Source organism: Onychomys torridus, chromosome 3 (assembly GCF_903995425.1).
Source record: "Onychomys torridus chromosome 3, mOncTor1.1, whole genome shotgun sequence".
In the NCBI taxonomy this organism is placed as follows: Eukaryota; Metazoa; Chordata; class Mammalia; order Rodentia; family Cricetidae; genus Onychomys; species Onychomys torridus.
Window position 1 is genome coordinate 12,346,692 of NC_050445.1, and position 68,411 is coordinate 12,415,102.

Consider the following 68,411-nt stretch of genomic DNA (forward strand, 5'->3'; position numbering starts at 1 on the left):
GTTCCGGGTCTCGGCCCGAAATCACTCTACGCTGACAATCTTGACATTCAAGGCTGAACCCCTGGGGACTAGAAGCCAGGGGTGATCCGCTACCCACGTCCGCACCCGCGCCCCGCCCTCCAGCCCCACGGCGGGCGGGCCGCGCGGCCAAACCCCGGCGTGGATTTGGGGGGGGGGGGCGCGCGCGCCCGCGCGCGGCGCAATGAGCATGCGCGAGCGCGCCGGGGCGGGCGCTGTGAGCTCCGTGGCCGCGGAAAGGCGCCTGCCCGCGACCCGGCGCCGCCTCAGGGGCCGCGCCTCCCTCGCCTCGCTCCGGCGGCCGCCCCGCCTCGTCCACAGCGACCGCGCCTGGCGCAGGCGCAGACCCCGGACCAGAAGCTGGTGCTCCTGGGCTGCCGCGGTGACCCCGCCCCCGGGCCCAGGATGTGAGGCCGGTCCGGTGTCCCCGCGGCGGGCCGGGGCGGCGAGGGGCCCGCGGGCGCCATGGAGGGCGTGCTGTACAAGTGGACCAACTACCTGAGCGGTGAGTGCGGGCCTCGGTGTGCGCGGTGCGCCAGGCGGCGCCCTCCGCCGGCTCGCGGCCCGGACCGACATTGGGGTGCAACCGGCACCCCGGGCCCGCCGCGGGGTCCACCCCAGTCTTGCGAATTGGGCGTAGGGGGTGGGGGACGGCCAAGCCTGGGCCCTAGGCCTGTGGCAGGGTGCCGAGGGAGTGCCAGCAGCCCCTGGTATCCTAGAGTCTCCACGGACTCTCGCTTGGCACCTTCAGGGTCATCCCCCTGCAGACCGGAACAGCGGAGCTCTAGCTCCGCAGTCCGAAGCCCCGAAGTGTGCGCTGGCGTTCGGCTTTTCTCGCGGAATATTTCTTTTGTTCCAGACCCTGTCATAAAATGAATGCAGATATTAGCAACCTTGTCCTTGCCTTGCCCAGCACAATGGCTTAAAATAGCACCCTGCCCTCTTCTAGCTCTTGGAAGCACTTTCCGCAACTATCTAGAAGTTAGAACTGTTCCTCAGCGGTGAAGATGATTCTCAGCGAGCGTTGCTTTCCTCTGATCAGCAAATGGTATCTAATAAGTTATATGCTGCACGAACTGTGCTGGATGCGTTTTTGAGGTTAAACTTTTTTTTCTGGAAAATGGGTTAACATTGTGTCAGTGAGAATGCAGGAACCAGAAATCTTCCCAGCTAGAGTTGGAGTTTCCCCACCCTTTGATGGGGCAGTTCTGTTGTAAGGACAGACATGGCTGGGAAGAGTTGGCACTGTACTTTTGAGGAGGTCACAGCACAGTACAGGCGGAAGTACACCTGTCGGCGTGTACCTGAACTCTCTCTCTGGGTAGCGCAGTAATTAGCACTGAGTTATTTCTTTCTCCTTTAATCACTACCAGAGGGAGTGATAGGAAGTGCTGCCCTTAAAAAGACCAGGCCTTCATTTCAAGGATCTTCAGTGATGTCAGCAGAGAGATTAGGTTAGATTCGGATTACTCCAAAATGAGCTTCAGTCTGTTGAATTCTGGGAGCCTATTAGCGTGCTGCTTATCTGAGGAGAGGAGGCTTGACCAGGCCATTCTCCTTTGGAGGTTGTCCTAAACTCTGAGAGGTAGGTATGCATCTTAATGGTAAATCCTTACATCAACTTCACCCCCCTGCTCGCTCGCTCTCTCTCTCTCTCTCTCTCTCTCTCTCTCTCACACACACACACACACACACACACACACACACACACAGAGAGAGAGAGAGAGAGAGAGAGAGAGAGAGAGAGAGGGAAAGAGGGCACTTTCTTCTCCAGCCCCAACTTAATTCCTTTCTTCCTTTCCCTCCCCTTTCTGTATGGAAAGTTGTGGGAATAAAATGCTCCCTCCCCCCATCTTCTGTATCCTTCACTGGGCCAAGATTTTTCTAGAAGAGTCTTTGGGAATCTTTGTTCTGGGATGCCCATAGCATCTGTTTTCATGTTGAGTCTACCTTTTTCTCCCCTGAGTAAGAGCTCTTAGTACTGTTGAGTGGTTCGTGGGTGAAGCCTAAGGATGGCACTGGAGCCATAGCTGCTGGTTCTTTTGGCTTGCCAGCCAGCTCACCCTTCATTAAAAGCCCTCACACCCCTGGATGCTCCTCTGGATATGCTGAGAATTGTGGTTCAGCACATTGTCTTTCACTGGAAAATGAACTTACTTTGGGAGAGAATGGCTATGACTTAGGAAGATCACGGGGGGGGGGGGGGGGGGGTCCTTGTTTCCTTTGCTCTCCTTTGTTTGTTGGTCTCCCACAAAGAGCTATTGGAGTGTGAATGATGAGCTTTGGGGGAGACGTTACTCATTTTTTTCCTCTGAAGCTTTTGTTTTAAAAATATTTTTATTTGTTCTTTGAGAATGTCACTCAACTTATTTTGATCATATTCATCCTGCTTCCCTTTCTCCAATTCCTCCCAAATCTACCCTTTCCACCAATACTCCCCACACAACATGAAGTTCTCCTCCTCCTCTTCCTTCTCCTATAGCTAATATTGCCCAAATACTCTCCAGTGGGGGCCTGCTAGGGATCATACCATTAAGGAAAACTGACTCCCCCTCTCCTAGCCATCATCAGATGCCAATAGTTTCTCAGTTAGTGCTGGGATTTTGTCTGGCTTGAGCTTGCACAAGTATTGTGGGTGTTGTCACAGTCACTGGGTGCATATGAGCACCTGTCCTGTTGTGTCCTTGATGTTATCTATCATCCTTCAATTTGACAGTCTTTTCACCTACTCTTCCACAAGGTGCCTGGGCCTTAGGGGTCGGGTGTGATGTTTGTTTCATTTAGGACTGAGCACTCCAGTCTCTTAAGTCTCCACACATCAAGCAGTTGAGGGTCTCTGTGTTCATTAACATCCACAATGATGAGAAACTTCTCTGATAAGTATTAAGCAATGCACTGATCTATGGGTACAGGAATAAGTCACTAAAAGTTGGTTTAATGCTATGTCCTTTTAGTAGATAATAATATTAGATTCTCCTCTTGGCCCTGTTACCTATCTAACCACAAATTCTTGGCATTATTAACACTGCCAGGAATGGGTTCCATTTCATAGAGCAGACTTTAGATGCAATCAGAAAGTGGTTAGTTATGTCCATAACGTTCATGCCACTGTTGTACCAGGGGACATATCTTGTCAAGCCAGTCATTACTATACCTCATAGGGGTCACAGCCAAATGAGATTGAAGATTGCATTTTTTTTTCTACTAGCATGCATAGCACCCTCCATTGCTAGGAAAGCTAGCCAGTAGGATGAAGTTGAATACCAGTTTGCTTACTGTGTTGTTACTCAAATATGTGGTGTATGAAGCTTATTTTAAAGACTTTTTTGATTATGGTTTGCATATAGTTACTTTAATATCTCTATCCCGAGGTCTTCTGGAATTTTCTCCAAAAAGAGCTCATAACCTATCCCTTTTATGTAGCGTGTGTATTTCTGCTTGTGAAAAGCTTGATGTACACCTTTAATCCTGGCACTCAGGATGCAGATGTAGGTGAATCTTTGTGAGTTCAGAGGCCAGCCTGGTCTGTATAATGAGTTCCAGAACAACCAGGGCTACATAGTGAAATCCTGTCTCAAACAAACAAACAAACAAACAAAAAGAAGGTGTTGAATTTGAGTGGAAAACTTTAGTACATCTATTCAGCCATTGAATCTTTGGAGAATGTATTAATTATTCTTCTGTTGAACAGGCAGACAGCTCTCTCTTGCTCTGCTTATGCCTTATGGTCTGGCCTGTAGGAAAGATTGGATTAGTTACAAGCAGGTTCCAAATGTGTGTGGGGGTTCAGGGACAGCTAGGAGGTTGGTCTAGGTTGCCTGGGAAAATTGCTTTATTAAATAGAGCCAGAAGGTGGGTCAACCTAACTAGGCACATGGACCAAGACAACTGTCCAGTAGCAGTAGATGGTGGTGCAGAAGAATCTGGCACAGGAGCAATGTGGGAAGGCTTCAGACAGACAGGGACCAGGAGTCTGTGGAAAGAGGAGGAGCCATCTGACTGGAGACAACAGATATGCTAGGGTATTTGGGAAGCCTTATCATGGCCTGTGTAAGCTGTGTGGTGTCCTGTGGTATGGTGTGGTGTGGCGTGGCGTGGCGGTGTGTGGTGTGGTGGTGTGGTGTGGTGTGGTCTGGGTGTTTATGCACATGCACAAGTGTGCAAGTGTGTGAAATTCAAATGAGCTACTCAGCTTGCAGCATTCAAAGTTTTCCAGTTACAGGTCAGGGGTCACAGCTCAGTGGACAAGCTTGCCTACCATGAGTAAAAAAAGATCCAAGTGTTTTGTTTTTGCCAGGCGTGCTAGTGACACATGTCTGTATCCTAGCACTCAGGATCCTGAGACACCACAGACCAGCCTGGGCTGCATGGTAAGACCCTCTCTCTTTACATATGTCTACTGCACTTCTTGTGTTTCACAAGCAGTGCCGTTATTTTATAGATGTCTATTATTGAAAGTTAGAAGCATCAGGTCTTGAGAAAAGCATCTAAATTTCTAGCATGAATGTGATTCAAGAAGGCAGGAACAGAAGAGAAAGCTCTTTCACTCAGTTACCAGTTTTATTCAATGCTCCTTGTGCTTCTTTGGTGAAAAATGAAAAGCTTTAGGGCCATCTTTCTCTTTAAAGTACAGAATATTAGACATTCAGGGATTTGTTGTTGAAATTTAATTTCAGATGATAGAAAATTAAATTTGGGGTGTTGATTAATTGATTTTTTTTTTCAAGACAAGAGTTTATCTGTGTAGCCTTGGTTGTCTGGAACTTGCTCTGTAGCCCAGGCTGGCCTTGAACTCATAGAGATCTACCTGTGTCTGCTTCCCAAGTGCTGGGATTAAAGGCGTGCACCACCACTGCCCACCTAATTTGGGATATTTAAAAGGAATCAATATGTGTTGTGACATGCACGGTATACAACTGCCAGACACTGTTTTCTCACTGTTCATATCTTTTAAAACCTAGAATGTGGTCAGTATCATCTGAGCAGGACTGTTGGCTAGAGTCAGTGAGGGCTGGAATCGGACAGCAGCTCCATCACTGCCAGTGCCAGCCACTTGACCTTTTTGAACTTTAGTATCTTCCTCCCCCATAAAAAGAATGTGGCTTACTAGTTTAATTCTAAGACTGTTTAAAATGCATCAGCACTTACAATGTGATACCTGCTATTCTGAACATTTTGCATTTGAACCTTACATGAACTTTGAGAAGCCTTTATCATTTGCTTTTGAGATGAAGGCATTGAATCACAACATTAGATTGGGCTTAAGGTCACACAGTTAATAAGTGGCTCCAGAGTCATTGCTCCCTTACATAATACTGTCAAAGGTCCCTCTGGCTTGATCATTATATAATGCTAGCTGATTCATAATGTACCTATATTTGAAGCATGTTTGACCTAGAATGCAGGACTATTTGAGGGGAGGAGCTAGGGAGGAGTTGAGAGTGAGGGAAACTTTGAGTATGGAATACTTGGCATACTCGGCATATATTTAACCAGAGAGTTTCCAGCTGTGCTTTCTACTTTACCCACTTTCCTGCCCACTTAGCAGACAGGAGAGCTGTTACCTCAAGCTCTAACCAGTTGCAAGTTTTTTGAGCAGGTTAGGCACAAACACATTGTGGCACTGCACTCCAGAAACAGCAAAAGCTTGCATCATGCTGGCCAGGTGGCTGCCAGTGAGGAGGCAATGTGGTGTTTCCCCCGCGTGGTAGAAGTGACTCTTGCCCTGTATCTTTATGTTGTCTAATTGCCAAGAGGATATCTAGAACACGGTGACCCAGAGTAGGGGTCATAGTCTCACAGCTACTTGTTCACATTTTTCTGTTGTTGTAATTGCAACATCCTCATTGAAATAATAATTGAGATACCATAAGATTCATTCATTTAAAATATACAAGTCAGTAGTTTGTGTGTACATACACACAGTGCAACCATTACTACCATTCATTTTAGAGCATTTTCACAGCCCTGCCTCCTGCATGTAGCAACCTCTGTTCCATTTGTATAGACTTGCCTAGTCTAGCTATTTTCTATGTCATTTACTTTCCTTGCCCTTGACAGAATAGCTGACAGAGACAACTTAAAGGAAGAAGGACTTATCCTGGCTAACAGCTTAGGGAACACAGTCCATCATGCCTGGAAAGGCATGGCAGTATGAGCTTGCCCTGGCTGTGGCATCAAGAGCATGCAGCAGCTGGTCACATTGCCAGGCAGTCCAGAAGCAAAACTTGGATCAAATGTGGAGCTGGCCTGTAATCTTCAAGCCTCACCTCTGCCAGCTAGATTCCTTCCAGAAGGTTCCACAACTTCCTAGAACAGTTTGAAGAGCTGGATTCTGTTTAAACAAATCACATGATTTTAGGATTTTATTTTGTTTATCCATCTTGTGGCATGTATTGATTAATTTCTTACCACTAAATTATACTTCACTGCACACTGTTTTGCATATCTGTTCAATAGATGACATTGGGATTGCTGCATTTATGGGCTATTATGAATAATATTGTAGTGAACATTTGTGTGCAAGTTATATAGATATTTCATTTCTCTTGGATGTATATGTCTTGAAGTGGATTTTTTTGGGTGTACAATAATTCTTTTTAACAATTTTGAAAGTGCCCAATTGTCCAGGCTTCACAACACATAACATCTCACTAGTAGTCAAGGTTCAGTGTCTTTACATCCTAGCTGATACTTGTCCCTTTATTTCATAATGTAGCTAACCCTACTGATATGAATTGATTTATCTCCCTAACTAGAGCTGTTGATCATCTTTTTATTTACTTAGAAGCATTGAGAAATGTCTATTTATATCTTTGCTCACTTGCTAATGGGGTTTCTTCCTCCTAATAGAGTTATAATAGTTCTTTAGTGTGGATGTCAATTTCTTATCAGATGTATGGATTTAATTATCTATTATATGGGTTGCCTTTTTCATTTTCCTAAGGTTATCATTGAGAACACAAAAGTTTGAAATTTTCATATAGTCTAATTTATCAGATATTTTCTTTTGTGTGCTTCTGATAGCATAACTATCAGATACCAAACTGTTGCCTAGCCCCAGACCATGAAGATACAGTTGTATTTTTTCTTTATAGTTTTTGCTCTTCATTTAAATCTCTGGTTCATTTTTAATTAACTTTCATATCTGATGTGAGGTACAGTGCAACTTCATTCTTCCACATGTAAATGTCTAATGATTAACTTTTACACTCGGAATTTTTGATTCAGTGACAGAGTATGTTGTTCAGTTCTTGTTACTGTGGTGAAATCCATGTGATAATTAACCCTATAAAAAGAATGACTTGTAATATTGGGAGTTCTGGTCTGTGATCTGTTGGTCCTGTTGTTTTGAGCCTGTGGTGAGGTAGCACATCATGGTGCAAGTGTATGGAAGAGCAGATCATTTACTTCATGGCCAAGAAACAAACCAGATAAAGGAGGTTTCTAGGGTCCTACAGTCCTCTAAAAGGACATTCCTGTGTCCTAGAGATATCCCACCAGACCGCACCTCTGACAGTTTTCAGTTTCAGTAGTGTCTTGGTAATATGGCTCTTTCCTGCAGGCATACCACTGTGACAACAAAATAAGCATGGCAGCATAGACAGCATAGTATGTATATGGAGGTGAGCTCCCCACCAGGAGTGCCACACTCTCTCATTTTGCTGTATGATATTGTTGGGTATATTGGGGGTGATCTAGAGTCTTAGATCTGTGAGCTAAAGAAGATTGGGGATCATTTTTCTCAGATTTCATTCTTGGTGTTTAGTCCTTATCATTTCCTGTTACCATCACTTTGTTTTGTTTAGAATGAGCAAAAGTCAGCCAAGTTCCATTAGAACCAGATGTAAGAGAGATGATGTTATGTTGTGTACCAGACAGATGTATAAGACAAGTATGGTGCATCTAAATGCCACGATGCCTGGCTACTTTCTTGGATCCTGTGTCAGGCTTGTGGAATATGTGGCAGCACCTGAAAAGGTCAAGAAATGCGAAATATATGGAAAATACTGCTACAGAGAGCTGTTCTCAGTATTGTGTCATAGCATAGGAAATTATTTGCTTGAAAGTACTCTCCATTTCCTTCAGCTAGAAATGCTCTAAGAAAAGCTGTCCTTATTTTTAAATATCAGCAAAATGATTTCACAAATCTCTTTCAACACTATTACTCCCTTCTCATTTATTCATCTGAGAAACCCATATTGAGCTTGAGTTTCTCATCCATCAGACCCTTTGAGAGTGAGTGCTAGGACCCCTATTTGGGGCAGGACAGAGTCTTTGTGCTCAAGAGATTGTAGTCTGACAGAGGACCTCCTCAATCACAGAAATTCACTTCCATTTGAGTGTGGGTTTGGACATACAAGTTTTTACGTGGCTGCCCCAAGGCTGTGACTTGCCATGTCTTGGAGGGTCGCATTGTATATAGCTGTCTCTAGAGGAAGTTAGGTGTTATCTTTCACCCTAGTGGCTTTACTGAGATTTGGATTGCCTCTGACGACTCAGCTGTAGGCATCTCAGGCCATCTGGTTTGGCATTGCAGGTGACTTTTGCTCCTTCCTTCTGTTGGCCTGTATTCACTTCTTGTGGAGAGAGACCAACCAGCCCTAGCTGTTGTTGTTTGATCTTTGGGTCTTTGGGGGGGCCACCACCCAGCTCCCAAATAACACATGGAGGCTTATTCTTACTTGTGAATACCTGGCTTTAGCTTGACTAAATTTCTTTCCAGCTTTCCTTAACTTAAATTATCCCATCTACCTTTTGCCTCTGGGCTTTTCTCGTTTTCTTACTCTTACTCCATGGCTGGCTGTGTAGCTGGGTGGCTAGAGTCTTCCTCCTCCTCTGGCTCCTAGCTTTATACTACCAGATTTCTCCCTCTGTATTTTCTCTCTGTCTGCCAGCCCCGCCTATCCTTTCTCCTGCCTTGCTATTGGCCATTCAGTTCTTTATTAGCCCATCAAGTGTTTTACACGGGCACAGTAACACAGCTTCACAGAGTTAAACTAATGCAACATAAACAAAAGTAACACACCTTAAAATAATTATTCCACTACACTACCTGTGACACCAATGTAAGCAGCCAGAAAATAGGAAGAAGAAAAAAAAAAAAGAACAAAAAAAGGAAAGTATAAAATTAGCTAACAGGAACAGGCACATTTTTGTCAAGAACAAATGCTAGGAACCCCCTTTTAGCGACGATGAAGGAAAAGTGTCTTGGAAGAGGTAAGATGGAAGGGTGGGTAGACTTGGTGTGGACACAGGTAAGGCACAGCACTGGGTTTCAAAGGAGGAAACAGGACCAGAACACATTCTTTTCTAGGAGAAAATATTAGCGGGGTGTGAGGAGTGAGATTATTACACTGAGCAGGACTTCAGAACAGGAAGACAGATGGGTGAGAACAGTCTTCCAGGAAGACTGACCTGGCTGGGCATGACAAGGGAGTTAGAGTGAAGTGGAGGTGGGGAGAAGCGGGGAAGGACAGTACTCCCTTGTCACTGATGAGTGAGCCTAGGCTCACATGATTAATAACTTAAAAACCACAGTGAGCTCGATCTGCATTACCATCCTGTGTCTGACCTCACATTCCATGTCCCAGTGTGGCACAGTGGGATGCTGAAAACACACAGAAATATTGAGAATGGAGGGGCTCAGTGACTGGCCTGGAGGATAAGGCAGAATTGGGCTTTCAGCTTACAGCTTGGATGGTGATGCAAGATGTGTTCAGAAGGACACCAGGGGAGAGAGAAGATGATGTTGTCAGTTTGGAAGGACACTTTGAAACTACTTAGTTTGCCTCTGCTAACTAGTTGCAAAGAAGGCTCAGAGCAACTGAGTGTCTTGCAGCAATAACTCTTCTGTATGACAGGAGTCTCAACTTGTGCCAAAATGTTCTCACTCTAGTCTGGTGGTTCATGCAGAAAGCATGTAATACATGATAAATAAGTATGCAGTCTGTTTGCCCACTGTACACAAGAGATGTAACAGAGCAGACTACACAGGAGTCTCCAGAGAGTTTTGAATAATTGTAATTATACTTAGCCCCTCACTACCTGCATCCCTGCCCTCTGTAAGCCTGTCACTTCTTGAGGTCTATGATCGTTTCTCTAGACTCTAAACCTGACAATTTTGACTGCTAAAATCATGCTCTGTAGATTAATTAATGTTACTAAGGAGCCTGTAATTTGGCTAATCACACCTTACCTGTTATGATAAGGGGTATTTCTTCCCTCTGTTCCCTCCTCCTCAGTTACTGACTGTCCTGGCACAGGAGCCCACGGCTTTCCTAGTCACCTTCTCTGTGGGGCTCTGCTAGAGATGTTGAGGTATAGGTGGGCTCTGAGGAGATCTGGTGTGGCTGAGTGCCAGGCCAGATGTTGAAAACCATCAAGGTTGTTGTGGAGGTCAGGGTTACTTGAGATCAGTAAATGCTTTGCTTCAGTTTAAAATGGTTCATTCTTAACACATTTATATAATATAAACCATATATGTTTGTCTTACCCACTGTTCTATGCTATGAAGAGACACTGTGATCAAGGAAACTCTTATGAAACAAAGCACTTAATTGGGAGCTTGGTTACAGTTTCAGAGGGTGAGTCTGTTATCATGCTGGGGGAGCATGGTGGGAACATGGCGGCATGCATAGCAGCAGACAGAGAGAAACACTGTGCCTGGTGGGAACTTTTTGAAACCTCCAATCCCACCTCTCTAACACGTACTGCCTCCAACAAGGCCACACCTCCTAATCCTTCTCAAATAGTTCCACTCCCTGATGACTAAGTATTCAAATATATCAATCAGCCTATGGGGCCATTCTTATTCAAACCACTGCAACACTGCATTATAACATGGATTAAAAACATAGAAACTATAGTTTTATGGTAAAAGTTAAATTTTGGCTTACTGTTTCAGAAAATTTGTCAATCCTTTAAGAATTTTAATTTCAATTTATTTTCTTAACATTAGTCAGTTGGCCTTAATAATCTAGGGAAAAGCTGAATTTTCTGTTGCTCTCTATGAGGACAAAGATTTACATATTTTAAAACCTTGCAGCAACTACTAGGAAACATTCAAACTCAGTGGAGGTTTTGTGGGAAAAGCTAAAGCTGAAGCTAGTAAAGGGGCTCGGGAGGTTAGTTCAGGGGCTCGGGTGGTTAGTTCAGGGGCTCGGGAGGTTGTTAGCTCAGGGGCTCGGGAGGTTGTTAGCCCAGGGGCTCAGGAGGTTAGTTCAGGGGCTCAGGAGGTTTGTTCAGGGACTCAGGAGCTTAGTTAAAGGATTTTGCTGCCTTTTGCTCCTCTAATCTGGCACATCTTTATTATTTTGTTAAGGTGTGACTACATAGAAACTTTCACAAAGTACTTGTGACAATGAGGATGGGTTCTATTGCTAAATGGCCTAGAATCTAGTGTGGTCTCTGACCTATAACATAGAGGTCAGCAGGCCATAAAGTATGTGTGACATCTCCCCTAAGGATGGGTAATGGTCTAGGGCGGGAAGAGTCCAGAATAATCATTCTGGGCAATTAGGGTGACATCTGTTCCTTCAGATAGCAAAAAGGTCAATAGGTCGTTAACAATGACCATTCTCAGCTTTCTGGATGGAATGTAGGTATTTGATTTGTATCTCCTCCCTTGAGGAGACACCCCTGTGTGATTAACATTCCTGGCTCTCTTAGTGCTTCTCTGTGAGCACAAGGACCTCTGTGCCTTCACTAGTGCAGTCCACCAGCAAAGCTCACTGCAGCTGGGCTGTGCAGAGAGGGGAGGACTTTCAGCATTTTAGGATCCCTGTAAGAGAAAGCTAGCTTAGTACATTCTTTTTTAATTTCAAGATGTTATTTTATTATTGTTATTACAGAACCTGGAATCACATTGTGATTAGTGTTTTATCTTTATTTAATTGGCAGGCTTTTAAAAATTCTTTGCTATGTTAAGAATGCTCTTGAAATTGATGTGGTGGTTTATTTTAGTGTCCGTTTGAGCCACAGGGGGCTGGTGTAGCTTGGATTTGGAATGCTCCTCAAAGGCCCATGTGTTTCATTAAGTCTTGGTCCTCAGCTTCATACTGTTGGCAGGTGTCAGAAACTTTATGAGGAGCCTAGGAAAAGAAAGTGGGGTTACTGAGGGGCATATTCTGGAAAAGTGGGATGCTGGTCCCACTTCTGCTTCCATAAGGCAAGCATCTTGCATCAACAAGCTCTTAGCCACAGCCATCATGTACCACTTCACCACAGTCCAAAAGCAGTGGAGTCCCAGTGACCATGACCTGAAACATCTGGTAAAATACCAAGCCAAAACCTTTCCTCTTTGCAAGTTGATTTATCTTAGGATGTTTGTCATAGTAATGGAAAGCTGAGGGGCTCAGGTCCTCAGATGTTTGGGGAAACACTCTGGATGGGTCTAGGGTATTTTTAAATAATATTAGCCCTTGAAATGGTAGATCAATTAAATAGAATGCTCTTCCAGTCATGTTTATAGGGCCTCACTTAGCTGCTTAAAGTCTAGAATAAAACAAAAAGGCTGGGTAAGAAGGGACTCCACGTGCCCAGCTAGAGTGAATGGGGTGGGATATTGACCTCTGAAACCTCCATGGGCCTCAGCTTTGCTGAGTGCAGATCTTGGGATGAGCTGATTCTTTGTCGTAATTCACTTGGTATATCAATATGTGATCCTGTGGCCTCTTTTTCTTGGAGACTGCTAAAGCAAAAGTCCTAAACTCGATGAATTAGTTATCAGGTATGTCTCAGATGCTTTCTACACAAAAATTGTGATATGTTTCAGGGGCAGGAAGCGTCCACACAAGTCAGAGTGGCAGGAGTTGAGCTCTAAGTGAAAAGGCTGCTCTGTATCAGGATGGCTTTCTACCAACAGGGAGCCAAAGCTTAGGAGTTTTTGTGTGCACAGGGGCAATGTAGGAAGGCATGATTTTCTCCTGAGTTCTCTTGTGTGTAGTATGTGCCTTGGTATAGGTTTCCTTACCCATATATTGAACCTAGGTGATTTCAAAGACTTCTTCCCATTTCAGATTCTGAGAATCTTGGTTTCAGTGAGGGCAAAGCGGCCTACACAGTGCTGTAGATAATCAGATTCTTTTGCAGATGTGTAGTGCTTTGGTGATACCAGGAGAGCATCAGGGTACTCTGATGAATGATGGCTTTACTGGGTTGTGTGGGTGGTGGCCATCACATTTTGTTTCTATAGAACTTGAAGTTGAGATTACAAAGTATTCTCTTCCAACATAAATATATTATGAATTCATCTCAACAAGTTTGCTAGGATTGTGGGCTGTGGCCATGATAAGACCATAGGGAGCCTTACAGTCAATAAAGGGTCTTCCTCTCTAGGCAGAAACTTTCAATACAGAAAGGCTGACAAGAGGAATAGCTGCAATTTTTTGAAAGAATATTTACCTTTGGTGAGAAAAAAGTCATATGGCAGGATATTTCAGTTCAGGAATTATTGAAGAGTAGATCATTGAGAATTAATGTTCATCTGGTTTTATTTAAGGAGGTGAAAGAAGTGTTTGCTGGCAGGATTGTGTCTTGTGTGGTTCTTAGAAAAGCAGGCCCTGGTGAGTGGGAGGGACATCTCACCTGCTTTCCCAATTCCTTCCCTTAGGTTTAGTGCAGACCACTCAGACTGGGGGAAACAGGGAAGAGAAGAGTGGCTCCAGGAAGCACAGCATCTCCCCAAACATAAATAAGTGCCATTTGGACAGCGGTTGGTGGTGTACCCATACTACAAAAAAAGTTTTTATTTTTCATGCATGTGAATGTTTAGCCTGCATGTATGTTGCTGTACATTGCTTGGTGCTCATGGAAACCAGAGGAGGGCTTTGGATCCTCTGGAACCATGCAAGTGCTGGAAACCAAACTATGGTCCTCTGCAAGAACAGATATCTGTGTCTGTTCAGTCCTTGGAGCTCTGCTCAAAGTTCCCACAACCTTCTCTCTGGATGCCTCAGCCACAGTCAAGTCACATGAGAGAAAGGAAATGTGGTACTACTAAGAGGAAAACTATACCTAACTGAAGATGCCTGCTGGTGTGTGTGTGTGTGTGTGTGTGTGTGTGTGTGTGTGTTTCAAAATAGTCGGCATTTTGTGAAGAAGATGAAGCTTGATTCATCGCAAATCAGTTTGGCTTGTTTGGAATTACAAGGCATGTGAGAAGACTAGCTAAGATGCCTGCTTCTGCTGTATGTAGCTTGTCCCCATACCCAGATATTGACGGGAGTAGAGCTACATCTTGAGGGTCTAAAGTTTGTGTGCTTTGGTTGGCCAATACTAACTGGTCAGAGACATCTGTCCTAAGAGCTCTGTAGACAGGTTCATCAGTCTGGACACCACATTCCCTTTGCTGAGCTGTCATCATGATCTTTGTAGCCCAGTTTCTAAGTTCCTGATAATTCCTAGACAAAGGGGATGGATGTGTGATAACAATGACGTTCAGGACAGTAATCGTTTGTCTGTAAAAAATTAAGAATCACAGATTACGAGAACTGTGTTAAAGGGGGCAGGGAGTGAAAAATAAAAATCTTGTGTAAGTCTTATTACATATCACCGTCACTTTTTGATTTTGAGACAGAGTTTCTTTGTGTAACAGTCCTGGCTGTCCCGGAACTCACTCTGTAGACCAGGCTGGCCTTGAACTCACACAGAGAACTGCTTGTCCCATCTACCAAGTGCTGGGATTAAAAGCATGCCACCACTGCCCGGCTTCACCATCACTTCTTTACTCCTGATCCTTCCCAACTTTTGTATCTCATGTGACTAAAGTATATACCTGTAGGACTGTTAGTTTCAAATTTTACAAGAATAAGTTCAAACGGACAAGTCTTGTTTAACCTGCGTCCTTCTTAGAAGCAATGCAAAAGGCTTCACATCTGGGACTTAGTACTCTGCATTATTAGGTCCCACTTCTATGCCTAGTGTGTAAGGCTTACACACCAGGAGTAATTGTGCTGGCTTTTCCCGTTTTTAGGTTGGCAGCCTCGATGGTTCCTTCTTTGTGGGGGAATACTGTCCTATTATGATTCTCCTGAAGATGCATGGAAGGGTTGTAAAGGGAGTATCCAGATGGCAGTTTGTGAGATTCAAGGTGAGTGACAAGCAGCTTACAACTTTTATTTTTCTTTGTATATCCCTAGAAGAATGAAAAAGCCCTGCATGCCTTTCTCTGCTCTTCCTGCAGTACACACTGGGATATGAGGTACAGTGTCCTTGCAATAGAGCCTTGGGAAGCAATCTAAAACTGCAGCCAGCTTTTTCAGGGTGGGTTAAGTCAGAATAATGAGAGCAGCGGTTTCACACTCAGTACCCATTCCTTTCCTGCTCACCTGGGGCTGGAGATTGTTTGCAGGTGCCGGTGACTTTACTGTAACATCAAATGCTTTTGTGTTTAAATCAGGATAGACATACATACCCATCTGCCCAACCCACCTCCCAGTCAAAATAAGCAAAAACCTACAGGGTCAACAAATAGTCTTTACTTCTTAGCTTCAGACTCTTGGACAGTGAGATGTGTGGCCGAGAAGAAAACTATTTGACAGGAATTTGGGGAAAGGGAAGGAGAACGTGTTTTGCTAGTTTCTTCTCTGGAAGGGTTCTAAGACCCACACTTTGGCCTGACTGCTGAGGGAAAGTAGAAAGGGGGAAATAGGTTCTTGATTCCCAATAACTACAAGGAGATAAAGATTGTACCCTTGCTCGTTAAAGGTATATTAGTCTGTTTTCTATTGCCATAATAAAATACTCAAGTATGGGTAATGTAAAGAAAACCATTTTAGTTAACTAACGCTATTAGAATAGGGAAGTCTAAAACAGAAGAATGCTAACTCTGGTTAGAGCACACTGGGTAGGTCATACCATGTCAGATGACATCATGATGATAGACTGTAGGGAAGGCAGGAGTCACATAGGAAGCCGGAGAAACCACGGAGGAGGCTTTGTTCCTGTATAATGACCTCCCTCAAGTACTAATCGGAACCCGTGAGAACTGTGTAATTACTTCCCAAGTGCTAGGATTAAAGGTGTATGCCACTACGCCCTGCAAGGTTTCCCTTCCTGATCAACAAAGCTGTTTAGAACTTAGTGTCACTAAAAGAGTTGGTGAGGACTGACCCATCTCTCTGAAGAAGCTTTCAGGAGGCTGGAAAGGTGGCTCAGTAATTAAAAGCACTTGCTGCCCAATAATAGGGACTGGAATTTAGATCCCAGCACCCATGTAATAAGCTAGGGATCCAGCACACTGCTGTAACCCCAGATCTGAGTAGGACAGACACAGGAGGATCTCTGGGGCTTGCTGGCTGCTACCTTAGCTGAGAACACATGTTCAGGGAGAGGCTCTGCCCCAAAGGAATAGTTAGAGTGATAGAGGAGAGTAGCTGACCTCTTCTGGCCTTGGCATACACACAGGCATATACACCCCCCCAACACACACACACACATGCACACATAAGTGCATAATAAATCTTAACAAAACAGTAAGTTGGGGTGAAGCTGCCCAGGCAGTTCTTACCTAGTCTGATCCCCTCCTTCATTGCTCCTAGTTCATTCTGTGGATAACACTCGCATGGACCTGATCATCCCTGGGGAACAGTATTTCTACCTAAAAGCCAGAAGTGTGGCAGAGAGACAGCGGTGGCTGGTGGCCCTAGGATCTGCTAAGGCCTGTCTGACAGATAGTAGGACCCAGAAGGAAAAAGGCAAGTACTGATAAGGTTCCCTTGTCTGAGAACCTTGGGAATTACCCAAAGGTATTGTTGGAATGTTATGTGTCTAAGCAAAACTTACACCAGGGTTCCTACCTAATTCAAATTCTGATTTCTTAGTGTGGTAGAAAACATGAAGGCTTGGGAGCCAGACCTCTGGCTTGAGTGATGTCTCAGTGCTTCACAGTTGTATGGTTCTGCCACAGGTCACTTAATTTTTCTGAGCTTCATTCACATCATCTTTGCAAAGGTGATGGTTTCTGCCTTGAAAGGATGACTGTGAGGTCTGGCGATGACATGAAATGGTATCACAGAATTTGGTGTAGAGTAGGTGATCCAGAGAAGCCTAGAGTCAGGCAGTATATACCTGCTTTCCATTGTCTCCTCTACGGTGGGTGGATACTTAATTACCACGTTGCTGCTGCTTAATGCTCATTGATATCACTTGGGCTGGGCACCATGGCAGACCTTCTTTGCACTGGCTAAGGGTGTCAAGGCTTACTTCCTAGCCCCTGGTTGCTACTGTCACAGATCCACAAGCCTGTGTGTACACTTGAAGAGATTGGCTATGCTGAGGAGCCTTTCATGTGACAGAGAAGTTCCTAACTCTTCAAGTAGACACAATAAAGTGGCCTCTTCCTTAGTTGTTTTGGTGCTAAATCAGGAACAGATTCTTGAAGCTGTTGGCTGGACTCAAAGCAGGTGATAATGTGTAACACTTTTATGAAAAAACAGCAGTGGCCACAGTTGTTTCTGATTCCTTAGCACCAAGGTGGTTGCAGAGCCTTACTGGTAACAGCTGGGTGCCATTACCCCTGTGTGGGTGCATGTAGAACCAGTCCTCAGACAGAACCCTGTTCCCAGTGTATAGATCACTAGGATCCCACATTACAGAGAGGCGAACTCAGCCCAGAACTCTGGCTCTGGCTCTGTCCCCAGTTCTCAGCAGAGGGGCTTCCCAGACTCTTCTCTTTCTGAACTGTGATTGGTTGTTCAGTACGTTACCTCAAGAAATAGCTGGGATATGCCCTCTTTCTGTTTTTGTTCCTCCCATATCTTTACCTATCACACATAAAACAATACCATAAACCTCACTTGAGGCATGACTTACTTCCTCCACGTCTGCGCAGCTTACTAAGTAGGGAATGGCTATTCCTTCTGGTAACTACTTTACCTTTTCTTGTTGTCATTAACTTAGAATTTGCAGAAAACACTGAAAACTTGAAAAGCAAAATGTCGGAACTAAGGCTATACTGTGACCTCCTTGTTCAGCAAGTAGATAAAACAAAAGAAGTGGCCACATCTGGTGTTGCTGACTCCGAGGTAAAGTGTTATTTTCATGACGATGTTCCTGACATGCTACAGAAAAGTAATGTCAGATCTCCTGTGGGCATTTATTCTCTACTAATCCTGACTATCTTGGAATTGACTGTTCTTTAAAAGAAAGTGGCAGAATTCCACACAGAAATGCATGCATTGCAGTGCTTAGAAGCACACGCTTTCTCACCCTCAAAGGAATGTAGGATTAATTCATAAAAATCCCATAATATGGGGGACTTTTAGCTTTAGAATTAAGAAAAAAGAGAAAAAAGACCTCACTAAAGTATGTTCTTCCCGGTTTGCACTGCTTTTTAAACAGCTAGTCTTCCCTGGCTAACTGAACTCTTTGCTTACATGTGCCTACTGAGATGTCAGCATGATGTCTGTCAGTGCTGTCATCGTTCTTGGTAGACTGACAGGACTGTACTGTCACAGTAAATGTGCTCTGAAACAGCCCCATGCTCTCAGAGGTGGACATGTGGCTTTGTTTTGCCATCACCAACAAGGTTCACTGTTTGTTTGCTTGTTTGTTTGTTTGTTTGTTTGTTTGTTTAGAGGCAGGATCTCACTATTCAGCCCAGGCTAGTTTTGAACCTCTGAATCTTCCTAGCGAAGCTTCCTGAGTTCTGGGATTGTAGGCATGTGCCACCATGCCCAGCTGAGGATTGAGACCTTTAACATTTGTTAATGAAGTTGCCCTTTACTGTCTCAAAGCATCAGAAAAAGATCCACTAGGTTGTGTGTGAAATTATTCACTGAGGAAGAGAAGGTCTCTCTAGTGCCCTCACAGCAGCTATGAGCTACAGCCTGAGGAACCCAGAGCGTATGCCTAAGAGTGTCAATTCATTTTCTCAGGTGTTAGAACACCATGGCACTAATACTGTTTGGAAGTCTTTGTGTTAAAACTGGTTTAACTCACTTTCATTTACTTTCTTTGGCTTCTTATGCTCATTCATCAGCTGCCTTGTGTTTAGGCACTGTGATTGTGGGGATGAAGGGACAGAAAAACCAAAAGTCATTTCTTTCCTGTTCTTACAGGATTTATATTCTAGAGCGTGGACTACCAATCCACAGGTTCTATATCTGGGGACATTTTGAATGTCAGGATTGAGGAAATGCCATTGGTATATAGTGTTTAGAAGCCAGGGGTACAGTTAAACATCTTACGATGAGCAGGAGAATTGTGCCTTACCCCTGCAAGCAGCAGACAGACAGAAAGTCTGTCTTAGTCATTATACTGTTGCTTTGAAGAGACACCATGACCAAAGCAGTGCTTGTAAGAGAAAGCATTTAGTTGGGGCTTGCTTACAGTTTCAGAGGTTTAGTACATTATCATCATAGCAGGGAGCATGGGGGAATGTAGATAGACATGGTGCTGTAGACGTAGCTGAGAGTTCTGCTTCTGGATCTACAGGTAGCAGGACAGGAGAGACACTGGGCCTGGATTGGCCTTTTGAAACTTCAAAGCCCTCTCCCCAGTGACACATTTCCTGCAACAAGGCCATACCTATTCCAACAAGGCCACACCTTCTAATCCTTCTCAAGTAGTGCCACTCCCTGAGGACTAAGCATTCAAATATATGAGCCTATAGGCCCATTCCTGTTCAAACCACCACAGACATACACACACATACTAACTAACCCAAAGTCTCGGTGGTGCCAGGGTAGAAGCCTGATCTAGAGAGAAGGAAAACTATGAACATAGCAGTCTGTAATTGAAGAAAGTGCTCACAGTGAAAGCCTTGAGAACTTGACAACAAATACGGATTGCAACCAACAGCATCACCTGGGACCTTTATTAAAAAATACATGTGAAAAAATACATATCATCTCCCCAATCTCTAGTCAAGAGTATGGCTCCAGAAGTTTCATGAACACCTTACTCATATCAATATCCAGATGCAAAACACCCAGACAAGTAAACTACTTTAGAAGAAAAAAGTACTTATTAGGTGTGTAAATAAATGCCAGTTACCATAAACCCCCAAATCATCCACACTGGGAGCAAACAGTACACAGTGCCTGCATCTCTGCCCCGCACCTATCACTGTACTAGCTTACAGTGCAGAGCCAAAAGAAGTTGCCATTAGCTGGAGCAGTGAGGGTGTATATGATAACAGATAACTTGGGCTAGTTCATTACTGTTGTTTATCATGATGTGCATATTTACCCAGCAACATCTTGATTGAGTACATTAGTATTGTTTTGTGGATATAAACCTCACAAGAGATAATGCAATTGAGTTTTTCATTTTGTAGCAAGACAAAAGACTCTCTTTCTGGTTGTTCTGTAGGAGGGAATCGATGTGGGAATGCTCCTGAAATCAACCTGCAACACGTTCCTGAAGACCCTGGAGGAATGCATGCAGATTGCAAATGCAGCCTTCACCTCGGAGCTGCTCTACCATACGCCCCCAGGATCCCCTCAGCTAGCAGTGCTGAAGTCCAGCAAGGTAACACCACCCAGCTCAGTTTCTCTCCAGAAACATTATGGAATGTCAAGTTACATGACACATCTTTTCAGGGTTAATACTGCTTTTAGAACAGTTTGCCTTATTTACACTTTCGTATCTGCCCTTGGTCCCCTATGTCTAGTTGGTTATTTTTAGCAGTTTGACTCTTCATACTTTCTCTACTGTCGCCTCTTTTCTATGACCCCAAAGAGGCTAGTCTAGATACTGTTATCCTTACTAGTCATAGTCAGCCTGGCCCTTCCATTAGTCAACAGTAATGAAGTGTAAATTGGATTTTATCTAAACCTTGCAATCATTCCATCATGGCCTATAAGCTCAGACCAAAACTTTGTAGCCCCTTCCTGTATCACCCACTTTTCCCCTTGACAGTGCCTAGCCTGAATGTACTGTTCCTTGTGCCATTTTCCAGTGCTGAGAATACTCTCTCAGCTTCTCTCCCAGATTAGCCCCTACTCGTTTTCCATTAAGTCTTCCATCAGTCCCTGCATTGGACTAAGAAGACCTCCTTTCTTTACTCCCCTATTCCCTAACTTCTGTTGAAGTTGACTCAAGGGCAGGAATGTCTTTAATGCTTACCTTCATGCCTCTAGTGTTGGGTATAATGCTTCACCATAATTTGCTATTAATGCTGAATAAGGCTAACAAATTACAAAAAAAGCTAGTCACTAGGAATTTGGTTATGATAATGAGATCTTTCAAAACCCCATCTTCCTTTCCTAAGATATTTGGATGCACTTTATTTGGAGGGGCCCTAGAATTCTTTCTTTGAGGAGGGCAATATATATTATGGCTGTATTGACCGCTTTCCTATGTGATGATATTCTAAATAATGCTGCTGCAATTTAACACATGAACTTTTATTTCTTTGATTTTTTTTAAAGATGAAACATCCTGTCATACCAATTCATAATTCATTGGAAAGGTATAGTAACTCTTGTTTTTCTTCCTTCTAGAAGTTAGAAATCTATATACACTGTGTTCCTTATTTTTAAAGAAGCAGTGATGTAGTGATGGTGATCTGAGGTGGTACCAGAAGCAAACTACCTGACTTCCATCTGTGTGAAGCTAAACTGCAAGTGGGTGTGGCAGAATTGGGCAGATGTGACCATTTCCCCAGAAAATCGAGTCTTGCCATCATATCCGCTGACTTAGTCTGTCTAGAGTTGCTGAAAGTTACAAGGTGTCTTGTAGAAGAGCTGAATGTTGGCTGCAATGTGCTTTTCCTCAGGAAAACTAGTGCTGCTCCTCTGTTTTATTTAGAAACGACAACTTGCTAGCAAAATCTAAACTAGTACCATTACTCTAAATGATTCATTGATTTACAAAAATGTATACACGGGGTGCAAGGTTGTGTAGCTCAGTGGTACAGTGCTCACTTCGAATGTGTGTGGCCTTGAGTCCTATCTGCAGCACCACCAAGAAAGGAAAAGCTCCCGTTACACAGTTGTTAGGGTCTTTACTCATTAAAAGAGCAAAGTTGTGTAGGCACTCCCACGAATTCACATAGTACAGATAATCCTTTTAAATTGTTAATAGTTCATCCCTTTGTGTGCTGTCGATGTATGTGTATTCGTGTGCATGTGAGTGTGTTTATTTGTTATTACAAAGATAATCCTCAGTGTGGTTGTCGCTAATTTTTTCCTTTTCAGATATTTTTCCTTGAAACATTTTTGTCGATTTCTATTTCTTTTGAGACTAGCTCTATGTATTTCCACAGTTTGAACTGTGAGTTTGTGTATGCATTTGAAATAAATTTTTTTCTAGATTTGCTAGAATCATTATGTAGCTTGGATGCTGTCCTGTTACTGCTTTAATTTGACTGGGTATATTGCATCCCTTTAACAGAATCAGCTGGTTCACTTAAGTGTTAAACAGCTTTTTCTGCTCCCCTGATGGGCACTCAGCACCTTGGATGCACCGTGATCCTCCTGCTGACAGGAGAAATTTGTGCTGGCCACAGCTGGAGCTTCAGACAGTTAACTGCTAAGCAAACATGTTTAAGTAGCCAGTGTGATGAGGAAAACCTCCTGGGGAGAAGTTGAGGAAAGTCAACTAAGTGTTAACTGTGGCACCTGGAGAAAGCTTATTGCATACTAAAGAGCTACCCTGAGCATTTCCTGATGCTGGTGGAAGCAAGGGGATTGAGTCACATGGTACAGGAAAGCCAGTAAGGCCCCTCATTTATCTATCTATCTATCTATCTATCTATCTATCTATCTATCTATCTAAAAAGAGGGTCTTAATCTATAGGGTAGGATGATGGCAGTCTCTTTACCTCTGTCTCCTAAGTGAAGGAATTACAGGTGTGAGCCACCACACCCAGCTTTAGTGGTTTGGTTTCTGTATTTGCCTTGGTGTCTGTGGAGACTGAGAGGTTTGGTTTAGTTTTTAATCGGTGTTTGGTGATTGTGGATCTTCCTATCCTTTAGAGTAATATCTGGGCAACCTATGGCAAATCACAGCACTTTCTTTTAAACCATTTGTTTTAGGCAGGTAGAATTGAACAACTGTGAAAATGGACCTTTAAATATGGAAGTAAATGGTGATGAAGAAATTCTAATGAAAACCAAGAGTTCCTTGTGTTTGAAGTCCACAGAGGTAGATTGCAGCATGTCAAGTGAAGAAAACACAGATGATAATGTGACAGGTAATGTCAAAAGAAAGTTTGGCAGGCTGTATTGAACAATAGATTTAGGGTCTTCCTAAGAAGACCACAGGAGGGCGCCGATTCAGATTAGCCTCCAAACAGTGTGCTGCTGATCTAAGGGAGCTTGCTTGCTACTGCAGGTGACATGACTGTGCAACATTGTGTTACCCCACCCAACACTGTTCCGAAGAAATACAGAGTTCTTGGCACTGATGCTCATGGCTGTGTTTTGGTGGGTGTAAATGGTTCACTGACTCTCCCACAATATCTCAGTATTTTGAACACAGACTGTAATGTCAGACTTGGTATAACATTAGAGCAGCTAAGTTTTTCAATCTCCTGGTTTCTAGTAGGGCCTGTGGATGTCACAGTTTACCAACTACCAAACTTCTGTGAGTTAATCAAGCCAAATTCCAGGTAATACATGGGTAGCTGGGAATAATGCCCTTTCAAATTTACTAATTGCACTGGCACTAATCACAAAGCCTTGTCTTCATATCGGCCACATTAACTATACTAGAACTTGTAGTTGTGTATTAAGTGCTTACTAAATGATTTTAAGTCTGAGTACTTAACTCAAATAAGTTAATTTCTTCTCTGGCTGTCTTAAAAGATTCTCTTAGTTTTCTAGCCCAGTCAAGTTTTTTTTTTTCTTTTTTTAATTGTATTAATCCTAGAAGCAGTTAGATGTTGATCTAAGAAAAGTAACATACAACCCTTAAAAGTCTGATCTCTTGAGTAAACATTCTCTATAGGAATCTGTGGTCACAGACCAGTCAGATTTAAAGGGAAACCTTTGAACAGGGTTCTTTATGACATGATAGCAGTTTTCATGTGTTATGCTTATACTGTATAAAGTCATCCAAACACTGATTAGCAAATAATGTGAGTGCTCTAAGGGAGTAGTTTGCTTTCTACAATCCTGTGGTTTTGTTCACCCAATCAATAAGTAACATTGCTCTAATTCCCTTTTCTATTTAAAAACACCTATGTGGTCAAGATAAACATTGAGCTCAGAGCAGGCATCAGGCATCATGTTTAAATGAAGCTTGTCCACACACATACTCTCTCCATGGAGATGTATCTCAGACTGCTTGTATTTTTGCACCCCAGATGGTATTATTGCCTAGAGCCTTCTTAAACTACAAAATTACTAACAAAAGGCACATACATGCAAAAACCATAGCAGTAAATGAAGGCATTTGTGGTTTGAGATTTGAAGCAAGACAAACACCAAGACAAACATCTAAGTTTGTACCACCCTGTGCTCTCAGGACTACTTGAAAAGCACCACAAGTCTTGACTTGGTATCACAAGTAAATGTTAGCTAGTGGGCAAATCCACAGACAAAGAATATGCTTACAACCAGGACTGTCTATATTCATAGGAGAAAGACCTTAGAAACCACTAAATGCCTCTCAAATTGCTATAACTGGTACCATGAGGTCCTTAAAATCACATTTCAGGGGCCAACCAGCAAGATTACTCAGTGGGTAAAGGCACTTGCTACACATCATGATGATCCAGGTTGGATTCCCTAGAATGCATATGGTGGAAGGAGTGAACCCACTCCTCCAAGTTGTCCTCTGACCACACACATATACAAAATATATAAATAAATATAAAAACAATACCTCATGTTTTTGAAGAGTACTGAACAATAATGAAGTAATGGTGATGCACTGATGACTGAAAATAAGACATACATCTGTTCTTCAGGTGCATATGCATGCTTTGTGTGTGTGTGTGTGTGTGTGTGTGTGTGTGTGTGTGTGTGTGTGTGCATACATTTCCTGTTCTATGTTTTAGAAATTTTTACTGATGATTGTGTTAATTTTTATATTAAATATATGAGAACTTAGTGATAGGCATTGTTTACTTTGTAGTCCAAGGTGAGATACTGAAGGAAGATGGAGAGAAAAACCTGGGGAATCATGACAGTGAGCTGGCACAGCCTGGATCAGACTCAGTTTGCTCGCCAGAATCTGCCTGGGAAGACAGCGAAGAAGTTATCCCAACTTTCTTTAGTGCCATGAGTGCCAGGTATTCCAGGCCCTTTAAACTCCCTGGCAATCAGATCCCAGTTTCCCTTTTGAGAAATCAGTTGTGATGGCATATTTGGATTATAAAAGTGGATTATCTCTGAAAAATTATATTAATGGATTATTTCATAATAGTAAAATCATGTCTGGAGCTACTCATGAAATCAGACAAAGTGATTTTTCCCTAAAAAGCTGTTTTTGTGACATCTCTGAACTGCAGAGTGCTGATGTGGTTTTAATCTTCCGTTCTCCATGTCACCAAATTGTTCAGCTTTAGTGACATTGAACTTCTGGAAGACAGTGGCATTCCCACAGAAGCATTCTTGGCATCTTGTTATGCAGTGGTTCCAGTACTAGGTAAGACTGCTACAGTTGCATTATACTCACTAGTTTCTAGACTGTTTTTCCCATCACAGTTATTTCAAATTATATGTACAGGGGTTGGGGATTTAGCTCAGTGGTAGAGCGCTTAAGGCCCTGGGTTCGATCCTCAGCTCAAAAAAAAAATTATATGTACAATAAGTTGATTCTTCTTAGCTTGCTTTTGACATCACATTCCACAGAGTGAAAACTGTGTGACTTAAACACATTGTATTTTCCCATTCCATTCTAACTGATTAAGTTACTGATCTTAGAGTGGAATAATGAAAACAGGGAATTCTGCTTTCTAGAAAATATACATACAAGCAAAGTGGAAGTAGTTCAGGAACAGACCTTCAAACCTATTGCTGCTATGGGGAAATATCTTACCAATCAAAAGAACTTTTTCAAAGAAAATTGTGTGTGTACATATATACATTTATGGTGTGTGTATATGCACATGTGTGCTAGAATACATGTGTGCATAGGTACACAGTCATGTGGAAGCTAGAGGACAATCCTGAGTGGTCTTCCTTATGCCACTCATGTTATTTTTTGAGACAGAATTTCTTACTGGCCTGTAGCTAAACATGTAGGCTAGGTTGGCTGGCCAAAGAGCCCCTGTATCTACCTCCCCAGTGACCTTACCAATATTGAGACAGTCAGCATGTGCCTCTGTGCCCAGTGTTGGGGAGTGAAAGCAAGGGCTTTACAGCCATCGGCTCAGCCTGTAGTCCATTTTGGAACTCCTTTTTATATGTGTCATGATGGTAGGATTGAGGGTCATTTTTGTCTTAATCATAATCTAGCTATTTAGGAACCATTTGCCAAGAAAACAACCACCAATATCCTCTCATGTTGCTCTGGCCATTTGCTCCAGAGCCTGTAGGCCTATAAAATGGGTCTCTTTTCTGCTCCCATGATTTGTTTATATTTCCTTAGTGTCTTAATTAGGGAAAGCTGAAAATCAGAGATTGGAAGTCTTCCACTTATGTTTCTTTCATGATTGTTGTGGCAATTCTAGGTCCTTTACAGGTGTGTATAATTTTAGTTTTAAATTACTTATTAAAGGGCTCTGGGATTTGATTAAAACTACATTGAATTTGTTAGCCAGTCTGAGGAAAATTAATGCCTTACACAACATTGTCTTCTAGTCCATGAGTATGATATATGTGTGTTATACATATATATATATACATTTTTATACACATAGATATATAAAACATATAAATGGATATATATACACACACACAAACATTTTAGTTGTGTTTATTTTCTCTAAACAGTGCTTTGTATAACTTTGTGTTTCATTAGGAATAAACTTTGGGGTTTTATGGGTTTGATACTATTTACATATGTAGCATTAATACATGTAGATACATTGTTGTATGCTAGTAGTTGTTTTTATAGCCATGAAATCAGATAATTTTATAAAATGCTTTTTCTGCAGCTATTGAAATTTATGTTTTTCTGGTAATTATCTATAATAAAGTATATTTTTACATTAATTTACATTCACTGTTTTGCTGTGTTTCTACCTCTTTGTGTTCTGTTTTGCCTTTTTTCTTCTTATTCTGGCTTTAGCCAGTGAAACTATTGTTCTTCAGTATGCTATTCTATTTCATATTTGGGTTTGTTTTTAGCTATGTGGTTTTGAACCTTTTGTTTTTTTTGTTTTTCAAGACAGGGTTTCTCTGTGTAGCTTTGCGCTTTTCCTGGAACTCACTTGGTAGCCCTGGCTGGCCTCGAACTTACAGATATTAGTCTGCCTCTGCCTCCCAAGTGCTGGGATTAAAGGCGTGCGCCACCAACGCCCGGCCTTGAACCTTTTTTTTTAAAGATCAGCTAGATAATTTTTAGAATTCATTATTTTTTCTCTGCTGCTTTTATATTATACTTTAAAAGTAAAGATTATGTTTGGTAAACATAAATAATTAAAATTAGAAAGTTAGATCTAGGAAAATTAATATAGTCAAACCACATGTAATTTTAAGTTTGTAGAAGATACATTAAAATAGTAAAATAAAAATTAATATATCTTTTGAAACATAGCATATCTGAAATGTCATATTAACATGTTGTCATTACAGATAGACATTAACAAGGTGTTTTCGTTCCTTGGTTCTGTCTTTAAAATCTGATGGTGTATTTAGACTTTCAGTTTGGACTGTGCAACATTGAAAGTGCTCAACCAACCTAAAGGACTTCAAATGGGTACTCTAAATTTATGAGGCATGTTCCTCAGACATACCACATAGGACCTCGTTTCTGTGACTCATCTCAAAGCAACATGAGAGAAAAGCTGGGGAACAAGTCCAGTTCCAAAGCCTATGTTTACAAGATGACTTAGAAGTCAGAATAATCTTGGGGGAAAGATCTTCTAACTGTGTTATTATTATACAAATATTTTCTATTGCAATACTATATATAAATGTGTCCTACATTTAAAAACAAAACAAAACAAAACTCTTTTTCAAAAGTGTTTCTGATGCTTTCTTTCAGACAAACTTGGTCCTACAGTGTTTGCTCCTGTGAAAATGGATCTTGTTGGAAATATCAAGGTGAATATACTGGCTTGTCTCTGCAGAGACTTGTCTACAAAGGAGTGGTTTTCATTCCTTTTGTGTTTGACAAGAGTAAATCAAGAAGCGAAAAAATCATTTACACTGGGAGCTCTCAGTAGAGGAACGGCGGGGTAGCCCTGATATGTGATAGAGACAAGCCTTTGGTAGGCCGGCCTCTTTAAAGACCTGAGCTGGACAAGTGGGACGCACTCAGGTCAGCAATGATTGTATGCATTTTGGGGTTAGACAATAACTAGGAACATTTCTCCAAAAGCATGTCACTGGCAATAGCTGTTATTTGTCTGGGACTCAAAAGACCAACTTCCTGCTGCATCTGTGTGGAGCTATCAGCAATAGGAAGTCTGAGCCTCCTCAGAAAAGTGAGGGTTGTTTATATTACATCCAACATTTATGGTTAAAAATCGCTTTTTAAACCAGGCGTGGTGGTGCATGTAAATCCTAGCACTCGAGTAGCAGAGGCATGAGAATCTCTGAGAGTTCAATGCTAGCTTGGACTACAGAGTGAGTTCCAGTATAGCCAGGGCTATGTAGAGAGACCCTGTCTCAAAAATAAAGTACAGTCTGCACTACTAGGTATGATATGAAGAGGAAGTTCTGTGGAAGTTTCCCAGCATGTTTGGAGAGGTGGAGAGGTACATGGAGTCACTCTTGCAAGTGACTGTTCAGGGGTGAGCAAAGGTACCTCAGGAGCATTGCTTAAAATCTTCGGCCCTCGGCGCTAGTTAAAGCCTCATAGAACTCTTAGAATTTTACAAATATTTACCCTAAAAACATAAGGAAGATAGTAAAGTCTGGCTTTGATTTCTTAGAAATCTTCTTGCTATGGATTTGAATACTGATACTACTGGTAATTTTACCATTTTCATGTTAGACAATAGTTCTGGTTTTTGTTTTTGTCTTCCAGAAGGTAAATCAGAAGTACATAACCAACAAGGAAGAGTTTACTACCCTCCAGAAGATAGTGCTGCATGAGGTGGAGGCTGATGTAGCTCAGGTCAGGAACTCTGCGACAGAAGCCCTCTTGTGGCTGAAGAGGTGAGGCAGTCAAGTGGAGCAAGGGCATGCTCCAGTTCAGCTCAGTTGGAATGGTCCCAGCTCACTGTTGCCTTTGAGTGCAGGAGCTAACCAAGGTTAGACCTTCTAGAAAGTCTGCTGAAGAGAATATCAGCTTGATAGTGACAAATAATGTTAATGTTGGAAGTATTTGTTAGATCAGGATTCTAGACAGGCGACCCTATGAGTTTCTCTCTGAGTGGCTTTCCACTTTATCAGCTAAGCCTGAGAAAACACTGAACTCACAACCAAAGTTTCTGGAGCCCTAAATCTGGTGTGGGGTTCTAAAATTTTCGTTTCTAATGAATTCTAGCCGATGCTAAAGCCACAGTCAGCACTGTAACTTGAAAACACTGCTTTAGGAATGCCGAGGGAATTAAGTGAGTGTCCAGAGCTTTCTAATAGGAAGCCAATCAGAAAGGTCCTCTGTCCATCCTGCCTGCCCTTTGCCTTGCTTGAGACACTTAAATAGAAGCTAGCTTCTGCCACCTGAACTTTGAAAATAATATTTTTTCTCTCTTTCATTTTAGAGGTCTCAAATTTTTAAAGGGCTTTTTGACAGAAGTGAAAAATGGGGAAAAAGATATCCAGACAGCACTGAGTAAGTGTGCTTCATCGTATTCTGATGATCTGCATTTAAACTGAGATGGAGACCCTGGAGGTGGGGACAGAGCACAGGGGACATTTCTGCTTCTGTGGGTTTGATTTACTTTTCTTTTTTAATTTCATTGGTATTCATTGCTTCTTATGTGCTTTCTTTAAAAGGAATCTGTGAGAATGTGACTTAATGGTAGAACATTTACCTAGCATGTGCAAGTCCCTGGGTTCAATCCCTGTCTCATAAGAACAGAATAGAGAGAGGGAAAGAGAGTACCTATGCAGTGACCAGGTCCTCCAGGCTGGACTTGGTAAGAATCAGTTTATCACCCTAATTCAAAACCTAAGAGGTTAGATTTCTTAAATGAGTCCATAGAAATCAGTATTTGAAGAGAAGTTTATGTTAGAGTGCAGGAAAGAAGGTGAGAGGGGAATCCTGAGGAGCTGGCTGTGGAGTGAGACTAGGGGCCAGCTGTCATCCTGCACTCCTCCACATGTCCATTTTGTAGTGGTAGAGCCAAGATTGCAAGAAAGGCCTTTGTGAGAGGAGATTGACCTGGATTTCCGTCACAGTATGGTAACTATAACGTTAGGTACTCATTAGTAAGTAAACACTGACAGGTGGGCTGTAGGTTGGTGCATCCATCAGAGGCGTTTTGACAAACTAGACTTCATAGCATCTTCACAGAGCACTGATAATAACACGGCTTGGTTCTCACTCTGTTGCATGAGTCTTTTTTGCTTGCTTGCTTGGTTTGCTGTTACGGAGACATATAATCCCATGCCTCAGTCTCTCAGTGCTGGAATGACAGGAATGTGCCAACACACCAAGCGCAGCATAAGTCTTAGAGTATGTGGAGGGAATGAAATTCTTGTTATTCTAAAGCCTGGATAATTATAGTGTTCAGACACAAAGTCAGGTATTAAGTAACCATGGTTATAAACAGAAAAATGAGTTAATTCTGTGCCTTTGGGTAGGGTTACAATATTCTCTGTGGTACTTTTCTCAGTTTCCTAGGAGGTATCTTCTCTTTTGGCACAAATTGTAAGAGACTCTGCCCCATTAAGATTTGCCCATCTATCCTGGCTGGAAACTGCTGGCATGCCATGTGACAATTATGCTGACAGTTCTGTAGCACTTTTAAAATGGGCATAACTTAACTCCATCAGTTCCATGTTACTCAGTGGAGAACTAAGATTATGAGATATTAAAGTACTTGCTTCAGACCCATAGCCATCACATCACACACAACATTGGTAACCTGCCAGAAGTAGGACTTATTTGTTCCAAATCAGAAGTTGAAAGCCCTTGTATCTCAGATGCCAAACTAAAAATTCCTCTTCAAACCAGCTTCTTAGCGTGGAAATTTCCTACTGGAAGGGTGCTTTACTGGAGAAAGGGCTAGAGATGATGCTTTGTGCCTGGAAGGCCGAACATGTGAGCGAGGATAGTGCTGATGGTGCTCTTTGCTGCAACTGGGAGAAATGGATCCTCATGCTCACGGGGCTCTGCTCATGAACAGGGGGGCTTTGACCTTGAGGTTCAGCCCTTCCATGCCATTCTGCATTTGTTTCTCCTTGAGTTGGAACTTTCTGTGTTTGTTTGTTTATGGGCAGGGTCTCATGTAGCCAAGGGTGGCCTCCAACTCAATATGCTGCTGAGGATACCCTTGGATTTCAGATCCTCCTGCCTCCAGCTCTTAAGTGATGGGATTATAGGCCTGATCAGCACTCTTGGTTCATACAGTGTTGGGGCTGGGGACTCAACCCAGGGCTTCACACATGCCAGGCGAGCACTCTGCCCACAGGCTACACATCCCCCAGCACTCTGGCTGGAACATTCACTTGAGTTGCAGACAGGACCCAGAAGATGTTGACTCTGTGAAGAGAAACTTGGAAGGGCAGATGTTGCTGTACTACTAAAAATGATCATAGCCAGTCTTAGCTCTGCCTCCCCCACTCTCCCTTCAGTGCTGTTCTTGGAAAAGAAAGGGGAGCTGTGAAGTCAATATTTCATTCTGACATTCAGGCTTATTTCAAAGGTCTTGAATGGTGTCTTTGTAATCATGGTAGTTTCCACTGCCATTCAGTGTGAGGAGATAAAATACCCTAGCCACCTATTGGCTCTATTGGTGAAATTATTAAGGCCACTCCATGTAGTTAAAGGGAGGTTTATTTTGTGGGGTAACTTACAAGTGAAGGGATAGTTTACAGAGTCTGGGAAAGGCGTGGCACAGTCCGGCGGTGTTCTCTGGAGAACTCTGCTCCGTCTACCTCTAGTGTCCAGGGTCCAGGAACTAAGAGAGCCCGCACATCTGGAACCTGGGTCTTCAATGTCCTCTCTCAGCCCCGCCTTGTAGGCGTGACTGTTACTGAAGCCTCACTGGGGTTTGGAGCTTCCAGGTCAAAGCTGGAATGGCTACCCACTACACACCTCCCCCTTCAGACATGGCTGCAGACAGACATGATTTAATTTTTAATTCTTTGACCATTTCATACCTATAGTACACTTTGCCATTTCTGTCTACACTGCTCTCATCCTCTTCCACTCCTGCTGAACCCCTTCTCCACAAATGTATTCACGTTTGAATTCCCTTTTGAAGTATGAAAGTCAGGGTTTAGCAGGAGGGCCTTAGAAAAGCCAGTCACAGACCCGGACTCTATGAGCTCTAGTTTGTCAGTGTGTGCTAAGGTTCTTAGGCACCCCAGGCAGGCAGGCTTGCTCACCCATGGCAAACATGGCCTTAAAAGGACCATTTACATTAAGTTGTTCATACCTTAAAGGCTCCTTGATACAGATTTCTTCTGGGACAATGGCTTTGCCTGTCTCATTTAAAATTATAGCCTCTGTAAGTAGAGCTGGTATCTTGTCTGACTTGAGTTAAGGTGGCTATGTAGATAAGAGTGTGTATGTGTTCAGGGTCCAGTGAGATGGCTCAGCAAGGAAAGGCACTAGCCACCAAGTCCAGTGACCTGATTTGGATCCCTGTAACCCACATGGTAGAACTCTCACAAGTTGTCCACTAACCCTCACATACATTGTTATACATAAACACACAAATAGATCATAAAATTTAAATATTATACAATTTATATGCTGCATATAAGCAAATTAGCTTGCTCCTTTCAATTCTAAAACTGTCTTACTTGATAACAGCTACTATTAAATAGTACCCAACTATAGCCGTAACAGTAGCTTCTTGGTTTTTGTTTGCTTTGTTTTCTGGCAGTTCTAGGGATCAAACACATTCTAGGAGAGTGTTCTTACACTAAGATGTGGAATAATTCCCAGCACCCGGAGGAAATCCTGAGGCTGTACTCTGTACCCTTTGCTCTTGAGCTTGGAGTTGATCAGAGTGAAACAATTCGGGTGGTCTCATTCAACAGTGGTTCTGTGCTGTTAGTGCCTTCTGACATTCACTCAGGATCATCTCAGAGGATCAGATCACAGGTGACAGGGTTAATGGTCTGCCCTAGGACTGAGCCATTTGTAGATGCCACAATAAAAAGGTTTTGAAAATCTGTCTTGGCTGTGGAAGTGCAAAAGCTGCCCTGGTGTTCCAAGCACCATTGTCCTAAATATTACTTGCTCTGCACTGTAACTCAGTAGGAAGGCAAATTCACACACTGTACCACATAAATGTCAACCAAGATCTGGGCAGAACAGGAAGAAGAGTTTAAAGGATATGAGGTCATGTATTTAATTTGAAAGGCCATCCCACACAAGAATTAAGTGAGAATGCAGAAGCGGGTATTTAATATCAAATCAAAACCTGACTAATTATTCTGAAAGCACCAAGGGGCAGGACTTGACTCTCAGCATGCCTTGTACTGGCAGGGTGGCCTAATGACAAGTTTGCTCATGATAGTGTCCAAAGTTGACATGGGGCATGTCTGGGTGCTTGTTCAATATCTGCCCTTGGTTACCGAATTGACACTTGCTCACACAATTTTCATCACTGGAGCTTCACAAGAATTCACAGGGGTCTTTCTCAGTTTAGCTTTGGTTTCTTGATACAGGGTCTCTCTAAGAGTCCTGGCTGTCTTGGAGCTCACTATGTAGACCAGTCTTACCTCAGACTCAAAGAGATCCACCTGCCTCTGCCTCCTGAGTGCTGGGATTAGAGCTGTGCACCACCATGTCAGGTTCATTTATTTCTTTTAGAGGCCAAAAAATACTGCCAGATTACAGAGCACACCTTATAATAATGAGAGAGAATTGCAGTGAAGATTAATGATTCTCATTATTTAACTTTCTCCGTGTAACCAAACTAGATCAGGTTAGACTTCATCTTATTTCAGTTCAACCTCACGTGACACAGATACTTGTAGCCCTAGAAATCAGCTAAGAACTTTTGGCTTTCTTATGCATTTTTAGTTTATTTGTTGATACTGAATTTCATCAGTGATCTTCCTCAGCTTTTGTCAGGACCCAGCCAAAAGTGTATCTTCTCTCTTCTCCCTCATAGCATGTGGCTCCCATCTTGCAGGTGGAACACTCACTGTCAAGATCAAGGTGTAGACATGAGGAACAACCACTTCCTCTGACTGAGCCATGTGGGAAAACACAGGTAGCATGTGGTGCACCTGCTCCCTTGTCCTTAGGCCAGCTGCTCATGCTATTAGACTCACAGTAATCTTGTCTTCTCTACTTCCTGCCTTTTTAGAGGGAGGGCATGGAAAGGCTTTCCAGACTGTTTGGAATGGTTGGCTTAAACAGCACAATGCAGGAAATGTGAGCACTCAGAGGTTGATAGAACACTGACTCCAGAGCAGTCTGCCCAGCCAGGGCCTTTGTAGCTGGAGGCTTACGACCAAACAGCACTGTTTGCTGTACACTGTAAGGAAGTGAGTCTCATCCTGTTAGTTCCCTGTCACAGATGTTGCTGAGATGAGGATGGGTTTGTTGGCTGTACAAAAATAATACTCTGTAGGGACATTTTCTGTGAAAAGGAGAGTTTTTCTCTGGAATGTTGTGTGTTAGTTAATCTACCAGTATCTTTAGCCCCACATTAAAACTGTGTATTTGTGTGTGAGTTCACATGTGTCAGGGTGCGCAGCATGCTGCAGTGTTGTGTTTTTCTCCATCAGATACTATAAACCAGGGAGGACATATGTTAACGTTTTCACAACTGCCACTGAGCCCTAGATAACTCAGAATCCATACTTTAAAGGTGTTTGCTGTTTGATCTCAACTCTTTCCTGTCCCAGTGAACTGCTCCTGGTTGCACAGGTTGGCCCAATTCCATGAGTCTTTCTCATCTATGGCCATCAACCTCTTTCTGTATACCCTGTCCAGCCTTCACGATGCCTGAAAATCCTGGCTGCTGCACCAAGGCTGTGTTAGGCTCTCTGTTCCTTTGGCACTATAATACCATTGTCACATAAATGTATTTATACGATAATGGTGTGTTAAAAGGCCAGCTCCTTCTGGATCCATCAAGTTCTAAGAGCAGAGGGTTGACTGAGTGTAACTCATCTGAAGATCCACTGCTTTGCACAGTGTGTGGAATATCGTAGATCAACACTGAAGTCTTGTTAAATGAAACAGCTTTCACTATAGATATTCAGAGATTTTGGGTTTTCAAGACAGGATTTCTCTGTGTAACAGTCCTGGCTGTCTTGGAACTTGCTTTATAGACCAGGATGGCCTTCAAATCACAGATCTGTCTCTCCTTGCAAGTGCTAGGATTAAAGGCATGCATTACCACTGCCCAGCTAGAGCAGATTTTCATAATGGCATTTAATACACTGGCTGGATTAGGGTCATAGGAAAGCAAGGAGACCCACTACCTTCCCCCAGTTACTCCTGTGCAGGTGGCTCCTCAGACCACTGAAGGGGTTAGAAGGTGGCTATCTTACTGGTTTTCCTCAGGGCTGTGTCTGGCACTGCCTGCCTGGGCTGCACTCTCTGTACTGTGTGAGTCAGCAGTGCTCTTCTCAAGACGCCATCACCAAAGCCCTGGGTACCATTAAACTTCCCGAATGCCATCCCAGAGTCAGCCAAGTGTTGGCCTCACACAGAGGATATGTGTCTTGAACCAGGTCCTGGCCTGCTCAGACTGTATGCCTAAGGGGAAAATTAAATGTAATCTTGGGCTGTCCTTTCAACTGTGTCTAAGAATTTCTCCATATTTGCATTTAATTTCTTTTCCTTCCGCATGAGCTACCACACTAATGCTGACATCTCATCCTGTTCCAATCTCTAGCTAGCCAAGGGAATCTGTTGTATTTAAAATCTCATGTATAAAGTATGTTGTAACATATATTGAAGTATTCTTTTATAGAAATACATTTTGTTCAAATTCAAATTATGCAAAGTAGAAATGGTAATACACACTGAAGTTTTCAATAAAGCCTTATCCAAAAAATTGGGCTAGAAGTTGGCTAAAATTGCATCATTTCAAAGCTGTGGTAGCTATGGACCTCCGCTGCAGCCACATGGCAGTGCGGGACTGAGAGGAGAGTGCAGTGTCCTGCACTCTGCACTGCTTTCCCACATAGAAGCTCATACTTGTAGTTCTGGTACCTGTTTTCTGTGCATCTGCCCTGACCAGAGCAGCATGATTGTTCAGCCTATCACAGTATCACAGTACCTGCGCCAGCACTGGATTAGCACAGGAAATTAAATAGGTTTGGAATAGAAAACTCAGATGTGCTCAGGCAAAACCTGGAGATAAAGGTCAAGCTGCTCCTATGATTCACTGTGCAAATAACCCGAGAATGCCATAAGCTCCTAGAGACAATGTGTAGGCATAGATGAAACATGAAGAGAAGTGCATGGTGGGCGGCTTCATATTGTCTTCTGAGAATGTATCTATTCTGTGGAAATGATGGAAAATCAGTTTTGAATTTTCTATCTATTGAGTTACCCAATATTTCAGAAAATGTATCTCTTTCATAAAATGCCTTCCTTTGCTCTTGGGACTTTTTAAATTAAAATTATTATATACCTATATACCAGTTTTAAGATCTCACTTTAAAATATGTTGGGACCAAAATAATAGGCAGTTAACTTTAGCATATAGCATGTGAATAACTTTATTAACAGTTCTCCATACTTATTTTATAACTACCTTCAGGCCAATCTTGTCTAGACATTTTATTTTGCTTTGTTTTGTTTTGTGGGATGTTCTGTTTTGTTTTGAGATACAGTCTCCCTCTATTGCTTAGACTGACTTCAATTTTTTTGGCTCAAATGACTCTTGCCTTAGCCTACCGAGTGGCTGGAACTGTAGGTGTATACACTACTCATGGCTTTTCCATAACATTTTAGAGGTTTGGGGCTTTTATACTGTATATCCAGGGCTACAGGGTATTAAGACAAATGTTTGCTATCTCAGGAACAAATGTTAGAATTGGCAAGAACTTAGGGATTATTTCACTAAGGGAGAGATGGTGATTAGAGAAGGTATATAAGCCTGGCTCAGGCTTAGGCTACATTTCAAAGAACTGTGTTTTAAGTTAATTGCATCATTCCAATTGTATTTAGTCATAATTTTCTATATCCTTTTCTCCCTACTTATTGCTTTATATATGAAACTTTCCCACTATGATAATAAACTGAAGTTCAGAAACAGTGACCCAGTATAGGTGAAAATGCCTATTTTTCTTGAACCAAAGAAAAGGGGGAGAGGTAGAAGGGAAGGGGGAGTCTGTGTGCACTCCTTTCATTTGTAACACTGGGTGTGTAAACCTTGGAATTAGATTTGTAGTGCATATACATTAAAAAGTGCATTATGCAAATCACACCAGCATCTTACCATTCACAGCTCACAAAATCTCTTTCTTTTCAAGATAACGCTTACGGCAAAACATTACGGCAACACCATGGCTGGGTAGTTCGAGGGGTTTTTGCGGTAAGTCATTCCTGAACTCTAAAGTTTGCGTGATCAGGAAGGTGTGTTTTGTTTACATGCTTGCTTTAGTTTTAGAGATAAAACAAAAATTGCTAGCTCACTTATGTTTATAGGCCTTTGGAATGTGGAAATGTCAGCAATAGAAAATAGCAATACTCACAAAAACTAGTGAAGACATGGATGAGAGCGTTTCAGTGACTTCAGACTTGTGCCTCTGAAGTGGCCGTCTTGGAGGTGGGGGACGTGGAATAAGAAGTTGGGCAGCTGTGCAGAGAGAGCTGGATGGAGGCTGTGATTTCAGATGCCACCAAGGAGAGAGGAGTCAGCTCGAGCTCCAGCTAACAGCTCCCTTTACTGCCCACTCTCTCAGCCCTGTTCATTCTCAGCTCTGAGCTGGTTGTGTTGTTTTTATCTTCCAATGTTAGCTCGGGGTAGCCGTCACTAGGCAAGGCCAGTGATCCCTTCTTAAACAGTTGTTATCACAGTGAAGATACTAGACACTTGTATGTGTGCTCACCTGGTTCCTGCCATTTCTTCTTCCTGGCACTTTGTTTTACCTTCTTAGCTTTTTAAAAACACATTTTTGATTTAATCTTTTAAATATTGATCTACTTTATATATTTCTTTAACTATATAGTTCTACTTAGACATATACCCACATATTTATGGAATGTATATAATTAATTATATAAATTCTTAGTTTTTACATTTAGCTATAGTATAATTCTGTAGTCTTTTCCATATTTAATAGATTCTGTGGTGACTTTTGTTGTTGTTTGTGGTGCTAAGGATCAAGCCCTCAGTCTCACAGGCTAAATAAGCACTATTACCACAGCCCTTGTTACAACCATCTTAATACCACGAGAGTCTGAGAAAAAAATTCTATTTTTAGTGGCTGCATAATAGGTCCCATAATTTGTGAGTTTGTTCATATGAGCAGCATAGAATCTGCTCACACATTATACTAAAATCCTTACTTCCCTAAACTAGATTGCTGAGAGAGTTACCTATCAAATATCAAGCATTGCATCTACAGCTTACAGTTTAGAGGACTACCATGCACTAAACATTGTTTCCAGTGTTTGAGACACATAAAGTTACTACTCTCCTAACAGAGATAACTCTTATTTTCCCTGCAGTAGACAGAGACCTGACACACAGGGAGATAGCCCGTCTGTAGCTGTTGACAGCCTTAGGCAGTGTCCAGTGTTTGATGTTGCTGGCGTTTAAGCAATGCATGAGTTCAAGCTTTTGCCACAGCACTGTCTATAGATGATTCAAGTCTGGAGCTTCACTGGCCTCTAAGCCTCACAATTACTCAAGTCATCCATACTTGGGAAGGCTTATTCCATTTTCTAGGGTGTCAACTAGCCAATCTCAGTGGTTCAGAGAAAACATCTTTCCATTCCTGGAATCTAACTGATTTACCAACCAAATAGTGAACTTTCATCTTTAAACACGTCAAGTCTGAACAGTTTCCAGCCAAGCTTCTGCCACTAGCTTGCTGATACCCAGCTGTCACTTGACTCTTGTTTTCCCCTCAGCCAGATTGGAGAGTTGAGCTTAGCATTGGCCCTGCCTCTTTTTTCCTCGAGTGCTGGTCTGGCTCTAGTTGTTTCCTTAGGAATTCTGAAGGCCTCGACTATCATCTCCAGCCTCCGCTATTACTACTAGAAAATTCAGTGTACTCCCCACCCCACTCTCTCTCAACTGTACCTGCCATCAATAGCTCTATAGTCTTTCCTTCTCTTTCCACTCACAAATTTCACAATAAGCTTTTCTCTGTTTTCCATCATTTGAATTGCAGGGCCTGCCCTTCAGTTCTGAGTGATTTTCTACATTGTGGTTTTGTTTGTTTGTTTTGTTTTGTTTTTTTGAGACAGGGTTTCTCTGTGTAGCTTTGTACCTTTCCTGGAACTCACTTGATAGCCCAGGCTGACCTCGAACTCAGAGAGATCTGCCTGCCTCTGCCTCCCGAGTGCTGGGATTACAGGTGTGCACCACTACTGCCCAGCTCTACATTGTGTTTTGAATAACTACCTTGTTTTCCTTTTTCAGTGTCTCTCCTGTATACTAACAGTATCTTCTGAATGTTAATTGTGTGCCAGGCTTTGGGTGAAACACTTTTATATAATCTTAATCTTTAAAATAAGAAAAAAAGTCCAGCTACCTTCTGTGGTTGAGGAAAGTGAGGTTCTAGGAAGTTAAACACTTTGCTTAAATTCTTCACACGAGTCTGTGAAAAATCTGAGATTCAGTGATGCCAGCCACTCTTGCTTCACAAATAGGGAGGAAGGATTCTCAAAGGCTATCAAAATATAAGGCTAACCATTATAGATCCTCTGCGGTCTCAGGAGGGCCAAGCCTAGTGAAATTCAGAAAGGGGATTTGGCAACCTGGGAATAGCCAGACTGTATCAAGAGGTGGAGAGAGAACCTGGGAAGTTGTCCACCAAGAAGACACAGGTTGTGGTTGAGAAGCACAGAAGGAGCCTAGGTTCAGTTCTGGCCCCAGTGTCCTGAGACTGACTGTGTTTATCCAAGAATAGAGATAGAGACTGCATGGTTCTTGTAGATGATGATTAAAATATCAGTCTAGAAGCAAACATTATCTCTGTGTTAGTTACTGTTGCTGCAACAGCACAACCAACAAAAGCAGGAAAGAAGGAAAGATTGTTCAGGCTCACAGCTTGAGGGTACTGTCGTGCCCAGAGGCCACAGCAGCAGGAGCTTAGCAGCTGGTCACTGTAATATGAATTTTAAAGGTTCTTATTAATTAAATCAAACCCGAGGCCAGTTATTAGGGTGAATGCCGGAAGATCAGAGAAGCAGAACAAGCCAGTTTCCTCACCTCGACAGTTCCTCAGCTGGTCTTGTTTCCTCAGACTTCTGAGTCCTCATCTGAATGGGTCTCTGCTGCTCCAAAGCCTGAATTCTTAACCAGCCAAATGCTTAACTAGCTTCTGGTCTTCACGCCTTATATGATCTTTCTACTTTCTACCAGCACTCCCTGGGATTAAAGGTTGGATTTCTGGGATTAAAGGCATGTGTCACCACGGCTGGCTGTTTCTAATGTGGCCTTGAACTCAGAGATCCAGAGGTATTTCTGTCTCTGGAATGCTAGGATTAAAGGCGTGTGCTACCACTGCCTATCCTCATGTTTAATATTGTGGCTGTTCTGTCTCTGCCCCCAGATAAGTTTATTTTGGGGAACACACAATATTTTGGGGAACACAATACCACCACAGGTCACACTGCCTCCATAGTCAGGAAGCAGAGAGGGGAAGTCTGCTGCCTGCTCTTTTCATCTAGGCAGGCCCCAGTCCATTGTCATCACAAGTCTACCCTTTTTACTATTGGCTCATGGCCATCTCATCACAGAGTGCGTTCAGTCCAACTTCAAAAGTCCTCATTTTGTTGTCTTTAACAATTCCAAAATTGCTCAAAAGTCTCTTATGAGACCCAGGCAATCTCTTTAAATTTTAGCCTCTGTAAAATAAAAAAAATTTTAAAAAAAAATCAAGCTATATTCTTCCAACATACAAAGTAGGGCACAGAGTAAACATTCAGTTGCGGAAGAGAGGAATTAGGGCATAACATGGGAAAGTCAGACCAAAACCCAGCGGCGAAAACACCTAATTCTGCAGCTCCAAATGGAGCATCTAGAGATCATGATGGAATCATTGCACTCCAAAGTGCTTGGCTACCCTGCTCCTGTAGCTCTGCTACCTGCAGCACATGGAGCCTTTCCTCAAGCCACCTCTAATCCATGTCTCCAGCTTTCCTCAGTGGATATCTATCTCACAGTCCTGGCATTTCCAAGATCCTGAGTTCTCCATTGCAACTGGGTGCCATATTTGCAGCATTATGCAATGGTCTCTCAGAGCCTTCTAGAAAGGAATCCAATCTTGCCTCATATAGCTTGCCTCAGAGGCCATCTGGAATCTTAGTCAAGCCTACATGATTCCCTCACTCTTGAGTCTGTCATGGCTGTAAAGCGTGTAACACCAGGACAGTATTTTCAAGTTTTGCTGTCAGCAGCAAGATGTAGCCTGACCTCCCAGTACCCAATTGTATGGGCCTCCATGTGCCTTACAGGCTGACCATGGGGAAACACTTCCTTAGGGTGGTAGTTGTTTACCAGGGAACCTCTTTGGTGGTATTCTCAATTCATCATCTCCTTTCAAATGATTTTGTATTTATACAAGATGGGCCAGAGCATGCCACAGTGTGGATGCCATCTGTCTTAGTTAGGGTTTCTTTTACTGTGAAGAGACACCATGACCACAGCAACTCTTATAAAGAAAAATATTTAATTGAGGTGACAGCTTACAGTTTCAGAATTTTAGTCCATTATCATCATGCAGGGAGCATGGCAGCGTGCAGACAGACATCATGCTGGAGAATTCTACATCTTGATCCAAAGGCAACAGCAAGTGAACTGATTGTCACATTGAGGGAAGTTTGAGCAAAGGAGACCTCAAAGCCTGCCCCCAGAGTGACACACTTCCTCCAGCAAGGCCACACCTACTCCAACAAAGCCACACCTCCTAATAGTGCCACTCCCTTTGAGGGCCCTTTTCTTTCAAACCACCACATTTCACTCCCTGGCCCCAAAAGGCTTATAGCCATATCATAATGCAAAAGTGCATTCAGTCCAACTTCAAAAGTCCTCATAGTTTTATATAACAGTCTCAAACTTATTTAAAAATTTAAAATTCAAAGCCTCTTCTGAGATTCATGTAATCTCCTAATCAAAATCAAAAGGCAGATCACATACTTCCAACATAAAATGGCACAGAATATGCATTACCATTTCAAAATGTAGGGAAGGGAGCATAGTGAGGAAATACTGGACCAAAGCAAGGCTGGGCAAACTCTAAACTCTGCATCTCCATGTCTAATGTCAAAATGTGCTTCAGATCTCCAGCTCCTTTCAGCTTTGTTGACTACAACAAAACTGTTTTCTCTTGGGCTGGCTCCACTCCCTGTTAGCAGCAGGTATCTCACTACTCTAGCATCTTCAATATCTTGTGGTGTCCAAGGCCATCCAGGCTTCAGCTTCACAGCTTCACACAATGTCCTCTCTCAGCCTCCACTCAGGGACAGTCCTGACATGTGCCTGGCCTCAGCAGCTGTCCTTAGTCTTGGAGGTAAATTCCATAGCCCCTTTCTTTTATCCTTAACTCCAGAACCGCGTAGCTGATGCTGCCAAGTTTTGCTGCTGCTGTGGTTGGAACGGGGTCCACTTGTTCAACTACATCTTCACTTCAGCTTCTGTTTTCTATGGTTTCCTTCACTGTCTAAGCTTGGCTGTCCTAAAATTGAGTCTGTAGACCAGGCTGGCCTTGAACTCAGAGGTCTTTCAATTATATCTTCACCAGCTTTCTGTTTTCAGTGATTACTTTCGCTGTCTAAGTTTGGTGGTTCTGGAACTTGCTCTGTAGGTTAGGCTGGTCTCAAGCTCACAGAGATCCTCTGTCTGGTACCTCTGGAGTACTGGGATTAAAGGCATGCTACACCACACCTGGCTCTAAGCTTTTCTCTTTTTTTTTTTTTTTTTTTTGTTTGATTGTTTGTTTGTTTTTTTAAAGACAGGGTTTCTCTGCAACTCTGTCTGTCCTGGAACTAGCTCTGTAGACCAGGCTACCCTCAAACCTGCCTCTGCCTCCTGAGATTGGCATTACAGGTGTGTACCACCACCACCGGCTTCTAAGCTTTTCTTTAATTCTTTTTCACAAATTGGAAACTTAGCTGGGTAGGATCTTACCCTGAGGTTACCACTCCCTTTATTCCATTTCTTAATCTGTTTATCTCCTTGTCCATAGAATTTAATTCCATTCCACTTCCTAGTGCTCCTTTTCTCCTCAAATTTTATGTTTTCTTGCTCCTCATTACAAATCTGTACAAAAGTGACCAGTACTAACCACACAACAGAGTCAATACTAGGCTGCTTTGAGAGTTCCTCTACTGATAGAATTAATTCTAGACTTGGAGTTATTTGATTTGGTGCTTAGGTCATGATTTTAGGCAATCTGTGAATTATGAATTAGAAGGGCATTCATATTTGTTTACTCTTGCTTTTCTCAGTCTCCCTCTCCTCCCTCCTTTCCACCCTACCCGTGTGTGTGTGTGTGTGTGTGTGTGTGTGTGTGTGTGTGTGTGTAAGAGTAAATATGCAAGTGTCGGTTGTGCTGCAGATCCTCACAGGTAATTCTTTTGCAGTTAGCGCTGAGGGCAGCACCATCCTATGAAGATTTTGTGGCCGCGCTAACCATAAAAGAAGGTGACCACCAGAAAGAAGCTTTCAGTACTGGGATGCAGAGGGACCTGAGCCTTTACCTCCCTGCTATGGAAAAGCAGCTGGCCATACTGGACACTTTATATGAGATACACGGGCTGGAGTCTGATGAGGTGGTGTGACAGCTACAGGACAGCACCTCCTAACTTCAGGGAATCAAGTTTACTAAAGTGTTGTGTTGCCCTAGTTAACTTTTCAGCAACAGCTTTGATGCTCTCCAACTCCTTTCCTGGGGAGACAGACAGGAGGAAGCAAAACCTAGTGCTTTTATAGAATTGTTTTAATGCATATGTGTTTGGTGTTTTAAAAATCAAGGTGCTAAATATTTCCGTTCAACAGGCCTACTGGAGACCAAATCATAGCTGTCACAGACTTGAATAGCAAATAATAAGAGCAAAACTGACAAATGAATTTGTTGGGATCCCATTTTATATTGTTCTGGTTCAATTATTAGTTTTAATGGATCACCCAAATCCAAGCAGTATGCAGGACTATAATACAAAGCCAGTGTTTAAAATAGCTTAGAAACTGACTGAGCACTGAGGGAGTGTAAGCTCCTTTGTCAAAGGACTTGCTGTGTGACGGTCTGTTATTTCTAGACTGGCCTGAGTGGGTCCCTTCTCTGTGATTGCTGATGAGAAGGGCATGTAGTGAAGGCATTTTGACAGTTGTGGGAAAACACTGCCAAGGACTGCCAGGCCTGTTGTCAGGTGGGACAGTGGCTTGAGGAGATGACCTCACCCTATGCTTGAGAACAGAGTAGAAAGGTAGGGTAAGTTGTTTGGGTAACAAGTACCACTCTTTGCCAGTCCATTTCCTGTGTGTTATCTGAATTGGACATCATAACAAACCAGTGACACTATAGAGGATTGCTACCCCACTTCAGTAGTAAAGCTTATAATAGGAAGGTCTACTCACATTTATGGAGTATCTTGTTTCTCTTGATTTTATTTTATTTTTATTTATTTTTTTGCCTAGCTTTATGAATTCTCTTCAGCAAAAGAGCCAGGTGGCTTTAAAATGTGATCTAGATCACTCCTGTATTGAAGTCATATGATGTGCTGTTTGAAAGAACAGAGTCCTAGAACTTACCTGAAGAACCCACTCTGAACGTGAGACAGGAATTTTCTGGTTGACAGCCTTCCCAGGCAATACTCAAGTACACAAGGTTGAAGAGCCACACAGCTGAATTCTAGGTGTCAGACTCCCCATTCTTCTGCAAGAACTCCCCCGGGAGGAAGGGGCCCTTGTTCAAGGAAACAATTAAGTAGAGAGTGAGTAGACCAGCAGCTTGTGTAGCATTGCTTGCGGCATCTCTATAAAGAGTGACAAGGTGCCCTTGTCTCCCAGTAATGGACCAAGAGGGTGTGCCTTCCCCAGGAGAGGCTACTTCCTCCTAGTAACAAGAAAAGTTATTCAAGCAGTGCCCCAGGGAAAGGAGCCCTTGCCAGGCAAGGCGAAGGGGGTGAGAGTGCAGGCTGCTTTTGCTGCTGTATCCACTGGGCTCTGCAGAGAACTCATGCAGGGAAAGGTAATGGCTTTGTCTTTTGTCTGTCTTCAAGCAAGTGAGCATTTACTCAGATGAACGAAGCAGTAGAGCTGGCCACAGTGGTGCACGAAATACCAGCTTTTCAGGAGTATGAGGCAGAAGCACCACTTGGGCCCAGGGTGTGGAGGAAAACCTGGGCAACTAGCAAGACCTTGCCTCTTAAAATTTTTAGGAAAAGAAAATTCAAGTGAAACAAGCATTTTGCCTACATGAGAAGTTCTAGAAAGTAAACAGGAACAGGAGGAAGGGGCTGAAATTACTAGCAATGTGCTCTTTGCTCCCACAAGAACTTCATATGGAGCCTCTTCCCTGGTTAGTGGAAATCTGAGGGAGGGGCTAGGGCATAATTTAGACCTCCTGTCCTTGACATAGCCTCTTAAAACCAGAAAAAGAAAAGGTAGCTAGTCTGCTTGTCTCTGAGAGTGGGTGTGACATCAGTGGGCTGTGCTACCAGGAAATTGATGCTAAGCATGGCTGCCCTAAGCAGCTGTGGGTGCCTCTGGTCTCTAGAGCCCAGGGGCAGGGCACTCTGAGAACACCTCAGTCTGCACTGAGGCTCTAAGTGCGCACAGGAGGAAAGCTGCCTTGCAGGGAAGTCTGAGTTTGTGGGTTCATTCCACCTAGATTGGTAGTTGTTGGTTGCTTCTCACTTAAAGCTTGGGTTTTGTTTGTTTTTGTTTTATTTTGGGTTTTTTGTTTTTGTTTTTGTTTTTTTGTTTTTTCTCTGATTTTCAGTTACTTTCTAAGAAAGGGATAATTTTAAAAAAAGACCCTGAAAGTCCTCCCAGGAGCCCTTCTAAGAGCTCTGGCATTCCTAAGCCGCTCTCACCCCAACAGGTGAAGAGCTGATATGTTTGTTGACAGAATGCCCACCTGGTCTTCATTACTAACAACAGTTTTGGATTATTTTCCTAGCATGAATTTAAGGGAGAATCTGAAGAATAGGGAAGTGTGTCTCCCTGGACACTAGCAGCATTGGATAAGTAGCATTGGCTGCCCCTTCCAGAGCACTGCCCCACCACCATCCCATCAGTCTGCTCTTCACCCCCACCCCATGAAGCTCAGCTCCACACTGGCTGGCATCAGTGTGCGTGTGTTGAACCAAAGGCTTTTCAATTGTGACAAGCCTTTTGTCTTTTGAAAACTTCTGATTATAACAAAAACCTACTGGAAGATACTAACTTGGAGGTGTGGCACCTTTGAGGGTGGGAACCACTTTGTAACTGAGGCAGAGGTGATTTCCATGGCAGCTCTTGACACCACCTAGAAGGGAGCCAGAAGGGTGCCCTGGGGATATAGTGGCTTGTTACTATGTCCCCGTCAATCTGAGCATGAAAGCATCCCCCAGTGCCACTCCCTATAGTGGGAAACATCATCTATACCCCCTCATTCAGCCTTGGGACTTTTTCTTCTGTTACTGAGCATTGCTAGCAGTGAGCTGCCCCGCCCCCCCCCCCCTTAAGCTTGCCACAGGGATTCCCGCTTGTAGCTCTTGTTTCCTCCACTGCAGCAGCAGCCCGCCTGGCCCAGGATCTGTTACCTACCTACTCGAACTGCCAGAGCTTAGGGCCGAAGCCATGTTCACATTTGTAGCTGTAAGGTAGGGGAAGGTCGCAGTGGGAGAGCTGAATGCCACAGGGAAAGTGCACACCTCTGCCTTTGACCCTTCCATGTACAGTTATGGATTCAACTTTCTACCTGCGGAGTAGTGTTTTAGGTAAGAGAAGTAAGTGTGTGGTGAGGTTGGTAAATTCAGTGCACTTTGCTAAAGTGAGAAGAGCTGAAGAATTGTTTTCTAAAGAAAACTAGTATAGTTTTAATGGTCACGTGTATGGAGAGATTTCAGATAAAGCAACAGAGAAGTGGGGGTTTTGAGCAATACAAAATATAAGGCATTTTGGAGACTTTCTGGAGAACATTTGTTTGTTTGTTTCCTGCTAGACCACTATGTCCTACAGGCACAGGGTCCCATTATGTTGTTTTGAATCATCGATTCAAACCACTGCTTCTTATTTAGTCATGGGTTTACAACAGTTCAAATCTCCACCCTCATGTTTCATTTCACTGCTAAACATGTTTAAAATTGTAGGTTTCTAGATGTAGAATCTCTAAGTAGCTACAGTCTGTGTTGAGCCATCCCTCAGTTCAGCAATCTAATGTGTTTGGCCATAAAGATCCAGACCTGAGATGCTTTGTGATACTGCACAGTCTACATGCTGTATGCAGCAGACCCCACAAGTATACATGAAGTGCTGTATTGAGAAATGCATTCTACTTCCATGTGATCCTTTATAACCTGCAATTGCTTACTCAGGGGTTTCACAATAACAACATAAATATCCGATAGCTCTCCGATGGTATTTGAAGACTTTTTCCATAACAAGGTTATAGATGTATAATATTAGTTAAGGGTCCTTTCTCTGCTCACTGGCCCTCCCCTGTGAATGCTCCCAGTCCAACCTTGTCCTGCACACCATTTACATGATTTCTTGCTGCACAGCTGCATTCAAGAAATCTAGGACATGATCAGCCGGTCACTGGTGATGCCTCTGGTACAGATGATGCATGCATTGATCTCTCTTCTCCATTGTCTATATATAGCCTTTAATGGAAACGGGGAAAGGCCACTACTCTGTAGTGCAAGGTTTTCTTCTGAAATTCTTTCTTGTAAATTGTAAATTCTTGAGTCACCTTTTCAGAGTGAAAAGTGTTTCTAGCCAAGCTGTGGGGGGGGCATAATATCCTACTTGTTTTAAATGTCTCATGTATTTAAACTGTGGTAGTATCCTCCTCACCTTATGTTATGCATAGCCCTGGGTGGGGTGGTCCGCTCACCCTGTGGTGGGTGGTTCCATCAGCCCTGGCATGGATGACCTCATTACACAGCTGATTTCATCCACACAGAACCCCATGTGTGTGTCCACAGGTGTAGATGGAGTCAGTGAAGAGAAGGATGATCTAGACGGCAGATGAGCCAGCTTCATGGCACGGGTAATGTATGATTCCCATGTGTCATGAGAATTTCACTAGAATGTCATTCAGCAGCCCAACTACCTCATGTGAAATTGGCTGTGGACAATCTGTGTTAGGTGAGAAATGTGTTCAGAGAAATTTATTCTGGTTAATAAATTGAACAGTGTGGTGTCTCTATGAAGAAGAAACATGTTATACCAGATGCCAAAGGCTAAATTATACATAGATTTTCTCGGATTCCTTTCTACATTAATGTTTAATTCCACAGTCTGTATCCTCATGAATGTTTGTAGTTTTGTAGAGCCATATGCTGTCAGTACCTGTCACAGATTCCTGTGTCAACCCCCTCGCCTCTCAGTGTTTTGAATGAACATCATAATGCTGATAGGAAGCAAGTTAAACTATAAAAATGTCAACTTGTGGCTTCTTAATTTAATGGACTTTTACTTAGAAATGTATTGGAGCCTTTTAGGACTAATTGTTGAGTGAAAATATTGTGTGCAAATTTGTCTGCTTCTCTGTCCAAGTTGTTATTCTGTATTTCATGGGAAGTGGGGCAGGGGAGGGTTTTACTTCCTTTGGAGAATGTTTGAAAACATCCGTCAGATTTTTATATTCATTAATTACAATAAACATATTTTTAGAGTATTTTATTAAGTGTTCTTCAAAAGTTTTGTATGAGTTTTGCTTAATTTTATATTCCCAAAATATGTATTGTTTTATGAAATACCCACGCCATGCCAGTCATCATTCTAAGTCCTTGACAAATATTAACACATTTTCTCCTACTAACTGTAAGACAGAAACTCTAGTTATCTTCCAGTTACAATTGGGAGAACTGAGGCACAGACTGGGAGGCCTTCTGCCTAATTCTCACAATGATGAAGATGGAGACAGGCCAAGAACCAGGACTCCCAGCTCCAGGATCGTCACAAAGCTCTTAAGACTTACAGCATCAGCCAGAGTAATGGCATCCACATTGGTGACCTGGGTGTTCTAGAAAGACCAGCCCTTTTCAGAAGTGGTTCTGGTCTTTGTTTTCAGAGCTGTGAGCAGCAATGAAGTCACAGCCCAAACCCGTTGCCAGAGCCTAGGAAGTTCTTCCTTTAGAGACCTCCACTCCAGTGAAGCCAGATCCTTGTCTGCCTCAGAAAAGAACCCTAGAACTCAAGAGAAGCAAAATTAGTGTTTATCAGCCAGAGATAAGAGACAGTACATACTTTAGATTGGTGGGGGGGGGGATTGAGAGTTGATATTTTAGTTGTTCTTACACTCATGCAAGTATAGCAGATGAGATACCCTCGACCCATTCTGAGGGTAACACCACACACCAGAATCGACCACTGTCATCATTCCAGGGCGACAGAAGGGAGCCTTTGGAATAGTGATGTTCACGTTGGCCCTGGTGACTGAGGACACAGGTTACTTTGCAGGTAGATTGCAATGTGAAGCTGTCTCCCTTAGAGAACAGAGCCACCAAGTCTTTGCTGACATGTGTGGCCAACTGTAGGTCATTGTTCAGGTGTAGAGTAAGAATTGTTGAAATGGCTTTAATTGTTAAATGTTCAAAGTCCTTCATAGATCATTCACCTTAGATGCTTAGCCCTCATCCTCTGAGGCTTTGTTGTCCAACCCATTGTGTGCCCCAAGTTTCCTCAATCACTGGGGAAGGTGGAATGATGATCCTTCCCACTGGCTTTTGATTTAGGCCTATTCTTGCCTGTCCTCCTCACACACTTGCATGGTCATAGAGTGCAGACACCCTGCAGACGATCTTTAAATTACACAAGGTACAGTCCATTCACTTGGACTGTGGTCTGGCAGCTCCGTCATACACCCACCTGTCTCCTGGTCATCTTCCCTTCAGTAGTCCTTCCTTTCCCTGAGACCCCAGACCAAGCCTAGCTGCCCCTTAAGCATTTCCAGCCAAATCAGGGGGTCACCATTACTCTGGTATCTCAGGCAAGACATACTTCTTTCTCCCCTCACTCTCCAAATCTGCTTTGTCTTCAAGGCCTCTCTTGCTGCCCACATTCCCTAAGCTGTAAAATGATCTCTCAGTCCTCTTTCATCCTGATTGACATGTCTCCCAAACCTGAAAATGCAGTCTTAGCTCCATGCCTTAACTCAAACCCCTTCAGGAAGTTGGAAAGCCACACCCCTTTCCCACTCCAGGAAGATATTTCCAAACCACCTAGACACAAAAGTCCTAGCCATCAGTTCTCCTCCAATACTCCTGCACATCTAAATGATACCATATCAAGGAGCACTTAGGGACAGGAGGCATGACTTCCAAGGTGGCTGGGTTAATTCTTTGCTGTCATGTCTAATTATTGGTTTACCCTGCCTCTTATGGTGCTTTCTCTGCCCCTGCAAGGATTCTGAAACAGTTTTACAAGCTAACTGTCACCTCAAATGGTGTTTCCTGGTTCTTTCAGATGAGTTATTTCTGTTACCCAGCTAGACGACAGTAGATGTGAGGCAGTGCCCCACACAGTGCAGCTCTCCTCTGCTGCCCCGAATAGTCAAGCAATACTTAGACTGGCTGCTGTGGGGCCAAACGGAAGGAGGGATCAGGAGGAAAGGAGATGATCGGGAGGGGAAGGCTGATTTTGAGTTTCTCTGTGTGGCCGTGCATCTGTGTATGTGTATGTTTCTGTGTCTATGTGTGTGACTTGGAGTGTGCCCTATGTATCTGTATGTGTCTGTCAGTATGTCTGTGTATAATATTACTTGGCCTTTGCTAATATTCCTAAAATGTTTGTGTCAATAATATTTTTGGATGTCAAATTGTGAATCAACAGTATTACACCCAGTTCATGGTTCTCAGCTCTGTACATACAGATGTGGTAGAAGGAGTCTAAAAATGCTGATGTTTGGGCCCCTCCCTACACATCAGTCTTGGGAATGTGGCCTGTCCCTGCTGCTGTTAAACAGTCCCCAATAATTCTGACATCCAGCCCTGACTGAAATCCTTGGAGCTACTGGTCCATCCTTTACAATTGTCTGTGAGGCCTTTCAGGAGGAATCCAGACTGTAGAACTTCCTTCTTAGGATCCAACAAAATGGTAGTCAAAATAGGTGTAATTTTAAAAAGTTGAAAAAAAGAAGGGGCTGGAGAGATGGCTCAGAGGTTAAGAGCGCTGACTGCTCTTCCAAAGGTCCTGAGTTCAATTCCCAGCACCCACATGGTGGATGACAACCATCTGTAATGAAATCTGGCTCCCTCTTCTGTAAACGTAATAAATAAATAAATAAACAAACAAACAAGTAAATAAAAATTTTTTTTAAAAAGGGCTGGAGAGATGGCTCAGCCGTTAAAGGCTAGGCTCACAACCAAAAATATAAAAAGTTGAAAAAAAGAAAAACATTGAAAAAGTTTTCAGCGGTCAAGTTGTAGAAGGAACTGAGACTTGTCTTTGTGCCTTGAACTCCAGAGTACTAGCCAAAGACAACAACTCGATTTCCCATCAGGAAAGAATAGCTCCTAACCCCATTGACACTGAGGGGAAAATCCAGAATTTCATTAAAATCTTGGAGTTAGAAAGGAGCTGGTTACTAATGTGAACTGGAGTTCCCTGAGAAAGCCTTGCCCACATTGATTCTGCTGACTGGTTAGGACTTTTGTGGTTTTGGAGAGTTGGAATGTTGCAGATGAAGAGCCAGATTATCTTGGGCTGTCCTCCATCCCCTCACTATTATGCAACTGTGCATCTGACTGGACATGTTTCCATCAAGGAAACTCTGGAATGTATCAAGTCATAAACAGACCACTGTTTCCACCAATTGCCCCAAAGCTAAGAATGTCATCCAAGAGTATCAGAAACATAACAGGTCTTCCCCTGCTTAATTGTAACCCACCTAGCTGGTGTCCCCACCAATACATTTGGCAAATACTTGAACAACAAATACTGTTGTTCCAAATTCATGTAACTGCTTCCACAGTGGAATGTGCCATTCAGGGAAGACTGAATCTGTGTCCCCAGGCCACAGTCACTCAGATCTGGCTCATATTACACCTGTCTTACCCTCTTTGGAGCAAGAGCTGTGGTCTGAGTTGACAAGCTCTTGTGGTGTAATGGTATTCTTATGTCCTCCTCTGAGCAGAGTGATTGTGAGGCGGAAGTGAGGTGGGAATAAAGTCAGAGTGAGGCAAAGACTGGGTGATAGTTCATCTCCCAGCCAAGGGGAGCCACAAGGCATGTCAATATATCACTTTTCCTAAGGAGGTGTGACCAAATGTCTGTTCACCAGGCAAATCAACAACAGACCAAAGAAGTGACTTTATGTAAGTCCAGCTTGGCAAATCAATGAGTTCATTGGGCTTGCTTATAGGAATATGGGTGTCCGAAGGTGTATTTCTATTGCTGTGAAGAAACACCATGACCATGGCAACTCTTATAAAGAGAACATTTAATTGGGGCTGGCTTACAGTTTCAGAGGTTTAGTCCGTTATCATCATGGTGGGACAGGGCAGCATGCAGGCATACATGGTGCTGGAGAGGTAGCTGGGAGTTCTATATCTTGATCCACAGGCAGGAGAAGAGACTATGTTCAACACTGGGCATAGCTTGAGCAAAGGAGACCTCAAAGCCCACCCCCACAGTGATACACTTACTCCAACAAGACCACACCTACTCCAACAAGGCCACACCTCCTAATAGTGCACACTCTTTGAAATGGGACCATTTTCTTTCAAACCACCACAAAGGTGAGGGTTTTTTTTTGGGGGGGGGGGTTGTTTGTTTTTAATGTGAGTGTGGGTGAGGGATTACTTATGGGAGCATGGAGGAGGGGTTCCTTACAGGAGCATGGCAAGGAGTTACTTAAGGGAGCATCACTGAAACACCCCCCAAACAACTGCATCACTAAAAAGCCCTACCCATCATAGGTGATGAGCTCATGAGAGCAGCACCATGAAATTCCTCTTCAGGAAACTTTCCATCTCCAGTGTACTCTAGAACCTGCCCCAAGACCACCTGCTGCTGGGGGGCAGGAGGGACTAGAAGGCTGAAATATCAGGTATATTTTGTTCTGTTGTTATTGTTGTCATAAGTGACAAGGCCAAGTCATTGTGTAGTTCACCACAGCAATCAGCTCTGTGATGGTATGGGCTCATAGTGTGTGTAAAGGAAAGAGCTACACCCAGCACCTCTCCACTCAAGATTGCTTTAGAAGTGGAGTTATTACAGGTATCTGAAGACAGCAGAGAACCTAATTCCTATAGTAAAAGCATACTTCTTGGGTTGAGACTGTCTTCCAAACATCCCAGTGCCCAAGGCTTTGTCCCTCCATGGAACCTGTAGAAGGCAGGGCCTACCATGAGGTCTTTAGGTCACTGAGGTGTGCTCTTGAAAGGGCTCATGGGACACACAGCACAGCCTCTGCCTCTGTCCCTACTCTCCCTTGACTTGTAATGTAAGCAGCTTGGCTCTGCCACACATAATTCTCCCCATGGTTTACAGGCTTGCCACAGGCCCAATTGACTTTGGATGGAAACAGAATAAACAATAATAAACAACAAATAATAAATAAACCTTTTTTTGTTTATGAAACAATAATCTTGGGTATGGTAGTTTGAATGAGAATGGCCCCCATAGGCTCGTATGTTTAAATGCTTATTCCCCAGTTGGTGGAACTGTTTAGGATTAGGAGATATGGCCTTGTTGGAAGACATATATCACTGGAGGTGGGCATTAAAGTTTCAAAAGCCCACACCAGGCTCAATCTCTGCCTGCTGCCTGAGGATCAGGATGTAAAGCTCTCAGCTACTGCTCCAACACCTGCCTGCCTGCTTCCTGCCATGATGATCATGGACAAATCCTCCCAATCTGTAAGCAAGCCCCCAGTTAAATGCTTTTTTAAAAAATAAGAGTTGCCTTGGTCATTGTGTCTCTTCACAACAGTAGGGCAGGAACTAACACATGTAGGTATTTCATTACAGCACCAGAGAGCTAATAAATACACCTGTATACATGCTTGTTCACCCCCTCCATCCTTCCTGTACACACACAAGACACTGCCAGGAAGGATTTATAGTTGACTGTAAGGTACCACAGTATATGGTTGTGCTGTTCATTATGGCATCAAAATACTTTCAGGTAAATAAACTGAGCATCTCATACTGTCTGGCTTTCCTAGCCCCTCTCACAAGAAACTCCCCACAAAGGCTACCCTACAGACCAGCACAGGAGTAATAGTAGACCTAGCAGGGACCCTCTGACCCTGCAAGAGCTGGCCATTATCTGTACTGCTTGATCAAGATCTGTGTCATGCTGATTGTTGAAGACTTTTAGTGTTAACCTCTGCAGGAAAACACAAAGTAAAAGCTCACAAGGGAAGAGAAATAGCAGCCAAGCAATGCAGGAAATATAACAAGGCACCTACCCTAACATTGTATGAAACCAACAAGTGGGGTAAACAGAGTAGCACACCACAGATGGGAGCAATTTTTTTAAAAAGTGATCTGGCAACTAAGTGTGCTGTGGTCAGAAGAGGGGGCTGCGTGGGGAACAGGTGGATCCAATTTAGAAAAGCTCACGTAAGAGACAGAAGGTCCCTACAGGTTCACTGCACTCCCAAGAAACTCAGAACGTGAATGCCTAACACCCATATTCAGACATGACCAGATGGAGCAACAGGAGAGAAAAAGACTAGCTCCAGAAATAAACAGTGTGGCCAGAGAATATCATAGAAGAAATAAATGAGCCAGAAAGACCCGGATGTGGTGGCACACACCTATGATCCCAGTACCTCAGTGGTAGAGACAGAGGATCCTGAATTTTAAGCCAGTTTGAGCCTGTACTGGCTAGTCTTATGACAGCTTGACATTAGCTAGAATCATCCTCAATTAAGAAAATGCCTCCATAAGATTGGGCTGTAGGCAAGCCAGTAAGGTATTTTCTTAATTATTGATTGATGGGGGAGGACCAGCTCATTGTGGGTGGGCCTATCCATGGGATGGTGGTCCTGGGTTCTATAAGAAAGCAGACTGAGCAAGCCATGATGAGCAAGCCAGTAAGCATCAGCCCCCCATGGCCTCTGCATCAGCTCCTGCCCTGCTTGAGTTCCTGTCCTGATTTTCTTTGCTGATGACTTACGATGTGGAAGCATAAGCCGAATAAACCTTTTCTTCCCCAAATTTCTTTGGTCATAATGTTTTATCATAGCCACTGAAACCCTAACTAAGACAGAGCCACATAGTGAAACCCCATCCTCCCCCCCAAAAAGGCAAGAAACATGTCAACATGTTTAAAAATTAAATTGATAACATAGGGGAAAGGGCTTAGGGCGGCAAAAACAAAGAGTTTTAAAAAATAATTGACCAAGAGAAAAAAAGGCATGATTTAGAGGCATAATACAGAAAGTTTTCTCTGAGATTAGGATGTGAATCTTCACATTAAAAGAATACACTCTGTTGTTCCTTTTACACTGCTGGTGGGAGTGGGAATTGGTACTTCCACTATAGAAGTCAGCATGGTGACTCCTTAAGAAACTGAAGCTAGGGCTGGAGAGATGGCTCGGAGGTTAAGAACACCAACTGCTCTTCCAGAGGTCCTGAGTTCAATTCCCAGCAACCACATGGTGGCTCACAACCATCTGTAATGAGATCTGGCGCCCTCTTCGGTATACATAATAAATAAATCTTTAAAAAAAGAAAAAGAAACTGAAGCTAGACCTACCATATGATCCAGCGATACCTCTCCTCGGAGTATGTATACCCAAAGAACTGTACACTAGCCCACCACAGAGCTGGCTGCACATCCGTGTGTATCACTGCCCTAGTCACAATGGGGAGTTACAGAACCAGCCTAGATGCCCGTCGACAGACCAGTGGATGAAGAAAATGTGCATTCTATAGAATGGAACTTTGCTCAGCTCTAAAGAATGGAATTATGACATTTACAAGATGGACCTGGAGATCATGGTGATAGCTAAAATAAACCAACTCTGAAAGGGGATCATGAGAAAGAAGGAAGAGGTCTGGAGAGAGACAGAGTGGGAGAGAGTGGTGGAACATACATGTCATGGAAGCAGAAGTGGGGAGAGCCAGCAAGATAGGAAGAGGAGTCACATGGAAGAACAGTTGTGTGGAAGTGTGGGTAAAAAGAAGAAAACAGGGCTGGAGAGATGGCTCAGTGGTTAAGAGCACCAACTGCTCTTCCAGAGGTCCTGAGTTCAATTCCCAGCAACCACATGGTGGTTCACAACCATCTGTAATGAGATCTGGTGCCCTCTTCTGGCCTGCAGTCAAACATGCTGTACAGATAATAAATAAATAAATCCTAGAAGGAGAAGGAGGAGGAGGAGGAGGAGGAGGAGGAGAAGGAGAAGAAGGAGAAGAAGAAGGAGAAGAAGAAAACATAATGCCAGGTGAGATGGGGCACGCCTTTAATCCCAGCACTCATGAGGCAGAGGCAAGTGGATCTCTGTGAGTTAGAGGCCAGCCTGGTCTACATATTGAACTCCAGGATAGCCAGGACTATATAGAGAGACCCTGTCTCTAAAACCCAAAAAGAAAAAAAAAGAGAGAGAAAGAAAAAGTATAATGATATGTATGTATGACAATGCCACAATGGAATCCATTCTTTGTATGCTCCCAAAAAATTAATATAAATGAATGAATGGTTTTTGTTCCAGGAAATCCACCAGAAACTGCTGGACACTCAAATATCCTGAGGAAGTTGCTTCACCACTGCTCCATAAAAGCAAGACGTTGGGGCCTGGATTCAGTGAAACAAACAAACAAACAAACAAACAAAAAGCTTTAGTGACAGAAAGCAATAGAGGGTCCTTTCCAAAGTTCTGAGTAGAATGTTAACAAAACTGCCCCGAATGGTGGGAGGCAAGAGAAAAGCGGAATGTCTAGTTTGAGTAAGCATGCAGGCGGCTTGCTTTTTGATAGAATGACGGCTCAGTTTGCTAGAACGAGTCAGTAGTTCAGCAACACAAGAACCTGTGTGTAAGAAATAAGCAATTAAACCTTCGGTCCACTTTCTAGATAAAGGTGCCTCGAGTCAGGTCCTGACCCAGTGAAGACAGAACACTGGACAGCTGCAAGTAGCTGCCAGTCCAGCTACTGGCCACCCAGGCTGAGTCTTTAGAGCAGAAAAGTATTACTTTTATTTTTCTATCCTTGTTCTGTATTTTGAGACAAAGTCTCCCTGTGTAATCCAAGATGGCTCTAAAGGAAACCCCCCAGTCCAAAACCAGGCCCAAGACATCTGATTGATCTACTAAAGAAATGAATGACCTAGGCAGAGAAAGGATAAATGGGGCTGGCAGACAGAATAAACAGGGAGGAGATCTCTAGGCTCAGAGAAAAGGGAAGAATGAGAGAAGAAGAAGGAAAGAATGAGGGACACACCTAGGGCCAGACGCCAGGCAGATGCTAGCCAGACATAGTGGAAGTAAGATATACAGAAGTAAGAAAGGTAATAAGTCCTGAGGCAAAAAGTAGACAAAGAAAAATAGCTTAATTTAAAAGAGCTAGCCAGAAATACGCCTAAGCTAGGCCGAGCATTCAAAACTAATAAGTCTCTGTGCCATGATTTGGGAGCTGGTTGGTGGCCCAAAAGAAAAAGGCTAGTACAATGATGTTTACTTCCTCCTGGAAAAGGACTTGCATGCACACGGCTCCTTGGTTCATCCTCAGCATGCAAGGAAGAAAAGAGGATAGAAGCTGTTGCTCTAAAAAATAAGACATGTATGGAGTCTGTTGTTTGTTTTTTACTCTTTTGTGGGTACCTAGCTCCCAAATAAATCACAGATAGAGGCTTAATCGTACTTATAAATGCCTGGCCTTAGCTTGGCTTGTTTCTTGCCAGCTTTCCTTAACTTAAATTAACCCGTCTACCTTTTGCCTCTGGGCTTTTCCTGTTCTATTTCTGTAAATCTTACTCTTACTTCCTGGCTTGCTGTGTAGCTGGGTGGCTGGCCCCTGGATTCCTCCTCTTTCTCTGGCTTCTGCTTCGTTTTCTCCTCCCAGATTTCTTCTTCTATTTATCCTCTCTGCCTGCCAGCCCCTCCTATTTTTCTCTCCTACCTCACTATTGACCGTTCAGCTCTTTATTAGATCGTCTGGTGTTTTAGACAGGCACAGTGCCACAGCTTTACAGAGTTAAACAAATGCAACATAAACAAAAGTGACACACCTTAAAATAATAGTCTACAACAAGGGTCAGCTGTTCCTCAGAATGACACTGGCTTTATAGTATCACTCACTTCTTAAATGTCCTCCCTAGCCTGTGCTGGAGGCTTGGTCATAGGCCTCACATGCTATGGGAGAGATGAGACTTGGGTGGAGGAAGTTAGGTCACTGGGGACCTGTTCCTCCCCAACCCTCCTTCCAGTCACTAGGAAGTGAGCCACATTGCTCCCTGCCTCCACAGGCTGAGTGACCACAGATTGGAAACTCTTGAAACCATGAACCTAAAACTAAGTCATCTCTCCTTTATCTCAAGTATTGTATCATAGTGACAGAAAGGTGACAATGTAGAAATTACCAAGTTACTGTCAATCACTTCATTTCCTCTCCAGGTTTCTTTCACACCTTGCTATTCCTTTACCCACAGGGCGATATTAGTCATCCAAATAGCCCATTTTCTGTAACTCGGGAGTGTTGTAATGCTCTTTTGGGTCTCAAGGGGAAAATTGAACTCACAGTGATGAAGAGCTGAACAAATGGGAAGTCTGGAGAAGCCATCTGGAGCCCACCTTTGTGCAGGGAACCATCAGGACTCAGTGGCACAGGGTTTGCACCTGAGCTCTATCATCTATCAGCAGAGCAGAAAGCTTGCTTTCTGCATGCTGCTGTGATTTGGAGAATGTAATGTCAGCCCTTCCCCTACCCGAGTGAACTCAGCTGGCTGTGATGCTGTAGCTGAGCCGTGTCGGGGCTGATCAGACTGGCCAGCCAGTGATGGCCAGTGAGAGGATGAGCAGCGAGGTTTAACAGGATGTATTTCACTTAAGGACTTCTCAACATGCTGTTGGTGGAAACCCACAGGTGACAGCAACTTAGTACCCTCTGGGCTTGTGTCATAGAATCTCAAATCCTGTGGTGGCAGGCGGCACATGCCTTTTATCTCAGCACTCAGGAAACAGAGGCAAGTTGGATCTCTGTAAATTCGAAGCCAGCCTGGCCTACAAAGAGGATTCCAGGACAGCCAGGGCTGTTACACAGAGAAAGTCTGCCTTGAAAAAGAAAGAAAAGAAAAGAAAAAGAGTCTCATATCCTCCTGTTGGTCTGATGGAGGGACGGGCACAAGACTGGAGCCAGCAACCTTTCATCCCCAGAGCCATTATGTGAGTGGCTGTGAGGTGTTCCAGTGGTTAAATCAAGGACTGTTCATAACCTTTGTGGCAAGAGCCCTACACAGGGAAGAACTCAGAAATGTGTGGTGGGTGTGGTAGTATGTACTGTCATCTAAACTGTGTGGAAGATAAGGCAGGAGGATTGATTGAACCTAGAAGTTTAGATGCCTGAATAAAATGTCAAGGTTCTGTGTAAAAACCAAAAGTAACAGCAACAAAATATCCCCAATTAATATTTCTCCTGGAGACTCAGTGTCCCCATCCTCTTGAGTTACCAAGCTGGGACAGTGTGAACACCCACTTCCAGCCCCTGGTTGCATGGAACACTGCAGCAGAGGGACCCTGGAGAGAATAAAAGAATTTGTCACAGATAATGGAAGGCACGGTCCGACACAGTTCTCTGGCGCGCTCTGCCCTGGTCTGTACCAGCATCCAAAACCACGAGGTAGCAAAGAGAGAGAGCTAGCTATACAAGTTCCAAGTCTTAAGGGTGGCCCAGCAGCCACACCCCAGGGGCATGTACCTCAAGGTCTTAGGCAGGTGTAACAGCCACCTGCTACCTCACTCGGGTGGTGCTTCAGGGCCTGGCTCCAACAGCCTCCCACTACATCCAGCAGACAGCAGCACAGGACAGAGAACAAGAGCAAGAGAACTGGATGCTGGAGCAAACCTCCTGGGCCAGATCCACCTCTGCCGCAGACCACCCAGAGGGAGACCACCACTGCGGGAGAACCAGGGAGAAGGCTCAAGGAGAAGTCAGGAATCGGCGAGGAGAATGACAGACAGACACATGTGTTGATGTGCTGCTGCAATTTTACTTCTGTATAGGCAATGCTTATATACTTTTACAATCAAGGAACTTGGCAGGGGGTTACATCAGGTCATTATTTTTTACAATTACTCAGAGTCAGCAAGAAACAATAACAAGAGACATCCATATCTATTTTTGTGTATCACTTCTGCAGCGGGAGTACATTGTGGCTATTGTCTGAGGGCATGATCTCAGAATTTTGTGAAATCTGTCTCGCACCAGTGACCACATCTGTGGGGAGCCAAACTCTTGCCAGCCTGGGTTATATTTTATTATCATATACCCATTTGCTTTCCAAGCCGTTCTTTATAATTTACCCATCTGTTCCCAACTTTATCATAACTTCCTGTATATGGGAGCGGCTCTAGGTAACTTCCACCTTCGGGGGTCCACCTAGGGGCTGTCCACCAGCTCCCTCCTAAGAAGTACTGTGTATACCCCCCGGGAAGTGTGTGTTGGGGAATTTTCTCTAACTCTTTCTCTCTAGAAGGGTCTGGCACGCTATGTTTATTTCCTCGTAACATTTTTATTTTTACTTTCATTTTTGGGCTTTCTGGCTGTTTCTGACAAGAGCTCGCGCTGCTCTACTCTAAATAGGAACGACCCCAGAGATGTATTTGAGGAAGTCTTTTGAGGTTCCTTATACACTGGTCTGATAAATGGAGGTGCTCCGGGTACAGGTGACCTGGGTCAGTCATGTTGGTGCTGACCTGTACTGGTTGTGCTGTTAACTGGAGAAGACACAGATAAGACATACAGAGAAAGATCATGATTAGTGCCAACAAGGACTGTTGTCAAGGCCATTTCGTTCTCCAGGGCTTCCTGGGATCCTCAGGCTGCATGACGATCGCTGATTGTGGGGGAACCGCTTGAGGCCACGCTCCGGGAAGCTCCAACCTCAACCCTTCAGCTGCTGGGCCCCAGCGCAGCGGCATACTTGCTACAGCTACACAGGTGTCACAGCTGTGGGCGTAGCACACCTCCCCTTCCTCCTCCTGTGTCAGTAAATCCCTCCTCATCTGAAGGCCACTGGAGTTGGTTTTCTCTGCTTATTACCAAAATAAGCCCGAGTTTTACAGCAAGTCCAAAACATTTGCCTTTGGCTAGGTTGGCACAGTCTCTTGGTGACACGTATAGCCATGTTCGTTTATGGTGGGGTTGACAGAAGACAGCACATCTAAACCGGGGTCATCGGGGATCCAATTTAATGCCAACTGTTTGGTTCTGCTCCAGCATGACATGGAGCTGAGACTTGGGACTTTTGCATCAGCCACCACCGTGAGAAGCTTTCTAGAGATGGTTCATTCAACTCAGAGGAACCGTGAAGGGGGTGCCATTAGCCTTTTGAGGTGAGAAGACTTAGAAATGTTGTTTGCTTTGCTCAAGGTGAGTGGCAGAGCTTGTGAGAGGAGCGTGGTGGGAGAGGCAGAGGGCCCCAGTGGGCACGCCTTCCCCACTGTCACCATGCTTCTCCCTCTGTGTCGTCTGATGTCATCAAGAATAGAGACTTGGGAGTCAGATCCAGCCCTACTCTTGTGATTTATAGTGTAGGTCATGGGCACACAACTTAACCCTGGCTGGGCCTTTGTTTCCTCCAGCAGTGTGGTGGCTCATATGAGTGTTACATGAGAGATGGGCAAGTGTGGCACTGGGCCTGGTCCAGGCAAGTACTAGATAGTATACATTTTGACTGTGGAGCAGAGAGCAGGGGCACATACGTGCAAATCACTGGGCATGCTACCCTGTGTGCTGGATAGACGCCAAGTTGGTGTTTTTACTGTGGCCCACTAGCAAGTCTCCTGAAGTCAGATGTCAGCTGTAGGAAGAGGGGACCAAGAGCTCCCAAGGCAGCTCAGCTTGTGAGAAATATCAGTTCCTGGGTGGCTGCCAAGGCTTTTAGAACCAACCTGTGTCCCCATGGCTTGGGCAAGCTTACTGTGCATAGCGAAGGCAAAGTAGTGGTTTCTAAGGATGGGACCACAATTCTAACCTGCAGCAAAGACTAATGGGCATGACCAACTCTCCAAGATGGTGAGGTCGGTGAGGGTATCACCTCAGGGACCCCAACTCATCCTTCAAGGAGGACAGGGAGGAAAGAGCAAGTGTATGGCTCAGCGTAGACGTACAGGCTTTAGGGCGGGGCTTGCACAGACTCTAGTATGCTGAGATTCTTAGTTCCACACTCATGACAGCCGGCAGTAGAAGAGTATAGGAAGCCCTGAGAGAGTGAAGTCCTGAATGAATGTGTGTTGTTGACATGGGCATGCCATGTCAAGGACCCCATAGCCTCAGACCCATGGGAAGACAACAAAGCCTCCCCCCACCCCCGGGCATGAGGTTTAGAGGGATTGTGATGCCTTCCTCAGAGGTCTGAGTCCAAATATTGACCATGTGTGCAGAAAACATTCACCACAGCTTTCTCCCCACCCCTTATATTTACCACCCAAAGACTGTTCCCCTACAGAGACTGTTCCTGCTGAGGTTAGGTACACCTGCCTCCTTGATCCAGCTGTATATACTACAGACCCTGCCTCCTTGTTCCATTGTATGCAATAACCCTGCCTCTCTGTTCAACTCCATAATAAACACACTGAGCTTCCCAGGTGCTACAGCTTCTCCATCAGAGTCCAGGCCACCTGATCCCAGCTCTTTCATGCATCTGTGTGTTGTCTTTTCTTCATTCCCTCTCTGCCCCCATCAGGCCTGCCCCTGGAGCTATGCTGGACACCACAGTGGGAATGACCCAAGTGTCTATCAACAGATGAAGGCATACACAAAACGTGGTCTAAACAATGGAATATTATTTGATCATGAACAATAATTTTGTTTCACAGACAATAATATGAATGAACCTTGAAAATCTCTCAAATGCAGAGGACGTTCCTATGAAATGAGTCTACTTACATGAACTATCTGGAGTAGGCAAGTTCACAAGGGTGGAAAGTGAGCTATTGTTTAGCAGGGCCTGGAGGAGGAGGAACAGGGAGTTATTGTGTAATGTTACAGAGCTTCTGTTTGGAATGATGGAAATGTTCTAGAACTGGATATTAGCATTGCTCCCGTGGCATCATCAAATCAATGTGCTTAATTCTCCTGAGCTGTTTGCCTAAAATGGCCAACAAGCCAACCAATGTATGCGTGCTTTGCCATAATTTCAAAAATTAATAACGTAATGCAGTAGTTTTAGGGATATATATTCTAAGGCCCCCAGTGGAGGCTCAAGACTACATATACTGCAAAATCCTCTATATGCAACATTTTTTTTTGCATTTATACATGCACATCTGTTAAAGTTTATTTAAAAATTAGCTGGGCAGGGGGATTAGCTACAGAAAGTGATTAAAATCACTAAAAATGGCTCCATGAGTGCAAGCCCTCTCTAAGTCTCACTTGTAGCCCTGAGCCCCTGAGCTTCTCTCCACAATGGAGGACCTCAGGCCACACACCTTGTCTCCCTGTCCTGACCCCTGTGTTGTAGATTTTCTCCAACCCATGATACACTGTGGGATTCATTGTGATCTGGAAACCTGACAAGTGATAATAATGAAGGGATGGCCCCTGCACAGCCTGGTCCAGAACTGCCATCAGTTACATGTGGCTTCCCCGCTTTGGTTTCCCTCTGTCACATCTAATTGTGTGATCACTGTCTTAACAAAGTGTGCCAAAGGCTTGCAGTGGTTATTGTATACTTTTAGTTTGGAATATTTTTAGATTCATAAAAGAGTTGTCAAGGTGGTGCAGAATCCATGTTTTCTTGCTTTACCTAATCCTGCATTTAAAAAATCACATATGCTGTAAACTTGCCCTTTTAAAATGTGTGACTCCATGGTTTTTATCGCACTCACAAAAGTCATGCAGTCCTTACTGTACCGTAATTTCAGACTGTCTTCGTTAATCTTAAAGGAAATCCCACACCCACTAAGCACCTGTTGTGGCCAGTGTGACTCGGGGAATGTCTCAATAAGCACAGGCATTTGAGCACTTGCCTCCAGCTGTGATCACATCATGCTCTGGGTTCACAAGTATGTGCCTTCCCCACCATGACAGACCATTTCCTTTAAACTGGGGAGCAAAATAGGCCCTTGCTTCTTAAATTGCTTCTACTCAGGTGTTTTCTCACAACAGCAAGAACAGTAGTTGATACACAGCCTTACCCATTCTTCCTCTCCAGCCACAGATACGTGCTGATCTGTGTTGCACCTCCATAGTGTGAACTAGCTCAGGCCTTTTATACAAATGCAAATGTGCATGCAATATGTGGTGTTTTGTGACTAATAATTTTTAGTTTAGTAAGTTTTTGACATTCATTCATATTGTAATTTAGGTCTGTTTTATTCCTTTTTATTGCTGTGTGTTATTCCCTTATATGGATATTACTTTCGTTTACCAAATAATGAGTCTTTGGACTGTTTCCAGTTTTTGGTTATTAATAATGCTGCTATGTCAGTTTTGTGTGGATGTATGTTTTTATTTCTGGTGTGTATAATAAACACAGAATTGCTAGGTCATATATGGTAAGTTCATATTTAACATTTCAGGAATTTCCCAACTCCTTCTGATGTGATTGCCCATTTCATAGTCCATCAACAGTACATAAAGGCTCTTGTTTCCCTGTACCTTCATCAGTACTTGTTATTATGTATCTTTTGTTTTGTTTCTAATTATAGGCATTCTAGTGAGCATACAGTGGCATCCCACTGTGATTTTGACTTGTATTTTTCTAGTGACTAATAGTGTTGAACATCTCCTTTTGCTTGTTAGCTCTTTGTACATTTCCCTTAGAGAAAGTTCTAGCCAAATCTTTTTCCCAACTTCTGAGTTTTCTTTCTTTTTTTGTGTGTTGTAAGAATTCATAAATATATTTTGGATGTAAGTCCCCTTTTATTTTTTATTTTATTTTATTTTATTTTTATTTTGGTTTTTTGAGACAGGGTTTCTCTGTGTAGCTTTGTGCCTTTCCTGGAACTCACTCTGTAGCCCAGGCTGGCCTCGAACTCACAGAGATCCGCCTGCCTCTGCCTCCCGAGTGCTGGGATTAAAGGCATGTGCCACCACTGTCCGGTTTGTAAGTCCCCTTTTAGTCTTATTAAAGATTATGAAGATTTCCCCCACAGGTTTCTTCCACAGGTTTTTAAAATAAATTTATTTATTATTTGTCTGTTTGTTTATTTATTTTACATCCTGGCGGCCAATTCCCCTTCCCCACTCTGTTCCTACCCCACCTCCCAATCCACTCCTCCTCCTTTTCTTTAGGAAAGGGCAGGTCTCCCGTGAGTGTCAACAAACATGGCATATCAAGTTGCCATAAGGCTAGACACCTCCCCATGTATTCAGGATTGGGCAGGGTGACCAGTATGAGGAGTGGGTCCCAAAAGCAGTAAGAGTAGGAGACAGCCCCTGTTCCTGCTGTCAGGAGTCCCACAAGAGGACCAAGCTACACGACTGTCACACACACTCAGAGTGCTTAGGTCAGTCCCATGCAGGCTCCCTGGTTGTCAGTTCAGCCTCTGTGAGCCCCTATGAGCCCAGGCTAGTTGATTCCATGAGTTTTCTTGTGGTGTCCTTGACCCATCTGGTTCCTACAATCCTTTCTCCTCTTCTTTGGGATTCCTTGAATTCCGCCTAGTGTTTGGCTATGGGTCTGCATCTGTTTCCATCAGTTGTGGTTGACTCCTCTCTGATGACAGTTGGTTTAGGCATCAATCTGGTCACAGGAGATGGCCAGATCAAGCTATGTATCTGCTATTGTTAGGACTCTAAGCTGGGATTTTCCTCGTAGATTCCTGGGAGACTCCCTTGGGCCAGGTTTTCACCTGATTCTGAAATGCATTCCCTTTCCAGTAGTTTCTTTCAGTATTCCTCCGCCACACCCCACCCCAACCTGATCACTCATGTTCCCATCCTGACTTGTCTTCAGTCCATTCACGAAATCTCTTCTATTCCCCTTCCCAGGGAGGTCTGAGTGTTCCCCCATGAGCCCTCCTTGGGTTACCTAGCCTCTTTGGGGTTGTGGATTGTAGCCTGGTTATCCTTTATTTTACAGCTAATATCCACTTATGAGTAAATACATACCATGTCTGTCTTTCTTAGTCTCACTCAGAATGAGTTTTTCTAGTTCCATCCATTTGCCTTCAGATTTCCTGGTGTCTTTGTTTTTGACAGCTGAGTAATACTCCATCGTGTAAATGTACCACATTTTCTTTATCCATTCTTTGGTTGAGGGGCATCTAGGTTTTTTCCAGGTTCTGGCTATTAAAAATAAAGTTTCTATGAACATAGTTGAGCAAATGTCCTTGTGGTATGATTGTGCATCCTTTGGGTATATGTCTAAGAGCGATATAGCTGGGTCTTGAGGTAGGTTGGTTCCCAGTTTTCTGAGAGACCACCACACTGACTTCCACAGTGTCTGCACAAGCTTGCATTCCCACCAGCAATGTCCCCCTTGCTCCACATCCTCTCCAGCACAAGCTGTTGCTTGTGTTTTTGATCTTAGCCATTCTGACAGGTGTAAAATGGAATCTCAGAGTTGTTTTGATTTGTATTTCCCTAATGGCTAAGGATGTTGAACATCTCCTTAAATGTTTCTCGGCCATTTGAGATTCTTCTGTTGAGAATGCTGTTTAGACCTGCACCCCAGTTTTTAATTGTATTATTTGGTTTGTCCATCTCTAGTTTCTTGAGTTCTCTATATATTTTGGAAACCAGCCCTCTGTTGGATCTGGAGTTGGTGAAGATTTCTACAGGCTTTGTAGTTTGGGATTTATGACCCATTTTTATATGTGATGCAGAGTTCTGGTGCCATTTGCAAAGAAGAGTCCTCTCCTACCCTTGAATTGCTCAGTATGCTGGACTGGCCAGCTTTGTATGTCGCACTAGCTTGGTCTGTGCGACTTTGTGCTCAGCTTTGAGAGAAGGTTAGTCCCCCGACTTGGTCCTTTTTGTGGTCTGCTTGGGTATTCTGCGTCACTGTGCTCATTTCCTTACTAACCGCTCTAGGTTTGTGATTTTCATCCAGCATTTCTCAGTTTTCCCTTCCATCGATTCTCCTTGTTTTCATTGTTTCCTAGGTTCTAGGTTCATGGGCATTGGTCTCGACATCTTTCTGGGTTTCATTTCCTAACATGCAGCATGACGGCCACCAATGACTCTGGCATTACTGTAGCCATGTGCCTCAAGCTGTAGTGGGCAGCGTTGCCGCCTGGAGGGCTAAGCATGCTCACTCCTCAAGAGTTAGCTCTCTTTGGCACAAACTGTTTTCATCCCTAAGTTTTAAGAAGCCTCTTTTATCTAATAGCAACATAATTCCACTAACTTCCGACTTCTGTTGTGGCCACTAAACGATGCCCTGTGGGTTCCTCACTTGAAGGAATTACTGTGTGATTTCATTATTTTCCAGTCTTTATAGAATATTAGGTTTTGAATGTGCCCATTATGGACAAACTATTGTTGGGTTTTTGTTTTTCATATCTGAAGTCTGTTTTTATGTTTGTGGGTGTATGAAACATGTATATATACCAGTGTGTACATACATGTCTGTATATATGAATTACCCGTGTAGTTTAGCACCAGAGAAAGCTTCCTTTTTACCATGTTTCACTCCACTTATTTTTTCCTTCTCTGTTCTCATTGGATTGAAGTTTATTTTCCCCTTTACTTTTGTTTGGAGATAATGCATTTCTTTTCTTTCAGTAGTTGCCCTTAAACTTTTAGCATGTAGTACACACAGTTGGAAGTTTGTTGATCTCTCTGTCTTTCTCCCTGAAGGCTGTATGACCTTAGGGCACTTCAGCACCACTCAGCCGTCT

General features: G+C 43.3%; 1 protein-coding gene across 1 annotated transcript; it reads left to right on the top strand.

Moving 5' to 3' along the window:
* The first annotated feature begins 241 nt into the window (after positions 1 to 241).
* On the top strand, positions 242 to 46,206 carry Plekha8 (pleckstrin homology domain containing A8). Its single transcript, XM_036181483.1, has 14 exons — positions 242 to 523; positions 14,993 to 15,109; positions 16,560 to 16,715; positions 17,920 to 18,044; positions 20,335 to 20,493; positions 21,396 to 21,436; positions 23,004 to 23,161; positions 25,048 to 25,204; positions 25,475 to 25,560; positions 28,066 to 28,124; positions 29,053 to 29,183; positions 29,732 to 29,802; positions 37,596 to 37,657; positions 43,882 to 46,206. The coding sequence occupies exons 1-14, from the start codon at positions 484 to 486 to the stop codon at positions 44,077 to 44,079; spliced, it is 1,560 nt and encodes a 519-aa protein (XP_036037376.1). The 5' UTR covers positions 242 to 483; the 3' UTR covers positions 44,080 to 46,206.
* Positions 46,207 to 68,411: the final 22,205 nt, after the last annotated feature.

Bases quoted from the DNA above. Each gene is read 5' to 3' on its own strand.
- Plekha8 (XM_036181483.1), top strand. From the start codon at position 484: ATGGAGGGCGTGCTGTACAAGTGGACCAACTACCTGAGCG. The intron at 25,205-25,474 runs GTATTCCAGGCC...CAAATTGTTCAG, and splicing joins TTTAGTGCCATGAGTGCCAG to CTTTAGTGACATTGAACTTC. The intron at 25,561-28,065 runs GTAAGACTGCTA...GCTTTCTTTCAG, and splicing joins TGCAGTGGTTCCAGTACTAG to ACAAACTTGGTCCTACAGTG.